The 70,344-nt window shown below is 41.3% G+C and overlaps 4 protein-coding genes across 9 annotated transcripts; 2 read left to right on the top strand and 2 right to left on the bottom strand.

Annotated features, from left to right (window-relative positions):
- The first annotated feature begins 4,613 nt into the window (after positions 1 to 4,613).
- slc26a10 (solute carrier family 26 member 10) lies at positions 4,614 to 18,095 on the top strand. Its single transcript, XM_047391209.1, has 18 exons — positions 4,614 to 5,093; positions 7,514 to 7,624; positions 9,009 to 9,166; positions 9,280 to 9,444; positions 9,539 to 9,691; positions 9,781 to 9,863; positions 9,951 to 10,098; positions 10,202 to 10,315; positions 11,259 to 11,336; positions 11,417 to 11,512; positions 11,805 to 11,911; positions 15,397 to 15,466; positions 15,657 to 15,839; positions 15,944 to 15,998; positions 16,082 to 16,170; positions 16,253 to 16,307; positions 16,414 to 16,520; positions 16,603 to 18,095. The coding sequence occupies exons 1-18, from the start codon at positions 4,829 to 4,831 to the stop codon at positions 16,639 to 16,641; spliced, it is 2,076 nt and encodes a 691-aa protein (XP_047247165.1). The 5' UTR covers positions 4,614 to 4,828; the 3' UTR covers positions 16,642 to 18,095.
- Positions 18,096 to 27,161: 9,066 nt separating this feature from the next.
- Positions 27,162 to 54,887, bottom strand: b4galnt1a (beta-1,4-N-acetyl-galactosaminyl transferase 1a). 2 transcript variants are annotated; one of them, XM_047354978.1, is made up of 12 exons: positions 54,716 to 54,887; positions 45,764 to 45,816; positions 45,452 to 45,666; positions 45,177 to 45,359; positions 43,665 to 43,771; positions 43,499 to 43,536; positions 43,245 to 43,425; positions 36,758 to 36,850; positions 36,467 to 36,654; positions 36,252 to 36,392; positions 28,023 to 28,260; positions 27,162 to 27,944 (listed from the first exon to the last, which is right to left on the bottom strand). In XM_047354978.1, the coding sequence occupies exons 2-12, from the start codon at positions 45,791 to 45,793 to the stop codon at positions 27,733 to 27,735; spliced, it is 1,626 nt and encodes a 541-aa protein (XP_047210934.1). In that variant the 5' UTR covers positions 45,794 to 45,816; positions 54,716 to 54,887; the 3' UTR covers positions 27,162 to 27,732. The 2 variants fall into 2 exon arrangements, with proteins under 2 accessions (XP_047210934.1, XP_047211024.1); XM_047355068.1 differs by lacking the exon at positions 45,764 to 45,816 and having other exon boundaries at positions 54,716 to 54,886.
- A 2,549-nt stretch (positions 54,888 to 57,436) lies between these two features.
- Positions 57,437 to 66,454, top strand: c1galt1a (core 1 synthase, glycoprotein-N-acetylgalactosamine 3-beta-galactosyltransferase, 1a). 4 transcript variants are annotated; one of them, XM_047380180.1, is made up of 5 exons: positions 57,437 to 57,695; positions 58,820 to 58,985; positions 60,215 to 60,457; positions 60,916 to 61,580; positions 65,349 to 66,454. In XM_047380180.1, exons 3-5 carry the CDS (start codon positions 60,247 to 60,249, stop codon positions 65,697 to 65,699), a joined length of 1,227 nt encoding a protein of 408 aa, XP_047236136.1. In that variant the 5' UTR covers positions 57,437 to 57,695; positions 58,820 to 58,985; positions 60,215 to 60,246; the 3' UTR covers positions 65,700 to 66,454. The 4 variants fall into 4 exon arrangements, 2 of the variants coding, with proteins under 2 accessions (XP_047236136.1, XP_047236144.1); XM_047380188.1 differs by lacking the exon at positions 58,820 to 58,985; XR_007040456.1 differs by lacking the exons at positions 60,215 to 60,457; positions 60,916 to 61,580 and having other exon boundaries at positions 65,349 to 65,461.
- Positions 66,455 to 66,542: 88 nt separating this feature from the next.
- Positions 66,543 to 68,282, bottom strand: tac3a (tachykinin precursor 3a). 2 transcript variants are annotated; one of them, XM_047380209.1, is made up of 7 exons: positions 68,138 to 68,282; positions 67,671 to 67,786; positions 67,475 to 67,574; positions 67,263 to 67,292; positions 67,123 to 67,176; positions 66,914 to 66,977; positions 66,543 to 66,807 (listed from the first exon to the last, which is right to left on the bottom strand). In XM_047380209.1, exons 2-7 carry the CDS (start codon positions 67,770 to 67,772, stop codon positions 66,789 to 66,791), a joined length of 369 nt encoding a protein of 122 aa, XP_047236165.1. In that variant the 5' UTR covers positions 67,773 to 67,786; positions 68,138 to 68,282; the 3' UTR covers positions 66,543 to 66,788. The 2 variants fall into 2 exon arrangements, with proteins under 2 accessions (XP_047236165.1, XP_047236174.1); XM_047380218.1 differs by having other exon boundaries at positions 67,475 to 67,571.
- Positions 68,283 to 70,344: the final 2,062 nt, after the last annotated feature.

The following is a 70,344-nucleotide window of genomic DNA, read 5'->3' as shown; positions in this document are numbered from 1 at the left end:
TTTTGTAGACTGTACTTCTTGAGGAAGCTTAGGTCCTTCAGTGTTTGCAGCAAGATACTGCATATCTTCTATAATTCTGTTGTGGAGAGTGTGATCTCTTCTGCCATCATCTGTTGGGGTAGCAGCATCAGGGCCAGGGACTTCAAAAAGCTAAACAAGCTAATGAAGAAGGCTGGCTTTGTTCTGGGGACTCCTCTGGAACCTCTGGAGAGTAATGTGCAAAGAAGGTTTCTTCATGTAAAGAAGAACATTATGAAGATCCCTGAGCATGCTCTTCAGGAGACTGTTGTACAACAACAGAGTGTGTTGTAAGACAGACCGCTACAGTAGATCCTTCCTGCCCACGGCCATCCGCATCTACAGGCTCTTTGAAGAAACCTACATAATATGAGCTACAACAACAATTCATTTCTCTTTGGGATTAATAAAGTATTTCTGAATTTGAATTTGAAGTACAATGTGAAAGCGAACCGCACCAATCGGAAAAAAAAAAGTTTTGTTTTGGTCCAGACCAGACGAGCAGAAAAAGGTGTGAATGCAACCTTAGCTCTATCCATCAGCTCTGATAAGCTTCCCTGTTGTTGCTGAAGAAAAGAATCCGAGGAACAGAAACTTGTGCCATAGGGAACTGACTTTGATTTGCTCAGACTGAATATGTATTTACATAATTTGAAATTAAATGCATTGGGTTGAAAATGAATTTTACTAAATCTAATCTGAATTTAATGGTTTGAAACTGAATTCATTTTCTTTGAAATGTATCACATTGTATAGAAAATTCAGTTTGACTACTTCCACTTTCAGTTCTATTATTCAATTTCAGTTCCAAAATTCAGTTGTTTTGCATCAAACATCCAGGTACTTGAGCAAAACCATAGATTAATCAAACACAGATTCGCCGATTTTTGTTTCACAGCAGGTTAAACTTCCTGCAGTGCAGCGTACATGAGTTTGGCGGATGTCAATCACCAAATCAAATGACCATCTATAAGAAGCGTCATGTAAACAAATGATCGTCTAACTGTAACAGTTATGCTACCTGTAGTTATAAACTACATAAGCCAAATTAGCATAGTGTCGCGCCAGTGTTACGTTGGTCTGTGTTCCCCCATCAAAATGTTTGACATATCAATATTTACGTTATGGTAGGTTTGCAGCTGTCTTGTAGTAATTTAATTTTCAGATACTAGACCGAACAGTCCTCAGTGAGATCTTTAATGGTTTGGATAGTGTTTTATAACCTAACTCTGCTTCAGCCTTCTCCTGAACTTTATCCCTGAACTAGGTGATGTGTTTCTTGGTTTTCATGATGCTGTTTGTTCACTATTGTTCTCTAACAAATCTCTGACTCCTGTAAAGGCAATTAGTCGATTGGTCAGATTGGCTTTTATTCATGGTATCAGAACAAAAGGGGTTGAATATAAATGTTTCCCACTTTTAGGATTTTGTTAAGTGTTTAAAACCATTTATAATTTTCAGTTCACTTCCCGATTAGGTACTACTTTGAGTTAATCTTTCACATAAAATATAAATCATTTTGAAGATGAAACAGCTAAATTTTAAGCAGAGTAAACACTATTGCAAAGCACCTTACAATTGTGCACAGCCAGAACCACAATGCAAAATTATTTCAACTGTTGTAAATTAAATACAGCTATTAGGATCCCTTCTGATGAAACCCAAAGATTATTGGTTCAGACCTGTATTTTTTGCCCACACAATCAGTTTTACACAGCCTGTCTGTATGAAACATTGACTGAATCATATACATGTTTTAAATTATGAGGATTAAATGGTTACATATAACATGAGCGGACTGATTATACATAAACCTGGAATGCACAGTCAATAAAGTATTTAGGCATTCTGGTAATGTCTGAAGAATTTCTCAGTACCTCAGCTACCGCAACCTTTACCCGCACAGAATAATCAGACAGCTTAGTAAAATATTATCTTGTTACACTATCTTGGTTTCTACAAGGAATTTTTAAACATGCTACATTAAACCTGGTTCCTCCGGAAGTCCAGTCATCTAGGATCCTGGAGCACATGAATCTGCAGTGTTGATGTGCATTACTAATATCAAGGTTTATTTGATTATTCAACCTATTCTCACTCCAGCATCATAGATTCAGGGTCAGGGTGTAACGCCGTTTGTTAGACCCTTGAACAGGCAATAGCTACGGACAACGGATAAAAGTTTTAAAAGATTTATTGAGACCAAGAGGTGTGGTAGCTGGTTCTGTATATGGGAGAGCTCAAGGGGGGTTCTCAGGATGAGAGGTAAGTTAGAGGGTGTGATGGATGAATGCTTAAAAGGACCGAGGGTATGATGAGAGAGGAGCTTACTGTGGTCGTAGTCGTGGGATATTCAGGAGAGAGGTGAATGTATCCACAGAGGCTACAACTGACAGGCTGGGATGCTTTTGGAGCAGGTGGTCAATGATGTCTGGTGGTTTCTTTTCCAGTAGGTTGATGAGGCAAAGACAATCGTTGGTCCAAATGTAAACGACAAGGAAGGTAGAATAAAAAAATGTAAATATAACCTGAAATTGCAATTCTATAAAAAAACTAAAAAAACGCCTCAATTAAAATGTTTTTCTTTTTCTTTGTCTTCCAAATGTCTGTTTAGATTGTTTTATGTTTTCTATGTTAACTTCTAATACAAATACCAATTTTACGCTAAAATATATTGTAAAATGATTTTGATTGCTTTGAATGTGAGCATCATAATTTGCTAATTTGCTAAATTTGAGAGGGACTTGTATTTTTGTATCAATGAAACCCTTTAACAAAAGCAACTTGCCTTTTGGCATTCTTACTGCTAACCGGACATGTATTACTGTTCATTTTGATTTCTTATTTTAAAATTTGTTTTCTGTTGGGCCAGGGTCCTTTCAGGTCAAACTTTTGGGTGGTGTCCTGTGCAACACTTAAAAATATTTCCATTGCCTGCCCTTCCTCACGTAGCCTCTTGGGATGACAGGCGTTACTCATGAGGTGGCATTGATTTGGGCGCAACGTGGACAAACAAGGTCTATATCAGAAATAAATTCTCACTTCCTTTTGCTTTATATTCATCAGCCAAAATGAAACTTTCTTTTGTTTGTGATTTCCTTGTGCTTGGTTCTTTCCTAATAGTTTCAAAAGGAGCGTGTGCAGTTTATCCGCAGTTCCAATGTGCATTATACAAACTGGCTTTCAAATATATTCACACCACCTAAACTTTTTCACAGTTTATTACATTGCAACAACAAACTTTTGTCAATTTTACAGGAATTTTATCTGATATACTGAGACAAAGTATGGCATAATTATGAAGTGAAAGAAAAATCTGAGACGTGTGGAGTGCATTTGTATTCAATCCGCCCAGAGCAATTACATTTTGGGGAGTGTCTCTTCTAGGTAAATATATCTAGAATATATTTTGCCCATTCTTTTAAAGTTAGCTTATAGGCACAGTAAAATTTGACTATCTACGAATATCAGTTTTGAAGACTTGCCTCGGATTTCCAATTGGATTTTGGTGTGAACTTTGACTGGGCCATTCTTACACATATGTTTTGATCCAAACCTGTTGACACTCTTAGGCACCCGTTCTTTTCAAACCCATTCTTTTAAGCAATGTCAATGCTTATGATTAAACTATGTACCGCTCAAGCCCAGTAGTGTTTTCTGTTTCAAAGCACAACATGTCCAGCGTGTGTTAAAGATGCTTGGCTGTGAATGTCGCATGGCGTGCCGCTCCACATTTATGTTCTCTTTAATAGCTTTTCTATTAATAGATCCTTCCACCTGAACTGTGAATCACTGAAGCTCCCCCAATGTTCTACCAAACCACCGGGGGTTTAATTGTAGTATAAGTCGGTTCTTCAAAGTATTGACTCGGGGGGGCTAAATACAAACTCAGTAATACTTTTCATATATTTATATTAAGTTTCCTTCCACTTCACATGCATTACTTTATATTGGTCTATCATATAAAATCCAAATAAAATACAATGAAGTTTGCAGATACAACTTGACAAAATGTTAAAACGTTATTCGGAAGGCCACTCATGCATGCCCTCAAACAAACACACACACACACACACAACCTCATTCATCTTCTTTACCCCTCGTATTTGTTCAGAGCTCTCATGTTTTCACTCATCTCCAACAAAGAACATCTCACTCATCAAATACAATCTCTGCCCAGAGTTTAGGTGAGGTTTGATCTATGAACCAGGTTTCCATGTGTGATTGAGTTTCACAGAGGTCTCATGGGTACCTATGCATGACTCTTTTGTTTTTTTTAACCTCATGGTTACACAGTTTAAACCTCCCATTACAGACATCCATCCCTCTTGGAAATGAACCCCTTGCTATAAGACAAGGTTTGAGGTTACACCTCACCTCTACCAACAATACAACTTTGATCTTCTCGGACGTCTCAGAGTCCTACACAATGTTTCAACTGTGCTTGGTCTAAATTTGTACCTACCACTTAGCTGTGCATTGGAAAGTGTGTGTGAGTGTTTGGCTTTTTTTCCTGCACCGCGAAAAAACCTTTAGCAGTAGGACCCAGAAAATCTCTGCAGGCATAACTCGATGGGTACACCTTTATGATGTCTGAGGCAGGGCCTAAGATGAGGAAAAAAAAGTTAGTTAGTACTGTAACCAAAAAAAGTTGAGTTTTAAGCCATGTCATTGGCTGAGGAGAATCTGTCAGGAAAATGCAATGGCTCGCTGAGTCAGGAGGAGTCTGACCATATATTTATTGCAACTTAAAAAAACACACCTACACTAATTCAGCCGCGGCGCCCGCAGGGACAACCATCCTCACGACATGAGCGCTCCAGTAGCTGTATACAGGAACATCTACACGGAGGACCGGTTCAAGCAGGCCTACGGCTCCGATGACAACGCGACTGGAAGTCTGCGGCTGCGGGAGAAACTGGCCGGGAAGTGCAAGTGCTCAAGGCGAGGATGCCTTCACCTGCTCAGGGAGCGAGTCCCACTTTTCAGCTGGCTGCCGAGATACAGACTGAGGAAATGGATTTTAGGAGACGCTATAGCTGGACTGACTGTTGGTATTCTTCATATTCCGCAAGGTCTGTGAACTTAATTTAATAGTAATACCAATGCCAATTACAATAGGCCCTTGCAGTTTTCCTGGTCGGGCCTAATAATAATAATAGTATTAATTAGCTTGAGTATGCAAAAAACTGTTAGTTTGCATCTCCTAAAAAGCATTCTTAATAATAATAATAATAATTATTATTATTGTTATTATTATTATTATTAGTACCACGTATTTGTATAAGAATAACATAAAAAAATTATTTATTAAATATTTTATTCAGAAATGCTAACATCAGTTTTCTGGAGTGAGACTTAAACTTTTCCTGTATTTCTCACTCTCTCACTCTGCCCTTAAAGATAAGTCTCACTCTGGATAAGGCACACAAAGCTAAACCATTTATTCTTACACTGCTGGTCAATTTAAATATGAGCCAAGGAAATAATAAATATGTAAGTGTGAAACAACAGACAGTCTTATATTCTAGGTTCTTCAAAGTAGCCACCTTTTGCTTTGATTACTGCTCCGCACACTCTTGGCATTCTGTTGATGAGCTTCAAGAGGTAGTCACCTGAAATGGTTTTCCAACAGTCTTGAAGGAGTTCCCAGAGATGTTTAGCACTTGTTGGCCCTTTAGCCTTCACTCTGCGGTCCAGCTCACCCCAAACCATCTCGATTGGGTTCAGGTCCGGTGACTGTGGAGGCCAGGTCATCTGGCGCAGCACCCCATCACTCTCCTTCTTGGTCAAATAGCCCTTACACAGCCTGGAGGTGTGTTTGGGGTCATTGTCCTGTTGAAAAATAAATGATGGTCCAACTAAATGCAAACTGAATGGAATAGCACGCCGCTGCAAGACGCTGTGGTAGCCATGCTGGTTCAGTATGCCTTCAATTTTGAATAAATCCCCAACAGTGTCACCAGCAAAGCAACCCAACACCATCACACCTCCTCCTCCATGCTTCACGGTGGGAACCAGGCATGTAGAGTCCATCCGTTCACCTCTTCTGCGCCGCACAAAGACACGGTGGTTGGAACCAAAGACCTCAAACTTGGACTCATCAGACCAAAGCACAGATTTCCACTGGTCTAATGTCCATTCCTTGTGTTCTTTAGCCCAAACAAGTCTCTTCTACTTGTTGCCTGTCCTCAGCAGTGGTTTCCTAGCAGCTATTTTACCATGAAGGCCTGATTCACACAGTCTCCTCTTAACAGTTGTTCTAGAGATGTGTCTGCTGCTAGAACTCTGTGTGGCATTGACCTGTTCTCTAATCTGAGCTGCTGTTAACCTGCGATTTCTGAGGCTGGTGACTCGGATGAACTTATCGTCCACAGCAGAGGTGACTCTTGGTCTTCCTTTCCTGGGGCGGTCCTCATGTGAGCCAGTTTCTTTGTAGCGCTTGATGGTTTTTGCAACTGCACTTGGGGACACTTTCAAAGTTTTCCCAATTGTTCGGACTGACTGACCTTCATTTCTTAAAGTAATGATGGCCACTCGTTTTTCTTTACTTAGCTGCTTTTTTCTTGCCATTATACAAATACTAACAGTCTATTCAGTAGGACTATCAGCTGTGTACTGTATCCACCTCCTGCACAACACAACTGATGGTCCAAACCCCATTTATAAGGCTTGAAATCCCACTTATTAAACCTGACAGGGCACACCTGTGAAGTGAAAACCATTTCAGGTGACTACCTCTTGAAGCTCATCAACAGAATACCAAGAGTGTGTGGAGCAGTAATCAAAGCAAAAGGTGGCTACTTTGAAGAACCTAGAATATAAGACATATTTTCAGTTGTTTCACACTTTTTTGTTCAGTATATAATTCCACATGTGTTAATTCATAGTTTTGATGCCTTCAGTGTGAAGCTACAATATTCATAGTCATGAAAATAAAGACAACTCTTTGAATGAGAAGGTGTGTCCAAACATTTGGTCTGTAGTGTGTATATATATATATACACACTACAGACCAAAAGTTTGGACACATATATATATATATATATATATACATATATATATGGAGCCAAGAAAGAAAGAAACAGGGGTCCCGGGCTGTTATGAGCATCTTTTTGATGTGTGCATATGTTGGTTTTGTGAATCTTTCAGCCACCATAAATTTGTGAAACACATTGCTATTCTGGTTTGAACCTGTTCATCTGCTCTGTTATTGTCATTATTTTTACCTCACTCTGGACCCTGTCTGACTACAAGCTCCACTCAGAAATATATTGTTGCTTTTATGACCCTGACTGAACACCTTGTTAACTGTTATGGTAATCTATGGCTATATTTCAAGTTTATTGTCCGAGCTTACTTTAAAATTTCACCTTATAATATACACGTTACTTATTTTTATTGACTTTATTTATTTATTTTTAATATGGGAAGTTGAAAAATCAAAAAGGAGACAAATGAAATGGTCTCAATTTATTTACCTATTTCTAAACAGGTATGGCCTTTGCTTTGCTTACATCAGTGGCTCCGATTTTTGGCCTCTACACCTCCTTCTTCCCAGTAGTCATGTATATGATTTTTGGCACTGGCCGCCATGTTTCCACAGGTAAAACCATCTACATTTTATCTCTTAAAAAGTGCCTTGCTAAAGTATTTCTACCTGTTTAACTCTTCCACACTTTGTAACATTACAACCACAAATCTTAAAGTATTTTTTGGGGATTTTATGTGATAGACCAACACAAAATAATGGCTACTGTGAAGTGGAAGGAAAATAATGCATGGTTTTCAAAATTCAGTCTTGATGTGGAATGCATTAGTATTTATTCACCCTCTATCAATACTTTGTAGAAACATATTTTACTCAAGTTGCAGCTTCAAGCATTTATTTGGGTATTCTGTACATGTATACCTTTCTATACGAAAAAAAAAAACACAAGCAGAGTCAGATTGGTTGGGGAGCATCTGTGAACATCTATTTTCAAGCCTTGATACAGATTTTCAGTTGGATTTAAGTCTGGGTTTTGACTTCTAATATTGTACTGTAGATCTGGTTGTCTGTTTATGGTTGTTTTCCTGCAGGATGGAGAACCTTGGCCCAGTCTCAAGTCTTTTACAGCCCGTAACAGGTTGTCCTCCAGGATTGCCCTGTTTTCAGCTCCATCCATCCTCCAGCCACCATGATGTTTCACTCTATCAGCCTTAATACACCATTATGGTGTTAGTTTTCTGCCGGTTTTCTAGCATTTTGCTTGCCGACTAGAAAGTAAAATTTTTATCTATTTTAACCAGAACATCTTCATGGCTTGTGCCAAACAATGAAAAGAATGGACTTAGAAAACTTACACTGACAATAACCTTCTTTTTGCCACTCTTACTGAAACTTCAGATTTGTGGAGTGAGCAGCTACTTGTCCTATCATTAGACAGTGAATCTCTGCAGCTCCTCCAGAGTTACCGTGGGCCTCTTGACTGCTTTGATTAATGCTCTTCTTACCCAACCTTTCAGTTTAGGTGGACGGCCACATCTTGGTAGGTTTGCAGTTGTGTCATACTCTTTTCATCTTCAGATGATGGATTGAACAGAGCTCTGTTAGATCTTCAAAGCTTGGCATATTGTTTAATAATCCAACCCTACTATAAGATTGTCCATAACTCTATCCCTGACCTATGTGCTATGTTACACGGTGTTCTTAATGCTGTTTGTTTACTAATGTTCTCTAACAAACTTCTGAGCCCTTCACAGAACTGCTGTGTTTGTGCTAAGTTTGGGTGACTTCTCAAAGCTTTTGGTTGTGCTGGATTTTAGTAAAAGGGGCTGAATAAATTTGAAGGCCACATTTTAGGAGTTTTACAACATTTGTGTTTGTCTATCACAAGAATCCTAATAAATAACATGGAAGTTTTTAGTTGTAACATGCAGTACATGTAACATGCATTGCAGTACATCACAGGCTCTCCAGTGTTGCTGACAAGACTTTGTCTCCAAAGGTACCTTTGCTGTAGTGAGCCTGATGACCGGTTCTGTGGTGGAGCAGCTGGTTCCAACTCCTCTGGCCTTCAACTCCAGCTCGTCTGAAGCAGCAGACTTAGAGGCCCAGCGGATTGGAGTGGCTTCAGCTGTAGCACTACTATCAGGAATCATCATGGTACGACAGAAACTTAAACAGTGTTGTATTTTGCAGCCCACATGGAATACTATGTCTTGGTGAGCATCAGACTTGATTCCCTGACTCTCGTGATTTATCCTGCTTTGTCCCAGCTCTGCATGTTTGGTCTTCAGCTTGGCTTCCTCTCTACCTACCTGTCAGAGCCAATTGTTAAGGCTTTCACCAGTGCTGCTGCCTTCCATGTTACCGTCTCGCAGCTGCAAAGCATGCTGGGCCTGAGACTCCCTCGCAACACTGGGTCTTTCTCTCTCTTCAAGGTGAACTGTGCTCCTCAATCTCATGCTGTCTAAAAATTAAATAGATACAAATAAGCATAGAGATTTCAGTTTTATCACTTCTTTGTGGGCTCAGACTTTAGCCTTAGTGATGGAGAACCTGTCTCACACCAACATGGCCGAGCTGCTGATCTCTGTGGTGTGCCTGGCTGTACTGGTCCCAGTTAAGGAGGTCAACACACGTTACCGGCACCGCCTGCGCACACCCATCCCTGTGGAGATCCTCATGGTTAGTCAGTTGATTCCTAAAGGATAACAGTTATTATTTACTCTATAATAAACAAGTTTTAATTTATGATTTCATGTTCTGCTCTTCAGGTGATTATTGCTACATGCGTGACATATTTCTCCTCGCTAGATTCCAGTTACAACATTGAGATAGTTGGCCATATCCCCGCTGGGTAATCTTTTAAAGGATAAAAACTGAAGAACTTATAAGCTTTTTATTGTAGTTTTTTAACAGAATCAAACACTTCTTCTATATCTAGATTCCCAAAGCCTCAGTTGCCTGCTTTCCACACTTTCCCAGCCATTGCTGGAGACACGATTGCCATAACGTTTGTTGGATATGCTGTGTCTGTCTCCCTGGCGATGATTTATGCTGACAAACATGGATATTCTATACATCCCAACCAGGTAAAACCCAGGAACGCCACTCCTGCTTACTGAAACATTCCATCTGATCCTGACCATTATGTGAACATTTTGTATTAACTCTATATGTGTTTTTTTTTTCTAGGAGCTGCTAGCTCATGGGATCTCCAACACCGTATCCTCCTTTTTCACTTGTTTCCCCAGCTCAGCCACTCTGGCCACCACCAACATACTGGAGAGTGCTGGAGGATACACACAGGTAGGGTGCATGTTGTACAATAATAATCATTTAACCCTGTGCTGTTTTTGAACATCTGAACTGAGGTCTTTAGTCCAGACAGGTTACACTAAAAGAGGAATACTGTTATGGATTCCCTTTATGCAAACAACTATCTTTAAATGAAATGCTACTTTAAGCAATCAATAAATAAATTAGAAAATCATTAAAATTGTATTTGTTTTAATGGTTAAAATGTTCAGTTGGTATGTAGATTCGTTACGCAGTGAGATACATTTTAGGCATTTATTTCTGTTCATTTTGAGGATTATACCATGCAGATTCTAATAATACATAAGACCAAAAAAAAAATTTATTTTGAATGCAAAAATGTTAAGTTATTTTCATGCTGTGGTCTATGCAATCATGGGAAAGACTGCTGACTTGACAGTTGTCTAGGCGACATTCTCTGGCACTATCCAAAGGGAGGTAAGCTGCAAAAGATCATCGCTTAAGAAGCTGGCTGTTCACAGAGCGCTGGATCCAAACAAATCAACGGAAAGTAGAGTGTTATGAAAAAGTCTAGTTAATAAGATGCACAAGCAATGGGTATAACTGCAGTCTTGAAGGAATTGTGAAGCCATGGTGATTCAGATGTTTAGAGGAGAATTAACCCGGGGCAGCTGCTACAAGGATTATTAGCCTCATAACTGGGACGTCTGCTCTACTGCTACGCCATGTGCCACTCCTGAACCAGCAGCAATATTAGAAGTGTCTTAACAGGAATAAGCATAAAAAGGACTGGGTTGTTGATCATTGGTTTGTCCTCTTTTCAGAAGAAAGGAAATTTAGCATTTAGTTTGCAAATCAAGGACAAATAGTCTGGAGGACATAGAACAATGTATATCATATTTTATTTAAAATAAATTAAGTCTTTCAGTTTCTATAAAATTATACATACATTTATGTGTTCGTGTTCTTGCAGCTCTCAGGCCTCTTCACCAGTCTGGTTGTCTTGATTGTCCTCCTTGTTATTGGACCCCTGTTCTACTTCCTTCCCAAGGTGTGCACAAGTCTCACAAGTACATGAAGAAGCAAAGGAAGCAGGATATTTAAACTCATCCTTTCTGTCTCTCCCCGCAGGCAGTGCTGGCATGCATCAATGTTACCAGCCTCAGGCAAATGTTCTTGCAGTTCCAAGACTTACCCGAGCTTTGGAGAATCAGCAAGCTTGACTTTGTAAGACTGTTTAATAGACATTTTTATGTAGAAAAATGAGAAAAGAGAGAAAGAAAACTGTTTAATATTGTAGCTGGTTTGGCTGCTGGTGAACTGATGTGTGCACCTTAAACTTAGGAGTCAGAGTTGTAAGGTTTTTGGAAGTAAATATCTTTCCAGTATATCAGTTCAATAAATACATTGCTTTTATTAATCAAGTCGTATAACAAACATATTATTTACTTGCATTGATATGTACATTTACAATGTGATTTGCTAAGTTTTGTGGTGATTTTGTGTCTGTCTTGAGTAGATGGTTTGGGTTATAACCTGGCTGTCTGTGGTGGTACTGAATGTGGACCTTGGCCTGGCAATTGGGGTGCTTTTCTCTATGATGACTGTGATTTGTCGAACACAAAGGTACAGTTTCTATTACCTGCCAGCAAATATGATTAAATCCAGTAACTTAGGCTCAGTTCTGTTTTTGCCAATCTACAACTGACCATTTGAGGTGTATTGTTGAGATTTTATGTATAGATAAAATAATGCTTCATTTTTATTTTTGAAAATAGTCCTCAGTCAATCAGTCATTTTTTACTGCTTCTTCCATAGAACATAAAATCATTATCTCCAGTAGTCTGTGGGTAGGAGGGTACACCCTGGAGAGGTCGCCAGTCCATTGCAGGGCAACACAGACACATACAGGACAAACAACCATCCACACATTTAGTCACACTTAAAGGAAATGTAGAGAGACCAGTTAACCTAACAGTCATGTTTTTTTGGACTGTGGGAGGAAGCCGGAGGACCCGGAGAGGACCACGCATGCATGGGGAGAGCATGCAGACTCCATGCAGAAAGACCCGTGGCCAGGAGTCGAACCTAGGACCTTATTGCTGCAAGGCAACAGTGCTACCAACTTTTTTTGTTTGTTGCAAATAACTTTCTTAAATATGTGATGTGCATTTGAATTGACCCTCTTTCTTCCAAAACTCAATAATGTGATCCAGTGCAACCAGTTGCCTCCAGAAATCACCTAGTAAATAGAGTCCACCTGTGTATAATTTAATCTCAGTAAAAAATCCAGTTGTTCCGTGGAGGCCTCAGAGGTTTGCTAGAGAACATTGGTAAACAAACAGCATCATGAAGACCAAGGAACCCAGCAGACAGGTCAGAAAGACAGTTGAGGAGCATGTTAAAGCAGGATTGTGTTATAAAACAATATTCTAAGCTATAAACACCTCTCAGAGCACTGTTCAATCCATCATCTGAACATGGAAAGAGGCACATCTGCAAGAGAAGCAGCAAAAAGACCCATGGTAACTCTGGAGAAGATATAATTCAATTCAATTCAAAAATACTTTATTAATCCCAAAGGGAAATTAAATGTTGTTGTAGCTCATTATGAAGGTTTCCTAAAAGAGCCGTTGTAGATGCTGATGGCTGTGGGCAGGAAGGATCTCCTGTAGCGCTCCGTCTTACAGCAGATCTGAAGAAGCCTCTGAAGACACTCTGTTGTTGTAGGACAGTCTGATGAAGAGGATGCTCAGGGTTCTCCATAATGTTCTTCATTTTATGAAGAATCTGTCTTTGCACAATGATCTCCAGAGGAGTCCCCAGAACAGAGCCAGCCTTTTTTATCAGCTTGTTGAGCTTTTTTAAGTCCATGTCTCTGATGCTGCTTCCCCAGTAGATGATGACAGAAGAGATCACACTCTCCACATCAGACTTATAGAAGATATGCAGCATCTTGCTGCAAACACCAAAGGACCTAAGCTTCCTCAAGAAGTACAGTCTGCTCTGTCCCTTCTTGTAGATGGCTTCACAGTTGCAGCTCCACTCTAGTCTGTTGTCCAGGTGAACACCGAGGTATTTATACTCCTCCACCACCTCCACTTCTTCTCCCATGATAGAAATAGTTTTTGACTTATTCCTGTTTCTCTTAAAATCTAAAATCGTCTCCTTTGTTTTAGTCACGTTCAAAATGAGATGATTGTTTTCACACCATGCCACAAAGCGGTCCACCACCTTCCTGTACTCAGCTTCTTGTCCATCTCTGATCTACCCCACAACTGCAGAATCATCCGAGTATTTCTGCAGATGACAGGAGTCTGTCTTGTACTAGACGTCTGAGGTGTACAGAGTGAAAAGGAATGGTGAGAGTACAGTCCCCTGTGGTGCTCCTGTGCTGCTGACTACCTGGTTAGACTCACAACCCTTCAGTCTCACAAACTGTGGTCTGTTTGTCAGGTAGTCTTTGATCCAGGAGATTGTTGAGGCCTCCACCTGAGTCTTCTGGAGTTTCTGACAAAGTAAATCAGGTTGGATTGTATTAAATGCACTGGAGAAATCAAAGAACATGATCCTCATAGTGCTACTGGCTTTGTCCAGATGACAGTGGCTTTGTTGAAGCAGGTGTATGATGGCATCTTCAACTCCAACTCCACAGCGATAAGCAAACTGAAGGGGGTCCTGATGGTTTACTGTTTGCTTACTCAGGTGGGCCAACAGGAGTTTCTCTAGGACCTTCATGATGTAAGATGTCAGGGCAACAGGTCTATAGTCATTGAGGACTGATGGATGAGTTTTCTTTGGTACCGGAATAAGACAGGAGGTCTTCCACAACACCGGAATCTTCTTCTGGGCCAGGCTAAGGTTGAAGAGGTGCTGCAGAATCCCACAGAGCTGCTCTGCACAGGCCTTCAGGACTCTAGGGCTGACATGATCTGGACCTGCAGCCTTATTCCGATTCAGTCTCTCCGGTTGCATCTTCACTTGATTTCTTGAGACACACAGGTGGAAGGTGGAGGCAAAGGAAGCATCAGCATCTTCTGATATGGTTGAAGGCAAACATGTAGAAGCAGAAGGGTCCATGGCTAAGGTGGAAGATAAAAAATGTGAGGTGTTACTGGACAGCTGTGGGTCCTGTGGGTCAAAGGAGGGTGGAATGTCTGTTTGGCTGTGAGCAGGAGAGGAGGATGTGAAGCTTGTTTCTGAACTGAACCTATTGAAGAATGTGTTCAGTTCATTGGCTCTGTCCAGACCTCCATTGGTCTGATCATCCTTCTGCTTGAAGTTTGTGATCTTCTTCATCGCTGTCCACACATCTCTGATATTGTTTTGCTGGAGCTTGCTCTCCAGCTTCTTCTTGTACACCTCCTTGCTGTCTCTTATCTTGACTTTAAGTTGCTTCTGTAAACTCTTCAATAATTCTCTGTCTCCCTCTCTGAAGGTTCTTTTTTTCTTGTTAAGCAGGTCGTTCAGGTCACTGGTGATCCAAGGTTTGTTATTGGGGAAGCATCTCATGGTTCTGGTGGAGATGATGTTATCCACACAGAAGTTTATATAGTCGGTTACACACTCAGTTATGGCATTGATGTCCTCTCTATGTGGCTGGCACAGTGCGTACCAGTCTGTAGCCTCAAAGCAACCTTGCAGAGCTTCTTCAGCTTCCTGTGACCATTTTCTCACAGTCCTCTTTATTACAGGTTACCTCTGAACAAGGGGCCTATATTTCGAGCAGAGAAAAACAAGATTGTGATCTGATTTGCCTAGAGGAGGTCTTGCTGTAGAGATGTATGAGTCCTTGACATTTTCATAAAACAAATCCAACATTTTGTTTTCTCTGGTAGAGCAGCTGACAAATTGTTGAAACGTTGGAAGTGTAGCAGAGAGTGAAGCAGGGTTAAAATCACCAGAAATTGCCACAAAAGCATTGGGGTTTTTGTATACGGAAATAATTTGTATACGGAAATTATACGGTATAATACGGAAATTCATAGGACAGTTTGGAGGAAGACAACAATGGGAAAACCTTTTAAAGTTGTGACAAACTGTGAAAAAATTCAAGGGGTGTGAATACTTTTACAAGACACTGTTTAAACAGCCGATTCATGCCTTCACAGGGCTGACTGCTCAGTTCTTGGGTGGGCGAGCAACACAGAAATATACAGACCCATGGAGAACCACAGCAAGGTGAGTAAAGCTTATAATCCTTTCTTTCACCTGTTGCAAATGAATGATCCACTTAAAGTTAAAGTCAATGTGTCTGAAAGTATCCATCAAATGAAGGAAATTCCAGCAACACAATCACTTTTGATCTGAAAGATGATTCGATAGGAGTTTATCAAAACAATACAGATAAGATGTTTATTTCTTCATCCAGTGCTATGAAGTGCCTGGAGTGAAAATCCTGACATACAACGGGCCCATTTACTACGGCAATCGCAGCTTCTTCAGGGAGAAAATGAGCAGGGTGCTGGGTCTCACACCAGAAAAGATCCGCAGTCGGGAAAAGGCCAAGAAAGCTTTGGAGAAACGGGAGAGAGAGGCCTGTGTCAGCAGTGTGGTATGACTCATTAATAACCATTAGTTAAATATAAAATATCTAAACGGCATTTGATACAAATTGATTCAGCTGTCTTCTTGTTTTCTCCCTATACTGGTGTTTAGGAGAGAGGCATTGCAAACACATCATTTTCCTCAGTAAATGAGTTCTTTGAATCAGGTATGTAGTTGCTTTGTAAAGTCACTGAGTCTGAAATGTCTTGCCTTGCAGTCATTAAGATTCTAGGCAATTTCTCCCTGCAGAAACATCAGAAAAAGATGTGCAGGCCGTGCTGATTGACTGTAGTAGAGTCATATTTGTTGATGTTGCTGGAGCCAGACTCTTCACACAGGTTAGTTTGCAACAAAAGGCAACAGTTACATCTCATCTTACATGGTTCTCCAGAATCTTTGATATTTTGTGACCTTTTGCAGATGTGCACCGAGTGCCAGAAAATTGGAGTCCATCTGTATTTAGCAAATTGCAACGGTAAGGCTTTTTTATTGTTAGATATTTCTTTCTCATAGGTTTTTCACTGGTATATTACAGTGTAGAGCAACATGTTTTAAGTGTGCTTGTCTTTGTCTTGTTCCAGAGAATGTCTTAAAGATCCTCACGTCAAGTGGCCTGATGAGTCACATGAATCCTCAACATATTTTCGTCACCGTTCATGATGCTGTTCTGTATATTCAGCAGCAGAGGGTAAAAATCACAATCTCTTTCAAAATAATTAGAGAATAAATTATTGTTTACATTTAAATAACACTGTTGTCCTCTGTTATAGGAAAAACCTCTAGAGACCAACCCAACAGTTTGGGTATGAACCCGGAGGACAGCGCTGAGTCTTGCTCAGCTCCAGTTTCTGTGACTCAGCTGTTAAGGAGCAGAAAACAGCTGGTTCAGACTGTACTGTATGGGAGTATTTCAAAGAAACAGTAGCCACTTGTAGCAACATTTTATACTTATAATAGTAACATTTCAGCATTAGCAGTTCCTTTGCAGATATCACACTCCCTGCTGGCACCATTAAATCAATTCTAGCTGGGGTTAATTAAAGGAGAGGCAGTTCCTCAACACTAAAACTCCTAATCCAGAGTTTTAGCTGGAGAAGTTATTTTAAATGACCTTTAAAATCTTCCAGCAGCTTTGATGACAGTGCATTATTATGACAACTGTGTGGAGTTAAACTACCACTGTACATCACCCCGAACACACCGTCCCTTTGGTGACACATGGTGATGGCAACATCATGCTGTGGGCATGCTCCAGCAGGGTGTGATGGTGAGATGGCGGGAAGATGGATAGACTCAAGTGAAGGGAAATCCTGGAGGAAAACCTGTAAGTAGCTGCAAAATACTTTGGGCAGATTTAATCTAGACAATCACTCTAAACATACACGTAGAGTTCAAATTAAATGGCCTGCTTATGTTTTTAGAATGGCCTAGTCAAAGTCTAGTCCTAAATCCACATCAGAATCTATTTTGCACAGAAGAAAGGGAAAAAATATTCAGTGTTTAGATGTGCAAAGCAGGAAGAGTCACACCCAGAAAGACTTCTAGCTGTAATTGCAGAAAAAAAAAACATTGAAACAGGGGTGCTTAATGCAACAACACACTTGATAAAGGACAGTTGCACAGCCATCTAGTAGCTTTTATAACAGTATTTATATTTAATATAAATTGATAATGAATTGTTCATCTTCATATAGGAACTACTGTCAATAAATATTAAATGGAAGATTTCTTCCTATACTTTTGGGTTAATACAGGTCATAAAAAAGTGCCTTTTTTCAGGGGGTTGAAAGAGGTTAGTGTAGAATGTGAAGCATACCAACTTTGTCAGATTTTGAAAAGGGATGAGGAGGATGCTTTGTATTCACTTAGATAATGAAAATGTGTGACTCAAATATGAAAATTAAAGGAAAAAAGCAACAAAACACTGATTCAAATCTGAAACAATGGCAGGAGAGCTGTTTACTGTGACAAAGACAAAAACATAGTAATTGCGTCCACAGAGTTGTTACAGTACTAATAAAGATGCAGTGTAAAAATAATAAAATGCAACTTTATGTCTTCTTTTCTTTTTATTAGTTTTTATGAAAGTCAATTCAATTAACCTTTTGTGATGTGTTGCCTCTTTTTTGCCATGCTGCTGCCCCCTGCTGCCCAACAGCTGTTACTTCTACAACCAAGATTAATCCTAAAACCTTGACCTGAAAATACTAGTCTGGTTTGAGTTTAAAACCATAATAAAAAATAAAGAAATGTGTAATTATGACCTTGCTGTATGTCTGATAACCAAGTTGATCATATTATTTATTTCTTTCTTTTTTCCTGCATATTTTAAGGAATCCTCCTGACATGGTACCCGCTGGGGTTTTCCCTTTAAAGCTCAAAGAGTATTTCACTAATTGGCAGGAAGTAGTCCACTTCAATTAGGACACGATGTATGAGCATGTGGCCAAATGTTTATTAAGCCAGATTTTACAGTCAGACATTTTAAAAATGAGCACAAATGGAGGGGCATTAAAAAACAACCCTGCAAAATCCTCAACAAATCACAGACTTTAGGGATGAAGACTTAAGTTGCTTTTGAATAAATCCTTACAGGTAATGATGCGATTAGAGGATAATTAAAACGAGCGTTGGCCACATCATGTGTTATGATTAGCTGAATAACACGAAGGGGAAAAAAACCTATTCAAGAATTGCAGGTTTCTTACAGCAGTGAATAAAAACCACAGAGCGACAAGAACTAGCTAAAAATGGGTTTGAAGTAAAAAAAATCTAATGAACAAAAGTGTTAAACCATGTCAAAAATATTCCTCCGTCACATAACTATTTTTTTACAAAGAATTTGACAAATTATTCCATAAGGCGTTTTTACTTGATCTTGTGTTTCCCTCTGCTGGTGAAACAATGCAATTACGTTTGCCTACATATGGAGGATCACGAAGCATTTAAACAAGAGCGCACCCGGGCATCATATCCAACTATATATTAATTTAAGCTTTCATTCAGTACAATACGATTCTGTTTTAACTTTACAACTATGGCTGAACTTTGCTCCAAATAGACGGATGTATTTGGCGATGTTTACTGTTGGTTTGTCAGGCCAAATGTAAGGATTTACCTAAGCAAAGAGCATTCAGTCATTAATTTGTTTCAGCCGGTAAATTGTTAGTCCTCACTGACATCAACGTTTTACCACAAAAACAGAAAATAGCTCCTGTTGTCAAGGAAAAAAGTTTTTTTCTTTCAGAAAAGAAAAACTTGTTTAGAATGTATTTTTTCATGGTATTTATGTATACATAAACAAATGAGTTGTTTGCAGAAATTACTAAAGATGGACAGTCCATTACGTCAGCAATTTCTCTGTAGGCTCTTCTCCTTGTACTCCTTCAGTTCATTTAAACCTGGAAAAAACTGGCGAGTCATTCATTATATAAAAAATAACACTGATCAACCAAAAATCCCTATTGAATTCACCAAAAAGAAAAAGAAAACCTTACAAACTTTAAAGCTAAAGGTGCTGGTGAGCCAAACTTCCTCTGGGACTTACAATAAACTTTCATCTTTGAAGGTTTAGGCGAGAAACTGACTGGAGTGCAATGTGGCCTTTCTGTAACTGGGCCCCCAACAGAAAAAAAAATTAAATTTGGTATAAAACAATGGGAGCGTCAATTTTGTCTTGTATTCCAGTTATGTACAGCCTTAGTGAATGGGGTGTACTATAGAATTGCGCTGCTCAAGGTGGCAGCAGGTTGGAGTAGCTCTGTTACTTTTCATTCTAATTGATGCTTTTTTGGGAACTCAAATTCCTCTTGCGGTGGATACAGTTGATTTTTTTTGGACGATTGTCCTCTCCGGTGTCGGATGCTGTGCAGCTGGGAGAAGTTTTCCGAATACTTTTCTACTTTTGGACATTTGTTATGATGCATTGCCATGGCAACGGGGTTTCTTACAAATGGGAGCAGCTGATAGATATCATTAAAGCTCAAATAATACATCAACTACAACCCCAAATCACTGATGAGTTGAAAAGGAGGCGCTGCGGATGCAGAGTAGGAGCAAAGAGAAGAGAGAGAAGGAGGAAGTTCAAATAATCTCTTCCGTCGATTATGATGGGCAATGTGAGATTGTTGGGAAACAAGTTTGATGAATTCCAAACCCCACAAAGGACCCAGCCAGAGTACCGGGAATGCAGTATTATGTGTTTTACTGAGACATGGCTGCAGGATCATATCCCAGACTCCAGCGTCTCTCTGCCGGGCTTTCTGACCATACAAGCAGACAGAGATTTAAAAGGAAGCCACAAATGTAAAGCAAGTGGACTGACAGTATTTGTGGACAACAGATGGTGTAATCCAGGATATGTTACTGTGAAGTGTCATCTCTGCAGTCCAGATATTGAACTGTTAGCAGTAAGTTTTTGTCCATATTATTTACCCAGAGAGTTCACCAGTGTTATTTTGGCAACAGTTTACATTCCACCTTCCGCTGTTGCTGACACTGCATGTGATGCCATCAGCTCAGTTGTTGCTAAGCTACAGACACAAAACCCCAATGGGTTTGTGGCAATATCTGGTGATTTTAACCATGCTTCACTCTCTGCTACACCTCCAACGTTTCAACAATTTGTCAGCTGCTCTACCAGAGAAAACAAAACATTGGATTTGTTTTATGCAAATGTCAAGGACTCATACATCTCTACAGCAAGACCTCCTCTAGGCAAATCAGATCACAATCTTGTTTTTCTCTGTTTGAAATATAAGCCCTTTGTTCAGAGGCAACCTGTAATAAAGAGGACTGTGAGAAAATGGTCACAGGAAGCTGAAGAAGCTCTGCAAGGTTCATTTGAGGCTACAGACTGGGACGCACTGTGCCAGCCACATGGAGAGGACATCAATGCCATAACTGAGTGTGTAACCGACTATATAAACTTCTGTGTGGATAACATCATCTCCACCAGAACCATGAGATGCTTCCCCAATAACAAACCTTGGATCACCAGTGACCTGAAGGACCTGCTTAACAAGAAAAAAAGAGCCTTCAGAGAGGGAGACAGAGAATTATTGAGGAGTTTACAGAAGCAACTTAAAGTCAAGATAAGAGACAGCAAGGAGGTGTACAAGAAGAAGCTGGAGAGCAGACTGTACTTCTTGAGGAAGCTTAGGTCCTTCAGTGTTCACAGCAAGATGCTGCATATCTTCTATAAGTCTGTTATGGAGAGTGTGATTTCCTCTGCCATCATTTGCTGGGGAAGCAGCATCAGAGCCAGGGATTTAAAAAAGCTCAACAAGCTGATAAAAAAGGCTGGCTCTGTTCTGGGGACTCATCTGGAACCCCTGGAGATCATTGTGGAAAGACAGATTCTTCATAAAATGAAGAACATTATGGAGAACCCTGAGCATCCTCTTCATGAGACTGTCCTACAACAACAGAGTGTCTTCAGTCAGAGGCTTCTTCAGATCTGCTGTAAGACGGAGCGCTACAGGAGATCCTTCCTGCTCACAGCCATCAGCATCTACAACGGCTCTTTGAAGAAACCTGCATAATATGAGCTACAACAACATTTAATTCCCTTTGGGATTAATAAAGTATTTTTGTATTGAATTACAAGGTGTAAAAATAAAATAATTTTAGAAATAATAAAAGTTAGATGCTGATTTACTGTATAAAGAGTAAGATCCTTACCACATTACTGGGTTTAAGTTGTGATTAAACTCTGCAGCAGCTGTGAGACACTTATCATTAGAGGCCTCGGTGAACAAAGCTTGCACTCAGAGTCTACAGGTAATTGGTCTGCCAGGTCCCGAAATGGTTTATCCATTATCCTTTGCTTCCACCACACATGCTTGTTTGTGTGATGTTATGCTCTAAACTACCTGCCAACTTATTTAGTTTATCCAGTTCAAGTGCTTGTTAAACACAAATAGAGACTCAGCCAATCAATCAATCAATCAATCAATCAATCAATCATCTTTATAAAAGGGGGCAATGGTTGTGCAGCACAGTAGATATAAAAAAAATACAAAAATACAGTCAGTCTGACATAACATAACATACAAATACAAGACTGACAAAATCTTCAAACCAGTTAATTTAAGATCATTAACAAATATTATAACTGCAGGAACAAAGGGTTTTATAAAACCATATTTCTTACACCATAGACAGCATATGGCAGCGATACAATGCATTTAGACTCCTAGTAGTAAAGATCACCTGCTGAAGATAAAGATGTGCATCCGGACAATGAAAAATTGGAATTTAAGTCACTTAGAACGGGCCTGTCTGAGTATTTTAGAATCTGTCGAGCTACTGCCATTTTAACGCCCAACCGTCTGCTCAGAAAAGAAAATATCCAGTGAGAAGCAGTTCATTTGTTTCACTTCATTTATTTACATATATAGCCATTTCAATATAACAATAATTACCAATAAAATCAAAGAGGTAATTCAGAAAAAACATAAAAGTTAAGAGAATACGTAAAAAGGTTGAAAATTTTGAATACAATGCCACAGTGCTACTGTCAGGCCACGGAGCTGAGTGCAGGATTATTGTGTTGTTTCTCTTTTCCTCCACCAGGATGCGACAGGCAGATCAGGAAATCAATGAAGAGCTTCTTCAGCAGCTGAAACCTTGGAGTGTTTACTCTGCCGAGTGGTTGCTGTCAATGAACCTCTGCTCTGGATAAACCCCCCTGTGGTTGTGGCCCTTCCCTGTTGGCTGACAGCAGGGGCTTTTTAGGGTCTTGAAATGGTTTTCGTCCACACCCAAAATATTTTAATTTTGATAAGACAGCGGCCAGGTTTCTAAGTCATTTAAAGTTAAAATAACATAGGACCTGTTGTACCAGTTCTCTGTCCAGACTGGGTTTTGAATGAATGTTAACTATGTGAATCAAACAAAGAAGGTTTACAATACTTTTACTTGGTTTTTATTTTTTGTTAGAAGCTGAATGAAGGAGAAACGGAGTTTAGGATTGATTAAAAAACATTTTGTTGTATTTAGAAAAAAACCTTATCTAAATTTTTGCTGACAAAATGTGTTCTGAAATTCAGAGATATTTACTAAAGGCCAAATAAATGTGCTTCTTTTCTCAGCTAGGTAAATGACCTTTTTAAACGTTACACTCCAAGTCCACTCTCATCATACTCCTGAGGCCCCATGGTCTTAAATTCTTACATTTTAAAAAAGGAAACTGGTATGAAGTTGATTTATTCTAGCTTAGTCAAATGGTAAGATCCTAAAAACACATTTATTTAATTTAATTATGCTGAACTTTCCAAACATTTCATTAAAATTGTTCCTTCTTTTATGAACCTGTTCTGTTTAACTGCCATCTTTTCAGCCCTTCCTTTCACTTATGATGAAATTTGGCCTGCCAAAAATAATAAATGAAACATTTACAGCACCGCCTGTTCTCCTCTCAGCATGTGAACCACGAGTTAAGTTCTAAGCACTATTAAACACTTTCTGAGAGAAATGGTTAAGTCGTGGTGCTTGAAACATAACATAGAGCCTCATCCTGAACCTTTCTTGGACTGTCATCTTTTGTTCTATTATTAGTCTTAAAATCACAGTTATTAACATAATGTATGCATATGGTATGGATGTATTGCCTTGTCTATGATCTGAAGGACCAGGTAACACCACAAACTGTACAGCAACTGCTTGAGTGTAACAATTACATTCCTGAATGCATGACATACAGTTGCCTTAGACAGATTTTCCACGTCACTGAATATAAAAAGCTGCCATTGGCATAAAAATGAAGTGCAGTCAGTGTCATACAAGGGATGTTGGCTGAGAATATCATTGACGCGAAAACGGTAAGGCTTGAACAGATAATTATCCGGAAATGATGAGACGTCTAATTGCGTCTGATAATCATCTCCCGAAGTACATTTCTGCGGATTATTCCAGATGTGCTCAATCGGATTCAGGTCTGGGGAACGGGTGGGCCAGTCCATAGCTTCAATGTATTCATCTTGCAGAAACTGCTGACACACTCCAGCCACATGAGGTCTAACATTGTCCTGCATTAGGAGGAACCCAGGGCCAACCGCACCAGCATATGGTCTCACAATGGGTCTGAGGATCTCATCTCGGTACCTAATGGCAGTCAGGCTACTTCTAGTGAGCACATGGAGAGCCGTGTGACCCTCCAAAGAAATGCCACCCCACACCACTACTGACCCACTGCCAAACCAGTCATGCTGAAGAATGTTGCAGGCAGCAGATCGCTCTCCACGGTGTCTCCAGACTCTGTCATGTCTGTCACATGTGCTCAGTGGGAACCTGCTTTCATCTGTGAAGAGAACAGGGTGCCAGTGGCATATTTGCCAATCCTGGTGTTATGTGGTAAATGCCAAGCGTCCTGCATGGTGTTGGGCTGTGAGCACAACCCCCATTTGTGGACGTCGGGCCCTCATACCATCCTCATGGAGTTGGTTTCTAACCGTTTGTGCAGACACATGCACATTTGTGGCCTGCTGCAGGTCATTTTGCAGGGCTCTGGCAGTGCTCCTCCTGTTCCTCCTTGCACAAAGGCGGAGGTAGCGGTCCTGCTGCTGGGTTGTTGCCCTCCTACGTCCTCCTCCACGTCTCCTGGTGTACTGGCCACTGGCTACCACGAGTGTGAAAGCACCACCAACATTCAAAAGTGACCAAAACATCAGCCAGAAAGCATAGGTACTGAGAAGTGGTCTGTGGTCCCCACCTGCAGAACCACTGCTTTATTGAGTGTGTCTTGATAATCGCCAAAGATTTCCCCCTGTTGTCTATTCCATTTGGACAACATCATGTGAAATTGATTGTCAATCAGTGTTGCTTCCTAAGTGGTCAGTTTGATTTCACAGAGGTTTAATTTACTTGTAGTTATATGATGTTGTTTAAGTGTTCCCTTTATTTTTTTGAGCAGTGTATATTCGAGTCACTCCACAGATGATCTCTTTAAGCCGCAGGTGGGTGGCAGACAGTCAGTCAGTCAGTTAGTCTGTGTCTTAATTCAAGGACAGAACCACTAACAACTCAAGAAACGCTAATACCTAGCAGTATATCTAGTCAGAGATAAAACATTAATCACTGGCTTGACGTTTTGGCCATGAGATTCAACAGACAGGCAGTAATTACACAGATAACAACCCTTGGACTTTCTACTTGTCAGTGATGTATCATTTTCCTTACAAATGTACACTGACAATAAAACCACATCTGGGTAATAAAGTACGGATATACACTACAGGATTTCACATACTAAAATGTTTTTAAAAGTGCACTGAAAAAAATAACCCTGCAAATTGTTCTCTGTGGGTATTGGGCTGATGACATCACAGGAGGTACAAGAATTGAAGCTGTCTGCTGGCATGAGTAATTGTACTGAATTTGGCATTGATTCTACAGTCTAACAGGTAGGTCTGCGTTCATTGTAAGTGTGCCTGGGGATCATTTTCAGCAAAAGCATCATGTGATGCAGCGATTCTGCAGGAAACTTTCTTTAAACTTTGCATGCATGGAGCAGACCATAGTTTTTTTTTTTATTGCAACTTGACTTAAAATGATTACTGATGATTTGGAATGATGAAAACTGGCTATTTCAGTTTGCCATGTTGCTCTTCACAAACTGTCTCGAACTCTCACATACATTTAGCTGCAGCTTTGAAATCTAGCATTTCTATATACAGGTCCTTCTCAAAATATTAGCATATTGTGATAAAGTTCATTATTTTCCATAATGTCATGATGAAAATTTAACATTCATATATTTTAGATTCATTGCACACTAACTGAAATATTCCAGGTCTTTTATTGTCTTAATACGGATGATTTTGGCATACAGCTCATGAAAACCCAAAATTCCTATCTCACAAAATTAGCATATCATTAAAAGGGTCTCTAAACGAGCTATGAATCTAATCATCTGAATCAACGAGTTAACTCTAAACACCTGCAAAAGATTCCTGAGGCCTTTAAAACTCCCAGCCTGGTTCATCACTCAAAACCCCAATCATGGGTAAGACTGCCGACCTGACTGCTGTCCAGAAGGCCACTATTGACACCCTCAAACAAGAGGGTAAGACACAGAAAGAAATTTCTGAACGAATAGGCTGTTCCCAGAGTGCTGTATCAAGGCACCTCAGTGGGAAGTCTGTGGGAAGGAAAAAGTGTGGCAGAAAACGCTGCACAACAAGAAGAGGTGACCGGACCCTGAGGAAGATTGTGGAGAAGGGCCGATTCCAGACCTTGGGGGACCTGCGGAAGCAGTGGACTGAGTCTGGAGTAGAAACATCCAGAGCCACCGTGCACAGGCGTGTGCAGGAAATGGGCTACAGGTGCCGCATTCCCCAGGTCAAGCCACTTTTGAACCAGAAACAGCGGCAGAAGCGCCTGACCTGGGCTACAGAGAAGCAGCACTGGACTGTTGCTCACTGGTCCAAAGTACTTTTTGTCGGATGAAAGCAAATTCTGCATGTCATTCGCAAATCAAGGTGCAAGAGTCTGGAGGAAGACTGGGGAGAAGGAAATGCCAAAATGCCAGAAGTCCAGTGTCAAGTACCCACAGTCAGTGATGGTCTGGGGTGCCGTGTCAGCTGCTGGTGTTGGTCCACTGTGTTTTATCAAGGGCAGGGTCAATGCAGCTAGCTATCAGGAGATTTTGGAGCAGTTCATGCTTCCATCTGCTGAAAAGCTTTATGGAGATGAAGATTTCATTTTTCAGCACGACCTGGCACCTGCTCACAGTGCCAAAACCACTGGTAAATGGTTTACTGACCATGGTATCACTGTGCTCAATTGGCCTGCCAACTCTCCTGACCTGAACCCCATAGAGAATCTGTGGGATATTGTGAAGAGAACGTTGAGAGACTCAAGACCCAACACTCTGGATGAGTTAAAGGCCGCTATCGAAGCATCCTGGGCCTCCATAAGACCTCAGCAGTGCCACAGGCTGATTGCCTCCATGCCACGCCGCATTGAAGCAATCATTTCTGCAAAAGGATTCCCGACCAAGTATTGAGTGCATAACTGTACATGATTATTTGAAGGTTGACATTTTTTGTATTAAAAACACTTTTATTTTATTGGTCGGATGAAATATGCTAATTTTGTGAGATAGGAATTTTGGGTTTTCATGAGCTGTATGCCAAAATCATCTGTATTAAGACAATAAAAGACCTGAAATATTATGCAATGAATCTAAAATATATGAATGTTAAATTTTCATCATTACATTATGGAAAATAATGAACTTTATCACAATATGCTAATATTTTGAGAAGGACCTGGAATATGGATGAAAGTTGAAACTCGTTTCATGAATTAGGCCTCACACCCCGTCTTCCACTTTACATTTGATGAGATTTATTATCTGATCCTTTTGGAGACTGCATGACATTCTATGAGCATAATCACAGAGTTTTGTCTTGGTCTTCAGTCTTCAGTCTGTCCTGTGACCTTTAGATTGCAGCGGTGTTTGACGTCTGTGAGCAAGTACTGCGTGTGCTTCTGTAAATGTCCCACGAGAACCATTTGTCATTGTTGCAACTCCCACAGAGGCTGGACTTCTGCAGATTCTGTAACCTGCTATAGCATAATTAAAAACAAGGCTACTATATGCTTTTTTCTGTTTTTTTTAGTACAAATTAATTGTATTCCAAAAACTTAGCACATTCTCACACAAAAACACACATCTAGTAAACAAAAGCTGAAATTGACTCGGCGGCATATTACAGTTTGAAAATCAATGTGTGAAATTCCAAGGAAATATGCTAAGAAAAAACAAACATTAACAGTGTACACATGCAGGATGAGTGCTTTGAACAAAGAGAATCAGCAGGTGGCAAGATGAAAATCATCTTTTACCCAAGCATAACAGGTTTCTCTTTATCACACCACCAGAAGCTCAGTCTTTAGTGGCTGGTCATGCACTTCAACCTATTCTTAAAATAGAATACTTCATTATGAATTGCATCATCTGTACTTGTAGAGGAGTATCTGAATTGCTCATAGGCCTTCTCTTTTTCTGTCTTAGTCCATGGCAGGTTGATCTTTGATGCGTGGTTAACGATGACATCACTGCAGGAGCCGATGTGCAGAGTGCCAAGAGCATCTATAAAAAACTCTGCAGAAATGAAAGAAAAAGTCATAAGTGTGTTTAAAGCTTTATACAGAAATATTATTATATTTAACAGCTCCTAACCTAGATGGGCATGTCTTGACAGGCGGGGGTCAAAGCCAACCTGGCGAACTTTGTCAGTTCGAGCCATGAAGAAGTTGATGACGGCATCTGCTACTACACAGTTGGGATATCCCTCAATTAAATGGTGGTGTCCATTCCTCATATGTAAACAGTCACCTTCCTCTCCCCCTTTTTCCACTGAAATGGTGTGACGGAATGTGGCAGTGTAACCAGTTACTTCTCTCACCGCACCACCAACCTGAAGTTCATGCCAAATAAAAAAAGGGATACAATGTTGCCTTTTAATTATTTTGTTTTCACATTCTTCAATTTCAAAATCTAAAATAAAAAACAATATAAAACGCCTTCAAAAAAGCAAGCAACGCCTGTGACACACAATGACATTAAAATGAAATGCATGTCAGAGTCTGATGGGGTGGTAAATAAATTTATCTTGTACTCCATCTGACTTTTTACAGGAAAAGATATAGTTGCAGCAAACATTGTGCTCAGTATCTTGAATATAGGCCATTAAACAACCTGATGGACCAGAGACCCACATTAGAGCAAATTACTCCTACCTTGTCAATGAAACCCAGGTTTATGGTTTTGTAGCCTTTTGTGGGAAAGCCACGGCGAGTGGTAATAATAACTTTGAGCCAGTTATGTGAGGTTTGTTCAAAATGTCAGCCTGTTTAGTTTAGATGTATTGGACCGCTTTTTTTCTTAGATTTTCTTAACAATTTTAAAGGTTTCAGTACATTTCTTTAGTATTTGATAGAATTCCTTTTTAAATTGTTTGACTTGGTTCAATATGTTGGGTATCCTTCTACAAGCTTCCCACAATAGTTTGCTGAATTTTTGATGCACTGGTAACCAGACAGGTCATGATGTAACCGAGTCAGGTTTTTAGGTTGCTGTTGGAATAACTATATAGTTTTTCTTTTATTTTTCCTTTTATCTTATTTTTTTTCCTTTTCTTTAACTTGACTATTTGATCATTATAACCCTTCATGATGTATGTGATTAGTTTGTCTGCAGGCAAGGATCAAAGGTGGAGCTGGAAAGGAAGCAGTCACAGTTGAGGAGGTCATAAAGATGGTGGCTGATTTTGCTGAACAGAAGACACTGATCTTAAGATGGTGGAGACTGTGGAAGTGTGTTGTTACAAGATAATGGTGTTTATGACCTGTTTACGTTGCAGCTGTTTTTCCCATCCTTTAGAGAGCGACATTCATTGTAACTAGGGAACCCCCAAAGATAATAAAAAGAGAGGTGCGGACAGATGGTTTTCAGAGCGGTAGGAGATTTGTAACTGAAAAGCACATCTCTGTCCGTTCTCCTCGCAGCGAGTAAATAACTAATTCTTTGTCTTTCTCTTCTTTTTGTGATGTTATAAGTATTTTAGGTTGTTTAAACCTGACATCAGTTTGGTCCTTCGAGAGCCGGATTTCAATTACGCCTGAGGATTCCAGCGGGTTGGTAGATTTCAGTAAAGACCGTGCGCACGGCAGTCTTCATCAGGGAGACTCACAGACCCTTTCCGGGACTGGATCTCGGCCCGCCCGCTGGGGTCTGACGGCTGACGGAACTCCGAGAGAGAGGAGAAGACAAAGTGGTGAGTTGAGTTTGGTTTATAAAATGTGACGAACGACTGGAGGTCATTGCGTGAAATAAAACCCTGTGAATCCTAGGCCCTAACAGTACAAAGTTGAATGTGCCAACAACAAAATCACACAAAAATCATCAATGGAAATCAAATGTATTAACCAATGGAGGCCTGGATTTGGAGTCACACACAAAATTAAAGTGGAAAAACACACTACAGGCTGATCCAACTTTGATGTAATGTCCTTAAAACAAGTCAAAATGAGGCTCAGTATTGTGTATGACCTCCACGTGCCTGTATGACCTCCCTACAACACCTGGACATGCTCCTGATGAGACGGCGGATGGTCTCCTGAGGGATCTCCTCCCAGACCTGGACTAAAGCATCCCCCAACTCCTGGACAGTCTGTGGTGCAACGTGACGTTGGTGGATGGAGCGAGACATGATGTCCCAGATGTGCTCAATCGGATTCAGGTCTGGGGAACGGGCGGGCCAGTCCATAGCTTCAATGTTTTCATCTTGCAGGAACTGCTGACACACTCCAGCAACATGAGGTCTAACATTGTCCTGCATTAGGAGGAACCCAGGGCCAACCGCACCAGCATATGGTCTCACAATGGGTCTGAGGATCTCATCTCGGTACCTAATGGCAGTCAGGCTACTTCTAGTGAGCACATGGAGAGCCGTGTGACCCTCCAAAGAAATGCCACCCCACACCACTACTGACCCACTGCCAAACCAGTCATGCTGAAGAATGTTGCAGGCAGCAGATCGCTCTCCACGGTGTCTCCAGACTCTGTCATGTCTGTCACATGTGCTCAGTGGGAACCTGCTTTCATCTGTGAAGAGAACAGGGTGCCAGTGGCATATTTGCCAATCCTGGTGTTATGTGGTAAATGCCAAGCGTCCTGCATGGTGTTGGGCTGTGAGCACAACCCCCATTTGTGGACGTCGGGCCCTCATACCATCCTCATGGAGTTGGTTTCTAACCGTTTGTGCAGACACATGCACATTTGTGGCCTGCTGCAGGTCATTTTGCAGGGCTCTGGCAGTGCTCCTCCTGTTCCTCCTTGCACAAAGGCGGAGGTAGCGGTCCTGCTGCTGGGTTGTTGCCCTCCTACGTCCTCCTCCACGTCTCCTGGTGTACTGGCCACTGGCTACCACGAGTGTGAAAGCACCACCAACATTCAAAAGTGACCAAAACATCAGCCAGAAAGCATAGGTACTGAGAAGTGGTCTGTGGTCCCCACCTGCAGAACCACTGCTTTATTGAGTGTGTCTTGATAATCGCCAAAGATTTCCCCCTGTTGTCTATTCCATTTGGACAACATCATGTGAAATTGATTGTCAATCAGTGTTGCTTCCTAAGTGGTCAGTTTGATTTCACAGAGGTTTAATTTACTTGTAGTTATATGATGTTGTTTAAGTGTTCCCTTTATTTTTTTGAGCAGTGTATATTCGAGTCACTCCACAGATGATCTCTTTAAGCCGCAGGTGGGTGGCAGACAGTCAGTCAGTCAGTTAGTCTGTGTCTTAATTCAAGGACAGAACCACTAACAACTCAAGAAACGCTAATACCTAGCAGTATATCTAGTCAGAGATAAAACATTAATCACTGGCTTGACGTTTTGGCCATGAGATTTAACAGACAGGCAGTAATTACACAGATAACAACCCTTGGACTTTCTACTTGTCAGTGATGTATCATTTTCCTTACAAATGTACACTGACAATAAAACCACATCTGGGTAATAAAGTACGGATATACACTACAGGATTTCACATACTAAAATGTTTTTAAAAGTGCACTGAAAAAAATAACCCTGCAAATTGTTCTCTGTGGGTATTGGGCTGATGACATCACAGGAGGTACAAGAATTGAAGCTGTCTGCTGGCATGAGTAATTGTACTGAATTTGGCATTGATTCTACAGTCTAACAGGTAGGTCTGCGTTCATTGTAAGTGTGCCTGGGGATCATTTTCAGCAAAAGCATCATGTGATGCAGCGATTCTGCAGGAAACTTTCTTTAAACTTTGCATGCATGGAGCAGACCATAGTTTTTTTTTTTATTGCAACTTGACTTAAAATGATTACTGATGATTTGGAATGATGAAAACTGGCTATTTCAGTTTGCCATGTTGCTCTTCACAAACTGTCTCGAGCTCTCACATACATTTAGCTGCAGCTATACAAACCATAAGTCAACATTTTTGATACCATGCTGATCTATAGATGACAATATATATATATATATATATATATATATATATATATATATATATATATATATATATATATATATATATTTTTATTTTTTTATTTATTTTTATTTTTCAAAAAAGCTGGGCTCGAAGATTTCAGCTCTGCATTTACTCTCCATCCATCTTTCAATTTGCTTTTAGGGTGAAGTTTCTATGAAAAAGAGAGAAGTAGAACCCAGAGAATATTTTGACGGTCCTGGTATCAGGTAAAGACAACATTTAATGCTGTCTTCACCCTGATATTTAATTATGTTTGTTCACCTCCTATTATTTGTTTTAATCATACAGTGAAAGTGGGTTTCACATCAGCAGCTCATAGGAACACCTGGCATTGACTTTTCCATTTTATAGCTGGCCCACCCTCTGCCCTACAGTAGGAAACTCCATGGTTATGTTGAGGTTAAATTCCTTGTATTTGTTCCATTTGCACCAGAATGTTTATTTGTAGATATGCACCGTCTACACTAACTTACAATGCCATTCATTTTTTTTTTTTTTTTGACTTAGTTATTTAAATCCCCTCCTTGAATCGCCACCTTATCATGGTGAAGGGGTATGAATGCTGGAATGATCCTAGACGCTATGCATTCTGGGGCTTAAATGCCCCTGGTAGGGTCTCCCATGGCAAACAAGATCTGGGTAACAGGTCAGACAAAGAGCGGTTCCAGACGCCTTCATGAAGACTACTAAATCGAGGCACGTGATGTCGCCTGGTACGGCAGAGCCGGGGTCCCACCCTGGAGTCGGGACTCGTTGGAGAGTGCCTGGTGGCTGGGTTGCTCCTCGCGGCATGCGGCCGGGCCAAGCCTGAATGAAAGACGCAAGGCCATCACCCAGTGGGCCCACACCTGCAGGGGGAGCCATGAGGGACCGGTGCAAAGATGATCGGGCAGTGGACAAATTCAATTCAATTCAATTCAAAAATACTTTATTAATCCCAAAGAGAAATTAAATGTTGTTGTAGCTCATATTATGAAGGTTTCTTAAAAGAGCCGTTGTAGATGCTGATGGCTGTGGGCAGGAAGGATCTCCTGTAGCGCTCCGTCTTACAGCAGATCTGAAGAAGCCACTGATTGAAGACACTCTGTTGTTGTAGGACAGTCTCATGAAGAGGATGCTCAGGGTTCTCCATAATGTTCTTCATTTTATGAAGAATCCGTCTTTCCACAATGATCTCCAGAGGTTCCAGAGGAGTCCCCAGAACAGAGCCAGCCTTCTTTATCAGCTTGTTGAGCTTTTTTAAGTCCCTGGCTCTGATGCTGCTTCCCCAGCAGATGATGGTAGAAGAGATCAAACTCTCCACAACAGACTTATAGAAGATATGCAGCATCTTGCTGCAAACACCAAAGGACCTAAGCTTCCTCAAGAAGTACAGTCTGCTCTGTCCCTTCTTGTAGCTGGCTTCACAGTTGCAGCTCCACTCTAGTCTGTTGTCCAGGTGAACACCGAGGTATTTATACTCCTCCACCACCTCCACTTCTTCTCCCATGATAGAAATAGTTTTTGACTTATTCCTGTTTCTCTTAAAATCTCAAATCATCTCCTTTGTTTTAGTCACGTTCAAAATGAGATGATTGTTTCCACACCATGCCACAAAGCGGTCCACCACCTTCCTGTACTCAGCTTCTTGTCCATCTCTGATCAACCCCACGACTGCAGAATCATCTGAGTATTTCTGCAGATGACAGGAGTCTGTCTTGTACTGGAAGTCTGAGGTGTACAGAGTGAAAAGGAATGGTGAGAGTACAGTCCCCTGTGCTGCTCCTGTGCTGCTGACTACCTGGTTAGACTCACAACCTTTCAGTCTCACAAACTGTGGTCTGTTTGTCAGGTAGTCTTTAATCCAGGAGATTGTTGAGGCCTCCTGTTGAAGTCTTCTGGAGGTGGAGACTGGCTCTAGGGACATGGAATGTCACCTCGCTGGGGAGGAATGAACCCGACTTGTACGGGAGGTCGAGCGATATTGGCTAGAAATAGTCGGGCTCACCTCCACGCACAGCGTGGGCTCTGGAACCCAGCTCCTCAAGAGAGGTTGGACTCTCTTCTACTCTGGAGTGGCCCGTGGGGAGAGGCCGCGGGCTGGGGTGGGCCCCCCAGCTCAGCCGTCTCGTGTTGGAGTTTACCCCGGTGGACGAGAGGGTTGCATCCCTGCACCTTCGGGTAGGAGACAGGTCTCTGACTGTCGTTTTGGCCTACGGGCCGAGTGGTAATACAGAGCACCAGGCCTTCTTGGCATCCCTGTCAGGGGTGCTGCATAGTGCCCCTCTCGGGGTTTCCATTATTCTGCTGGAGGACTTCAATGCCCACATGGGAAACGACAGTGACACCTGGAGAGGTGTGATTGGGAGGAATGGCCTCCCTGATCTGAATCCAAGTGGTGTGAACACCATGTTCGAGCATAAGGGTGTTCATCAGTTCACTTGGCACCAGCACATCTAGGCAGGAGGTTGATGATCGACTTTGTTGTCGTGTCTTCAGACCTCTGGCCGTATGTCTTGGACACTCTGGTGAAGAGAGGGGTTGAGCTGTCCACTTATCACCACCTGGGGGTAAGTTGGATCTGCTGGAGAACAAAGCCGAACAGACTTGGCAGGCCCAAGCATATAGTAAGGGTCTGCTGGGAACGGCTGGCGGAGCCCTCGGCCAGGGATGTATTCAACCCCCACCTCTGGGAGAGCTTTTACTAGATTCTGGAGGAGGTTGGAGACATATAATCCAAGTGGACCATGTTCTCCGCGTCTAGTGTTAATGATGCCGCCCGTAGCTGTGGTCGCAAGGTCTGCGGTGCCTGTCGCGGCGGCAATGCCTGAACCTCGTGGTGGACACCAGCAGTTAGGGATGCTGTTAAGTTGAACGAGGAGTCCTTTCAGCTGTGGTTGGCTTGTGGGACTCCTGAGGCGGCTGATGGGTACCATGAGGCCAAGCGTGCTGCAGACCAGGCTGTGGCAGAGGCAAAAACTCAGGCCTGGGAGGAGTTCGGTGAGGCCAAGGAGCAGGACTACCGGTTGGCCTCAAAGCGGTTCTGGCAAACCGTCCATAGCCATAGGTCAGGAGGGGGAAGCAGTGCTTCGCCAACACTGTTTACAGTGGGGGCGGGGAGCTGCTGACCTCGACTGGGGACATTATAGGGCGGTGGAAGGAGTACTTCGAGGATCTCCTCAATCTTGCCGTCACGCATTCCCTGGTGAAAGCAGAGGGCTTCGGGGGTGGATGAGATCTACCCTCAGTACATCAAGTTTCTGGATGTTGTGGGGCTGTCATGGTTGACACGCCACGTGAACCGTTCACAGCCAAGTTTGAAGCGGCTGGGATGAGGATCAGCTTAAGTCCGAGGCCATGGTTCTCAATCGGAAAAAGGTGGCTTGTCCTCTTCAGGTTGGAGGGGAGTTCCTGGCTCAAGTGGAGGAGTTCAAGTATCCCGGGGTCTTGTTCACAAGTGAGGGAAGAATGGAGCGGGAGATCGACAGACGGATTGGTGAGGCTGCTGCAGTAATGGGGACGCTGTGCCGGTCCATTGTGGTGAAGAGAGCTGAGCCGAAAAGCGAAGCTCTAAATTTACCGGTTGGTCTACGTTCCTACTCTCACCTATGGCCATGAACTTTGGGTTATGACCGAAAGAACGAGATCCCGGATACAAGCGGCTGAAATGAGCTTCCTCCACAGGGTGTCTGGGCAGTCCCTTAGAGATAGGGTGAGGAGCTCAGCCATCCGGGAGGGACTTGGAGTAGAGCCGCTGCTCCTCCACATCGAGAGGAGCTGGTTGAGGTGGCTCAGGCATCTATCCCGGGTGCCTCTTGGACCCCTCCCTCGGGAGGAGTTCCAGGCACGTCCCACTGGGAGGAGGCCCAGGGGACCACCTAGGACACGCTGGAGGGACTACGTCTCTCGGCTGGCCTGGGAACTCCTTAAGCTCCCCCCGGAGGAGCTGGAGGAGGTGTCTGGGGAGAGGGACGTCTGGGTGTCTATACTGAGTGTGCTGCCCCTGCGACCCGGTCCCAGATAAAGCGGAAGACGACGAGTACAAGTACAAGTAGTTATTTAAATTTTTGTTAAGTAACGAAAAAATTACCATGCTGTCAACAAAACGATGTTGTTTACTTGTAGCTGAAACTTGAATTTAGCAAATGTGATTTGATATATTTCCTGCTGACAGTAGGAGTGTCTGCAAAAAGTTTATAGTGACAATTAATTGCAGAGTGTCTTTTTTCCGTTTTGTTGCCAAAGCTAGTTTAATTAAAACAATGATGTCCCAAGCATTGGTCTTGCCCAGAATTGAAAGATGAAAAGTAGGATTTAGCTGAACAACATGCAATAACGCATCACCAAAATCAGTGTAACTGATATGTGTTGATCAGTATGCTATTCGATATTCAACTTACCAGATCCAAAGTGGTTTTCTCCAGGATATCCACCATCTTTTCCAGCTTGGTATTTGCAGTAAAGAAAAAATCATCATCCACCCAGAGCACATACTTGGTAGCCACTTGAGAGACTGCCAGGTTTCTTCCTGCAAACCAGCCCTATACAGAGAAATCGAGATACTTTGACTGAATCATCATTATTTCACCATGCAGGATCATGCAAGCTTCTTTACCTTTCCAAATGGCATAATGTATTGCTCAATATGAGGACCGGTCACTGGCTGAGGGTGTTCGTTATCATCCGCTATAATTATGGTGACAGTGGGGTAAAACTGCCTTATGCTGTCAATGAGATCTTTGAGTTTGTCGTAGCGCAAAAAGGTCTTGGTAGCAATGGTAACCAGAGAGGTAATGTTGTACCCTTAGCACAAACAGAAAAGAAAAAACCCAAAAAAAACAAAACAATAAAAACACATTCTGCTGCAAACAAAATCGTTGATCAGATACAATGAGTTCTCACAAACCTTTACTTTGTCCAGAGTTGTAAAGTTTTGGAACAACTCTATGTCCAACCTTGATGGTGAAAAATGACTGGTGACCTTCAGTTCCAAACTGAACTGCCAGATGAAGCAAACATTGATATAAGTCAAGAACATAAGAGGGAATGAATTAATTTCTGATTTCAAAATCCTAGACATTACTGCAACAAACTATTCTTACTCATACTTCCCACCTAGCTAATATGAGGGTCATGAGTTTAGGGTAAAGTGTACGCCTCCCACACTCTTCTATTATTTAATTCAAGAGTAATCTGAGATAATTCTTTGAGAAGAGTTATTAAAGCCATAAACATTAACTATTATGAAGATCAGGTGGTCAATTTTGGTTACCACTGTTAACCAATGTCCATTTGTGTATCCTTTGTGTGTTACAATTTCCCCAGAGAAACTATTAAAACAGATTGCCACCTCCAGTTCGATTTGTCCCATGGCTGAAAAAAATCTTGTCGCCCCAGTGATTAGCCCAGACTGTTTCATCTGTATTCGATGAGTGAGTCTCTTGAAATAAAAAACAATTCTTCTGCTGTCCTTTTGAAAACAGAAATAATGCTTTCCTTTTGACAATGTCTTTAAGCCTCTAACACTGAGTGAACCAAATGAAATTTCCTCATTTAACATAAAAAAGCAACAGAAACACTCCCTTGATTTAGAAAAGGGGGTTTAGAAACAGTTGAACAAATAAAAACGTTATTTAGTAAGTTAGCAATAGAACACTTTTTTTTAATATATATATATATTTTGTGGCACTAGAGGCCTTTATTTTCCATTTTTTTCAGCAGTAGGTAGACAGGAAAGAGGGCAATGAGAGGGAGAGATATTTGGCAAAGGGTGCCGGGTTCGGGACTCAAACTCGGGACAGCCGCATCGAGGACTGACCCTCTATATATGGTCGTGCGCTTAACCCCTACACCACCAACGCCGCGCCCAGCAATAGAAAGCTTAGCCTGAAGCATTACACTTGCAAGTCCTGTAACAAATCCAGCATCTCTATCTTATCTTGCACGCACATCATCCATTCCGATTTGGCGCCCATCAATATATCCAAAGGGACCACGAAAACAGCCCACCTTTCCAGTTTTCCTGGCTTGATCAAGAAGTGGCCAAAGATGATTTATCTCCTCCCAGTCTTCTTTGGGTAGCATTTCAGCAAACCTGATGCTCCGCTCTCGACAGTAAGTTGACTTTTTTGTTTTTCTCCACATTTCTTCCTTTATAATTCTTTGTGTGAACAAAACAATGATGTTTCTGTGTTTTTTATCCATCTTCTTTCCTAGCCTGTGTACCACATCCACTTCCTCCTCGAGCCTCGCTTCAGATTCAGGAATTATATGTTTTAAAGTTTCTGTTGGGGTGTGCAATGAGTGATCAGCTCCAACCAACAGTCAGACTCAGAGGAACGACAGAGACTCTTTCTATTTGCCGCGAGGGTAATCACACTGATCTGCAGTGGACTACAGAGGTGTGATTACTGACGGAGTTTATTTTATACAGCAAAGTAAACAGACATATCAGGTTACAAATAAAGCTCAGAGTGGAAACAGCAACAGAAACAGCTGATTCTACATGCGAGGCCAGCTGCACACAAAATGTTCCAAGGCATAGACTTCTCAGAAATGCAAACAGAAATACAAGTGAGTGATAATAAGTAATAATATATACATTCAACCTAACAGTCTCAATGACTAAAGCCCTTATATCTTCATCTTTCTTCTCCTTCAAGCTTTTAATACAAAGGCTCCACCTCATTCTATCTTTCCTGTTCTCTGAGCCTCCTTTTAAAGGTCAGCATTTCCTCTCGTGGATGTTCACTTTGCTTTTCTAGCTCTTTCACCTTTTCTTTACATTCTTTAACTTTGTTAGCATTGAATTCCACGGCTTTGGTTAGGTTAGCGAGCATAACGCTGCTATGTCTCACCTGTTGAGTAATATTGTCCACTTTCTCTTCGAGCTGAGTGATCGTTTTCATTATATCTCAGAGAAATATCCTCCACTCCCTCATCTTCAGCTGACTTGAGTTGTTTCTCACCCGGCACGTTGCTCGGAGTTGCAGGTGCAGTCGCCTCGTTCCTTTTTATTTTGAGTGGAGAGTTTCATAGCGTAGCCATGGTCTTTAATCTGGGTCGCTTCTTTCTTTTTCGAATCAGCTTTAGGTTTGAGAGACTTGTTAATGTTCTGGGAAGCCATCTAGATATTTTGATGGAATGTCCACTTAAATAATAAGTAAAATTTAGGACTTGATGTGCGAGCTTCAAAAAACACAGCTGCTCAACCCGCCATCTTGTCCTGCCATCATGAATACCGCGGTTTCTGAGGTGCTGTTCTAGATCTCTTCTCTTCTACGACAGCTGCCTCTATTTCCTTGTCTGAGTCAACATGGATGGCGATCGCAAAGTAAGAATAAAACGTGAATCAAATTGCTTATTTGATACCGTATATACTTTTAGATACGCTTTCTCACTTAATAGGTCTCTTTATTTTCATGACTATTTACATTGCAGATTCTCACCACAGGCAACAAAACTGTGAATGAACACATATGGAATTATACAGTATACAAAAAGTGTGTAAATCTAAACATTTTTATATTTTAGATTCTTCAAAATAGTCACCCTTTGCTGTCATTAATAATAATAATAATAATAATAATAATATAGACTTTATTGATCTCACAATGGAGAAATCGACATCTGCATTTTAGCTCATCACTTAAGGGAGCAGCGGGCTTCCACTGTGTGGTGCCCGGGGAGCTTTCTGGGGCTGAGGGTCTTGCTCAGGGACCCAACGACTGAGACAAATGGAACGGGGGTTCGAATGGGCAACCCACTGGTTACATGACGAACTCTTACAACCTGAGCCAGAGTTGCCCCTATTGATTTGCTCTTTTGGCATTCTCTTCACGAGCTTCATGAGGTGGTCACCTGAAATGGTTTTCCAAAGAGCCTTGAAAGAGATGGCCAAATGTTATTATTTCAGTCAATGTTTATGTTACTATGTATGTTTTAAACTATTTAAATTGATATCACTCTGTTACCTATATTTTGAGAATGTATTTTACAAAAATATTAACTTGGACTAACTAGGCTCTTTCCTTTTTAGTTGCATATAACTGTCCAGAAGAGAAAAACCCTGCCTATATTGGACAGATGCAGTACCTGCTGCTCAAAACTTTCACTGTCGTTTTTACAGCTCAATTTTATTTAATGGACTTGGCACCAGGACACCCTAGGCAGGAGGTCGATGATCGACTTTGTTGTCGTATCATCAGACCTTCGGCCGCATGTCTTGGACACTCGGGTGAAGAGAGGGGCTGAGCTGTCCACTGATCATCACCTGGTGGTGAGTTGGATCCGCTGGAGGAGGAGAAAGTCGGACAGACTTGGCAGGCCCAAGCGCATAGTGAGGGTCTGCTGGGAACGCCTGGCAGAGCCCTCGGCCAGGGATGTATTCAACTCTCACCTCCGGGAGAGCTTTGACCAGATACCAGGGGATGTTGGAGACATAGAGTCCGAGTGGACCATGTTCTCCGCATCTATTGTCGATGCTGCTGCCCGTAGCTGCAGCCGTAAGGTCTGCGGTGCCTGTCGCGGCGGCAATCCCAGAACCCGGTGGTGGACACCGGCAGTAAGGGATGCTGTTAAGCTGAAGAAGGAGTCCTATCGGCTGTGGTTGGCTTGTGGGACTCCTGAGGTGGCTGACGGGTACCGTGAGGCCAAGCGTGCTGCGGCCCGGGCTGTGGCAGAGGCAAAAACTCGAACCTGGGAGGAGTTCGGTGAGGCCATGGAGAAGGACTACCGGTTGGCCTCGAAGCGATTCTGGCAAACCGTCCGTCGCCTCAGGAGGGGGAAGCAGTGGGGGCGGGAGACTGCTGACCTCGACTGAGGACATTATCGGGCGGTGGAAGGAGTACTTCAAGGATCTCCTCAATCCTGCCATCACGCATTCCCTGGTGGAAACAGAGGCTGGGGACCCGGGGTTGAACTCTTTCATCACCCAGGCTGAAGTCACCGAGGTGGTTAAAAAGCTCCGCGGTGGCAAGGCTTCGGGGGTGGGTGAGATCTGCCCTGAGTACCTAAAGTCTCTGGATGTTGTAGGGCTGTCATGGTTGACACGTCTCTTCAACATTGCGTGGCGGTCGGGGACAGTGCCTCTGGACTGGCAGACTGGGGTGGTGGTCCCCCTTCATAAGAAGGGTGACCGGAGGGTGTGTTCCAACTACAGGGGGATCACACTCCTCAGCCTCCCTGGTAAGGCCTACGCCAGGGTATTGGAGAGGAGAGTCTGACCGATAGTCGAACCTCGGCTTCAGGAGAAGCAGTGTGGTTTTCGTCCCGGCCGTGGAACACTGGACCAGCTCTATACCCTCTACAGGGTACTCGAGGGTTCATGGGAGTTTGCCCAACCGGTTCACATGTGTTTTGTGGACCCGGAGAAGGCATTCGACTGTGTCCCTCGTGATGCCCTGCGGGGGGTGCTCCAGGAGTATAGAATCGGGGGCTCTTTACTAGGGGCCATCCGGTCCCTGTACGAGCGGAGCAGGAGTTTGGTCCGCATTGCCGGCACTAAGTCGGACCTGTTCCCAGTGCATGTTGGACTCCGGCAGGGCTGCCCTTTGTCACCGGTCCTGTTCATAACTTTTATGGACAGGATTTCTAGACGCAGCCAAGGGCCGGAGGGGGTCTGGTTTGGGGACCAGTGGATTTCGTCTCTTCTTTTTGCAGATGACGTGGTCCTGCTAGCCCCCTTTAGCCAAGACCTACAGCATGCCTTGTGGCGGTTCGCAGCCGAGTGTGAAGCGGCTGGGATGAGGATCAGCTCCTCCAAGTCCGAGGCCATGGTACTCGACCGGAAAAGGGTGGCTTGTCCTCTTCAGGTTGGAGGGGAGTTCCTGCCTCAAGTGGAGGAGTTTAAGTATCTCGGGGTCTTGTTCACGAGTGAGGGAAGAATGGAGCGGGAGATCGACAGACGGATCGGTGCGGCTGCCACAGTAATGGGGGCGCTGTGCCGGTCCGTTGTGGTGAAGAGAGAGCTGAGCCGAAAAGCAAAGCTCTCAATTTACTGGTCGGTCTACGTTCCTACCCTCACCTATGGCCATGAACTTTGGGTCATGACCGAAAGAACAAGATCCCGGATACAAGCGGCTGAAATGAGTTTCCTCTGTAGGGTGGCCGGGCACTCCCTTAGAGATAGGGTGAGGAGCTCGGCCATCCGGGAGGGGCTCGGAGTAGAGCCGCTGCTCCTCCACATCGAGAGGAGCCAGTTGAGGTGGCTCGGGCATCTATACTGGATGCCTCCTGGACGCCTTCCTCGGGAGGTGTTCCAGGCACGTCCCACCTGGAGGAGGCCCAGGGGACGGCCCAGGACACACTGGAGGGACTATGTCTCTCGGCTGGCCTGGGAACGCCTTGGGCTCCCCCTGGAGGAACTGGAGGAGGTGTCTGGAGAGAGGGACGTCTGGGCGTCTCTGTTGAGTCTGCTGCCCCCGCAACCCGGTCCCGGATAAGCGGAAGACGACGAGACGATTTTATTTAATCCCACACAGTTGGATCTGAACAGCAGCTGAGTATAAGCTAGTGTATTCCAAGTTTTGAGGCACCCAGTAAACCTCATTTGCATTTTAAATTTTGCTTTTAAAAAGGAAGCCTGTTTGCTATAGGAATTAAGGATCTTCAAAATCTCTGGAGCCGTCCACCACTATGTTCTGATCCATCAAGGTGCCATGAAGCAGATGACCCGAGATTGCTCCATCACCTCTCTCTGAATCCATCAGGGACACACGTCTGAAGACAATTTTGAATTTCATGAAGTCATGGTGTTATTATAATACAAAGTTCATCAGGACTTGTATTAGCTGTGGATGTGACTACATGTAATAGATATGTTTACATGTATTATTAAAATCGTTTGCTGAATTTTTCACATTTCACACACATTTCACGTGCCTGGAACTGCTCCCGAGGGAGGCGTCCAAGAGGCACCCGGGATAGATGCCCGAGCCACCTCAACCAGCTCCTCTCGATGTGGAGGAGCAGCGGCTCTACACTCAGAACTTGACTTTCCTTCTGTCAGCATGCGAACGTTTTTATATATACATTATTACATATTTCTGTGTAAGCATAAAGCATTTATTACTATTTAGTAGTTTAATATAATACACTTTTAAACTGTTTGGTATCGGGGCACACTAAATCGCTAAACTTACAATTAGTGCTTTAATTAGCTTTAATAGCTGTTGCTGACCTCAGGCTAAATTGATCAGAAGTAGCCTATTGATACCCAAAGGGAAAGGCTTTATATTTATTTGTGTAAAAAAAATGCAAACTTTTATTTTAGTCGCAAAAAGCAAGCGGTCTAGCATGTCTGAACGTGCAGAACTGAAACTGTGGTTTTCGAATCTCTTCTGCATTTGTCTGAAAAGCCACTCATGACTAATGAACTAAAATGCGAACTTTACCCGAGTCTGCTGTCTTCGGATGAAACATGGTGTTGGTGTATGTGACAAACTGGAGCTGCCTGTTCAGAGCAGACAGATCCGGGCTTGACAGCGAGATATTCTTTTCACCCATTCCTTTTATAGACACCTTGTCCACTGTGGCAGCAATGTCAAAAGTACCCAGTGTCGCTGTCAACTGTACCTGTTTTTAGAGAAAACTATAATTACAAATAACAAGTATAGCCCGAGTAATAAGACAGTATGATAAGAGTTACCATATAGTTGTTTCTGCCTTCCTGTCTTAGACTCAGACCTGTGGAAAAAGTGGAACATGTTAACGGAACATATTGTAAGATGAAAAGAGGTTTACTTGTAATCTTAAAATAGGAAATTACCACATACCACAGTTTTCTTTGACACTCTGTAATTAAGTATTATTACCTGGGATGATGATTGTTTTGAGGGGTTGCACATCCACACCTTGGGTGGGATACTGAAGAGGATTGTTAGCCTCTGCAATAATGAGCATATCTGCTGGAGAGTAGGACCTACACACAAAGACACACATGTATAGTAGCCAAGCCAAAAAAGGTTGCAAGGATTCAATTGATCACTGTTTTACAGAAATAACACAGAAAGCCACAGATGTTTCGAAACTGACACCACAACAACATGCTAACTCTGGAAGAACTACATATATCCACAGTTTGAGAAGAGATCTGGCAACAGATAAACGAATTGTCCTTACAGAATAGTGGCAATAATAAGACCACTGCTGAAAAAAAAGCATAAAAGTTCCCACCTGCAGATTGCCAGAAATCCTGTATAGGAACACAACACACACGGAGACAGGGAACTGATCAGAAGAGACCGAAATTTAACCTTTTAGCCTACATGCAAATGCTGTGTGGCAGCAAACTAATACTACACCTCAGAGTTGACAAGGATATGGCTGGAACTGACCAAAAGGGAAATTCTGGCAGAAAACCAGTTAGAAGCTGCAAATGGTTTGAGTTTAGGGTGGAGGTTCACCTTACAGCAGGATATTGAGCTTAAAGATACAGTCACAGTTACAATCAAAACATACTGATGTATGGAATGGTCAAGTCAAATCCCAGACCTAAATCCAATTCAGAATTTGTGGCAAGAACTTAAAATTACTGTTAACAGACAGTCTTCATCCAATTAGGCTAAGCTTGTATACTTTGTGAAGAACATACCCGATATGTGCAAGGTAGATACGTATCCCTAAAGACACCCAAGGGGAGGTCTTTATACGTACAAATGAAAAATATAACTTCTCCACTGCCCAGCACTCCAACAGCAAATATGCAACAAAGCTCATTGTAATGTGATTATAATACAGTTAAGCATCCATTTAGTTGTGTTCCTAAATGTAAAATAATGAGCTGAAAGTACATCCTTGACCACTTAAAAAGCATCAAAAGTCTTGATGGTTAAAAGGCAACACAAAATTCTTTATTGGCAGGTAAAGGAAAAATTTAGGATGATGTTAAGTTACTCTAGTCAGATTTCTTTTCAATCGTCAATGTAACACTGTCTTAAGAGGTAACAAGATCTGCAGCCTAGTTATTGATATCATTATGAATAAAAGCTATATGTATGAATTAGATAGATCAGTGCTCTGGGATCACGATGGAAATGGTAATAAATCAATGAAGCTTTTTATAGCTTTCATTTTGGGAGAGGATTTCTTGCCGTAAACTCAGACAGCCTGGTTTTTAAAACAGAAAGCTGTAATCTGAAAGATGACAAGACACCTACCTGTTCTTTGAATATTTGAGGGAAATCAACCTGTTTGTATTCGTCTACCACATCTATTTCCACATATTTGCTTAGAGGAGTAAAAGGTTTAGATCTGGAATTATTCAGAGCAGACGCTGGCTATTATGACAACGCCAGGGTGTGTTCGCACAGTGCTCTTATCTTTACCTTCTCAGAAAAAGGTCGTACTCCTCTGCTCTGTGATGTTTTACACTCTCAGGATCAGGGTGATTTCCTAAGAATGCGTGCTGAAGGTTCAGAGCCCAAACGCGAGGAAAGACCAGATCAGAGAACGGTAGGCGAAAGGTTTCCTCTTCAGCCTGGCATACACATGCATTCTGAGCCAACTGACTGTGGGAGGAGTTGAACAGAATACGTTGGTAAGGATAATAAGATTAATACATGATTAAAGAAAATAGTAATTTTATTGACACACAACACACCATGCCACGTTCTCTTTGACCTTGTAGGTAATTTCAGAATAATCACTCATGATTTGTTGAATTTTCCCACTGAGAAGTTTTTGGATTGGACTGCCTTGTCTCGGTTGGATGTCAACCCCTAGGCTGCTTGAAGTGCTCCATAAATTAAAGAGGGCAACCAGCAACAATACAGAGAACAGCATCACTTTGAGGCACTGTCTGTACTTAACAGGCATCTAGGAGGAACAATGACAACAATATCAAAGTGAAATGAGAGACAAAAATAGGGACAGAACATATTTACATAGACATTCTGAACTGGTCGCAACCCACATCCGCAGCAGCAGCGGAGGTGGGGGACATGCAACTCTTTATGCCTTCTGCCTCTGCAAAGCACCAGATCACAAAGAACAAGTGTTTGTCAGTAGATCAGACATTTGGCACCACAGTGTATGTCCTTTTTGACTTTCCTTGCAGCTACCAATCCACTCAATGTGAAGCAGATGTGTGCATGATCTGAAAGACAAAAGCTACATGCACTGTAAAACCCAAGTTAATTGAACTAAAACCAAACAACCCCAAATCATGACACTGGTATTTCAAAAACTGCCTCTTTGGCACTGTATGCAACGCTGGATGACTGGTGCCGTTTCAGTCTAGCTCTACAGCATTCACAGCTGAATCCCAAGTGTTAGGTTGAATATACAGGGGTTGGACAATGAAACTGAAACACCTATCATTTTAATGTGTGAGGTTTCATGGCTAAATTGGACCAGCCTGGTAGCCAGTCTTCATTGATTACATATTGCACCAGTAAGAGCAGAGTGTGAAGGTTCAATTAGCAGGGTAGGAGCACAGTTTTGCTCAAAATATTGAAATTTACGCAACATTATGGGTGACATACCAGAGTTCAAAAGAGGACAAATTGTTGGTGCACGTCTTGCTGGCGCATCTGTGACCAAGACAGCAAGTCTTTGTGATGTATTAAGAGCCACGGTATCCAGAGTAATGTCAGCATACCACCAAGAAGGACGAACCACATCCAACAGGATTAACTGTGGACGCAAGAGGAAGCTGTCTGAAAGGGATGTTCGGGTGCTAACCCGGATTGTATCAAAAAACATAAAACCACGGCTGCCCAAATCACGGCAGAATTAAATGTGCACCTCAACTCTCTTGTTTCCACCAGAACTGTCCGTCGGGAGCTCCACAGGGTCAATATACACAGCCGGGCTGCTAGAGCCAAACCTTTGGTCACTCATGCCAATGCCAAACGTCAGTTTCAATGGTGCAAGGAGCGCAAATCTTGGGCTGTGAACAATGTGAAACATGTATTGTTCTCTGATGAGTCCACCTTTACTGTTTTCCCCACATCCGGGAGAGTTACGGTGTGGAGAAGCCCCAAAGAAGCGTACCACCCACATTGTTGCATGCCCAGAGTGAAGCATGGGGTGGATCAGTGATGGTTTGGGCTGCCATATCATGGCATTCCCTTGGCCCAATACTTGTGCTAGATGGGCGCGTCACTGCCAAGGACTACCGAACCATTCTTGAGGACCATGTGCATCCAATGGTTCAAACATTGTTTCCTGAACGCGGTGCCGTGTATTAGGATGACAATGCACCAATACACACAGCAAGACTGGTGAAAGATTGGTTTGATGAGCATGAAAGTGAAGTTGAACATCTCCCATGGCGTGCACAGTCACCAGATCTAAATATTATTGAGCCACTTTGGGGTGTTTTGGAGGAGCGAGTCAGGAAACGTTTTCCTCCACCAGTATCACGTAGTGACCTGGCCTCTATCCTGCAAGAAGAATGGCTTAAAATCCCTCTGACCACTGTGCAGGACTTGTATATGTCATTCCCAAGACGAATTGACGCTGTATTGGCCGCAAAAGGAGGCCCAACACCATACTAATAAATTATTTTGATCTAAAACCAGGTGTTTCAGTTTCATTGTCCAACCCCTGTATATACATTAAATGTTCACCATTATCACTCACATATATTTCTTGTCTATTCTCAATGGTCAGATACAGATGTGACCCAGCGTTCTGAAACATTCTGCATTCACTTGTTATTTTGGTCTATGTGTAGCTGGATTCGCAACACCCGATAGCAGAACCAGCTGTTCCTCTTTCCACTCTCTAACTCTGCCTGACCTGTCTTGTACCCATATTTTGTAATCTGATATGTCTGTTTACTTTGCTGTATAAAATAAACTCCGTCAGTGATCACACCTCTGTAGTCCACTGCAGATCAGTGTGATTACCCTCGCTGCAGGTAGAAAGAGTCTCTGTGTCGTTCCTCTGAGTCTGACTGTTGGTTTGAGCTGATCACTCATTGCACACCCCAACACCAAGGAAAGCTCAGCAGACTCCACATTACTCTCACTGAACTTTAGAAATTGGAGAGCCATGCAGGCCTTTATAATTAAGACAGTTTAGCAATGATGTAGCACAGTTAAAATGTTTCTTTCTAAGGTAGACATGAACTATACTGCCATAAGTATTCGCTCACCCATGCTAATTATTTTATGTAGGTCTTCCAAATACTTCCAGAGCCACAGGTGTATACTGTCCAGCACCTAGGCTTGCAGACTGCATCAACAAACATTTATGGAAGAAAGCATTGCTCTCAGGTGCTCAGTTTATTCCAGTTGGGTACCATGGCAGGATGTCACCTGTGCAATCTGTCCAGTCATAAAATGTCCTTGAAACTAAATATCCCACAGTCAAGTGTTGGTTTTATAACAGAGTGGAAGGGACTTCAACAACAGCAACTGAGCTACGAAGTTGTACACCACATGAGTGGGATCAGTGGATTTGGAGGCGCATAGTTGGCAGAGGTCACCCACTTTCTGCAGAGTCAATAGGTACCGACCTCCCGACTTCATGTTGCCTCTAGATTAGGTCAAGACAAAGAAGCGTTTTACAAGCCATACATTAGTGATGCAGTGATGTAAGGGATGTGGACACTAGACCCTTTAGCAGTGAAGACTTGTTCTCCAGACTGACACATTATGCCTCTGTGTCTTGCAATCCAATGAATAAGTTTGGGTTTGGCAGTTGCCATGAGAACAGCACTTGTCAGACTGAATTGTGTAGAGCATACAGTTTGGTGGAGAGGGGATTAAGGTGTGGGCCTGCGTTTCAGCAATATGGGTTCGGCACTTACTGTTTCAGGATGACAAACCAGGATGGATAAAACAAGAACTTGACTGCATAAAGTCCTTACCCAAACAGAGAGAACACCTTTGAGAGAAATTAGACCTGAGATGGCAAGCCAGTCATTCCTGTCCAACATCAGTGTTTGACCTCTGAAATACGTTTTTTTAGAAGAATAGTCAGACATTTCCATGAACACATTCATGAACCTAGTGGCAAGTCTTCCCAAGGTGTAAATGGTATTATGGTTGCATAAGGATCACATCATAAGTTCTAAGGGTAACGAATAGGATGTCTCACAAGCTTGGTGGAAGTAACAACTTGTTACTTTTTTTTCACGAACGTCCTAGAGAGACTCCTGTTGGCTCACCTGAGAAAGAAAACAATACGCTATGAGGACCCCCTTCATGATGTAAAGTTGGAGTTGAAGATGCCATCATACACCTGCTTCAACAAACCCACTGTCATCCGGACAAAGCCAGCAGCACTGTGAGGATCATGTTCTTTGATTTCTCCAGTGCATTTAATACAATCCAACCTGATTTGCTTTGTCAGAAACTCCAGAAGACTCAGGTGGAGGCCTCAACAATCTCCTGGATCAAAGACTACCTGACAAACAGACCACAGTTTGTGAGACTGAAGGGTTGTGAGTCTAACCAGGTAGTCAGCAGCACAGGGGCACCACAGGGGACTGTATTCTCACCATTCCTTTTCACTCTGTACACCTCAGACTTCCAGTACAAGACAGACTCCTGTCATCTGCAGAAATACTCGGATGATTCTGCAGTCGTGGGGTGGATCAGAGACGGACAAGAAGCTGAGTACAGGAAGGTGGTGGACCGCTTTGTGGCATGGTGTGGAAACAATCATCTCATTTTGAACGTGACTAAAACAAAGGAGATGATTGTAGATTTTAAGAGAAACAAGAATAAGTCAAAAACTATTTCTATCATGGGAGAAGAAGTGGAGGTGGCAGAGGAGTATAAATACCTCAGTGCTCACCTGGACAACAAACTAGAGTGGATATGCAACTGTGAATCCATCTACAAGAAGGGACAGAGCAGACTGTACTTCTTGAGGAAGCTTAGGACCATTGGTGTTTGCAGCAAGATGCTGCATATCTTCTATAAGTCTGCTGTGGAGAGTGTGCTCTCTTCTGCCATCATCTGCTGCGGTAGCAGCATCAGAACCAGGGACTTAAAAAAGCTAAACAAGCTAATAAAGAAAACTGGCTCTGTTCTGGCGACTCCTCCGGAGCCTCTGGAGATCATTGTGCAAAAAAAGGGTTCTTCATAAAATGAAGAACATTATGGAGAACCCTGAGCATCCTCTTTATGAGACTGTTGTACAACAACAGTGTCTTCAGTCAGAGGCTTCTTCAGATCTGGTGTAAGACGGAGCGCTACAGGAGATCCTTCCTGCCCACAGCCATCAGCTTCTACAACGGCTCTTTGAGGAAACCTTCATAATATGAGCTATAACAACATTTAATTTTCCTTTGGGATTAATAAAGTATTTTTGAATTGAATTGAAATACCATTACATACAGTATGTGTCACTAGAAAATTTCAAAACTAATCTAAAACTAAGCTAATTTTTTTCCATGACTTGATCAAAACAACTTCTATCTACAATGGACACCATTGTTACTGTCTCTTGTAGGTAGAATTAACTCTGTGAAAATGCTGCTGCTCCCTAAAGATCTGTACCTGTTCCAGTGCCTCCCTATTATGGTTCCTCAATCGTTTTTTAAATCTCTGGACTCATTCGCTTTTGCAATTGAAAGTTGTCCACTGGGTACACTTCTCTAAAGTTAAACTGCCACACATCTTCCCAAATTTGAACCCAACTTGTGACAGGAGTAGGGGTTCTTCTGCTACATTAATCCACTTGTTTTCTTCTTCTCCCTCTCTGAGTAATTTCTGAAAGTCAGCCTTTCATACTTTATCGGAAGATTTGTGCTGTGAGATTGAGCCAAACCGCTTCTCCATCTGGACTTGCCACGTATCAAACAAGGAACACTGTCATTTTTTTCATTAAATGCTAAGAGAGCTATCGTATTGAGGTGAAAAGATCCAGATCCCCATTCTCATTCAGAAAAGATAAGATTCACTGTCTGGGGTTCTCAAAAAAGTTTGTACAAAGCTTGGTGTGTGTGTGTGTGTGTGTGTGTGTTGTCTGGTGATTTATTTTGGTTTTTGAATTTGTTAAAAATTACCACACATGCTTCTGCACTGTATCCATCAATATTTCTAAAAACAATAAATCAATAAAAAGACTTTTGAAAGAAAGAAATAGAGTATGGCATTGTAATTGATGTCTAAATATTTTTGGAAAAATATTGTAGATCTGAACATTCAATTTAACAAAATATCAATCTCTTGAGTATGGAGTAAGGTGGGAGCAAATGAAAAGCAAATGGGGGAAGGCCAAATGGGTGGAAGCATGGGCAAAATTGAGGCTTGTGGGATGCCATAGCTGTGCAATTATTTCTGTATTTCTAAAGCGGACTTCAAAACATTCTCAGCCATCAGACTTGCTTCCTCAGTTTGCTTCCTCAGTTTGGAGCCAAATAAGAGTATATAAAAAGCAAAGAGAAGACAGCCTAAAGCTTAACCCTGAGAAACCTCTCACAAGACACGAACAGAAGCTGACACAGAAGGCTTATCCTGCCAATCTAGTGCTTTGACTCTGTTCCCCAACCACTAATACAAACAAGGAAGTAAAATGTGTCAGTGTTTAGTACAGCAAGGAACTAATGGCATGGTTATGTGACATTTGACAGTAAAATGATATCACCTGGATCCACTGGAGAAGGGAAAGCTGACAGAATTTGAAATTCCCTGGCAGATATACAAATTGCATAACCAATAACATGTCTAACCATATATATTTAACAGAAGCTGCTAAATTTTTGTGTTTCTACTTAAAAAGTCAAGGTTATTTTAAATGATAACAGTCTTGTGCAATCTCCTGTCAATTCGCAACTTAAATGTCTTCAGTTGTAAAGAGAAAACACTGCATCAATGCAGCATGGCACAGAGGTGTTCAGCACTTGGCTCTACAGAGGTGTTCAGGAAGGCCTAGTTAACTGAATAATGACTTTCAGCTCATCTGCATTGTTGGGTATGATGTTTCATCCTCCTCTTGATAATACTACATAGATGAGGTTTGGGCCAAATTGCAGCCAAATGTAGTACAGTGAAACCCTGGTAAAACAAAACAGGCATTGCTACATATCGCAGTGTGGTCAAGTGCCAGCTTCGCTAGAAAATGAAACCAGCATTTCTACAGGAACCGTGAAGTACTTTAACATTTCCTGGATGATGGCTGTGCAGACGTTAAACTTGACAGCTACAGCAGATGACATGGCCACCAAATCATCCCTGACTGTGGAATATTTACACTGAACCTTGAGTAACTTGGTGTATGTGCCTCTCCACTCCTCCTCCAGACACCAGAACATTGATTTACAAATCAAAGGCAAACATTACTTTCCGCTAAAAAGAGGACATTGGAGCACTGATCAACAGTCTAGACCTTTTTTTTCTTTAGCCCAGGTAAATGCTTTTAACATCTTTGGTTCAGGTGTAGCTTAACATAAGAGAGTTGCAGCCAAATTATATATCTATTTCCCTCTTTAAATTTAGGCTAACACTGACATCATTAACTTTGAATAGTATTTGCTTTGCAAACATTGCCTCGTGATTTTTGCTTTAATTACTGCTCACCTTGCCTATTCTGCCAGTTTGGGTGGTGTTGAGGTAATAATAATTCTATCACTGATATCCTTGCGGCCTCAACCTTGCCCAGTCCGGATGTCGTGAGAAAGAACAGATGAAGAGCAGAAAATTAAGATTAACACAAGCTTAATTTGGAAGATAATAAGTCCAATTATTTCCAATGCAAAATGAAAACATACAGAATAACACAAAGAAAGAAAATTTACATAAGGTCTTATGGAGAGATCGCAGGTTTTCAGCAAAGCATGGCTGTCTTTACCCAGATGTCTCTGGTACAAGTTCCAGAACATCTTTATACCGTTGACTGTGCCTTCCTCTTTTTGCAGTCTGGTGTTGTAAATCAGCCAAGCTCCCTTGTGGTATCTATACCATGCCCAAAAGTTGACATTTATTGCTTTATTGTCCCTACAGCAAACTTTTACTGCTTGCAGCTGCCGAGAACCCCCAACCTCTGTTTCAGCCCTGCTCCATCCTGACTCTTGCTGTGATTTGTGATCTCTCCTCAAGGCTCACTGATGTTATATCTCAGTTTAATGTTCCCACATGCAAACTAAACTAATAGCATGAAAGTACATGATTTTAATTCTCAACAGTGGACAACCATGTTTTGGCAAGTTTACAGTGGTGCCATACTTTTTCCTTTCAGATGATAGGTAGAACAGTGTTCTGACAGAAAAAAATAAATAAACTGGGATATAACCTGACTCTGCTTTAAACTTCTCTGCAACTGTTAGTTGAGGGATGTTGTCTAGCAATCCTCTGAGACCTTCACAGAACAGCTGTATTTATGCTGAGATTAAAATCACACACAGGAGGATTCTATCCATTACATGCCTTTTGAAGACAATTGATTGCGATAGATTTTATTTAGCAGTATCAGATTAAAAGAAGGTACCAAATGCATACCATATTTATTAGATTTTTCTTTGCCACATTTAGGAAACCATGTATCCCTTTCCGTTCACTTCATAGTTATTCATTACTTGACCTTACTATATCAGATAAAAATCCTGATAAAATAGATAAAAATTTGGGATCTTTTGCATGACAAAATGTGAAAAAGTTCAAAGGGTAAGAATACTTTAAATAGGAAATGTGTGCAGACCAACCTATATTGCCATATTGCACATATTTCTCATATACGTTATACAAATGTATAAAAATTATGGTGGAGATCATGAAGGGATGATAAGGAGTAGGAGAAGAAGAAGTACATCTACTCTCACTAATCAAAGCTTTCAGCCTGAATCTGCTCAAACTCTTGTAATCTAGCAAGCAATGTGGGACCAAGTTTGACTGGGGGCTTATACTGAACCAAAAAAGGTCCCCCAGGTCATTTTTGGAACTGATAACTTACAGCCTCACAGTAAGATACATTGTGGTTGTAACTGGACAAAATACAACAAAGCTCAACCATTTGTCTGAAGACGTTTGCAAGGCACCATATTCCACACATGGCGCCTTGCAAACGTCTTCAGATGCAACTGCGAAAAGTACTATGTATTAATCAGACTGTACTAAATTAAGCACAGTTATTTATATAAAGAGTTATGAACTTATTTTGAGAAAAAAAAATGCCAATAAGAAAGGAATTAAAACATTTATAAACTTGAAGAGCAACACATGACAAAAACAACACAGCAACAGTGCAAAGAGAAATGTAGAGAACTTAAAATTAGCAGACAGAACGCATAAAAGATTAAGTTAAATATTAAAATCGGCCAAACAGGAACTGGACCTTGGACACCTTAGAGGAAACAGACCACAAATACTTGCAGCTGTGCTCAAGAAGATAAATAAAAATGTGTATCGTTCAATGAGTTCACTAGACCAAAACAAAGTCGGGAAAATTCAATTAAAATACCATAAGTCAAAAAATTAAAAAAAAAAGTAAAATGACTAAGATGCTTTTATCAGCCCCAAACTCCATAATATTATAAACATTGAATTATATGGTTTAAAGGAGTTAGCCTTCCTCTTGAGTAGTCATCAAGAAAACAAGATGCTTTCTCATGCAACTGGTGAAAGCGAGGTTTTAGAGAAACCTTTACATAAATTATATAATTTGATCATACCTCGTGGAGTGTAGAACGGTGTGGTCAGGTAACAAAATAAATAAAGAAATGATCATACAAAACTTAAGAAGTTTACAGAGAAGAGCCTCACTTCTTTAAGGAGAAGCTATTTTTTCCTGCATATTGGGTAAGGTTCTTTCAGCTTTAAAGTTATATATTAGGTGGAAAAGTTGGAAGAAACGAATCTCTTCCTCGAATCCCGAAATTATTAAATTTGCGCCTTTCTTCAAACATGTTTTCAGAAGCCATGTCTGAAAATAAAGCACAAAATAGGAAAAAAACAAAAATCCATCTTACTGTAGTTGTTCTTATTAAAGTTGATACTTGTTCCAGACTTCCCCTCAAGTCGCTCAAATCACAAAAACCGAGTGATTGGCAGTTTGCTCGCTGCTTCCGGAGTTTTACCTGGTTACACTGGTTGACAGACTGGAAGTTGTTAAACGAGCTCAGGCGCTGAAGGGCCACTCCTTACGGAAAATAAGCAAATAGCGCTCCGTGGCAGTTAAAGACACACCTAAATGCTAGATTATACGCGTAGTGCAATAAATTACTAGTCAGTTACCGGTTGATCAAATTTATGCAAATAATCATTAATTTGCATATATATCAAATTCAATTCAATTCAAAAATACTTTATTAATCCCAAAGGGAAATTAAATGTTGTTATAGCTCATATTATGAAGGTTTCCTCAAAGAGCCGTTGTAGATGCTGATGGCTGTGGGCAGGAAGGATCTCCTGTAGCGTCTGTCTTACAGCAGATCTGAAGAAGCCTCTGACTGAAGACACTCTGTTGTTGTAGGACAGTCTCATGAAGAAGATGTTCAGGGTTCTCCATAATGTTCTTCATTTTATGAAGAATCTGTCTTTCCACAATGATCTCCAGAGGTTCCAGAGGAGTCCCCAGAACAGAGCAGCCTTTTTTATCAGCTCGTTGAGCTTTTTTAGGGCTGAGGAGGAAGATAAAAAATGTGAGGTGTTACTGGACATCTGTGGGTCCTGTGGGTCAAAGGAGGGTGGAATGTCTGTTTGGCTGTGAGCAGGAGAGGAGGATGCGAAGCTTGTTTCTGAACTGAACCTATTGAAGAATGTGTTCAGTTCATTGGCTCTGTCCAGACCTCCATCGGTCTGATCATCCTTCTGCTTGAAGCCTGTGATCTTCTTCATCGCTGTCCACACATCTCTGATATTGTTTTGATATTGAACTCTCTGGGTAAATAATATGGACAAAAACTTACTGCCAACAGTTCAATATCTGGACTGCAGAGATGACACTTCACAGTAACATGTCCTGGATTACACCATCTGTTGTTCACAAGTACTGCCAGTCCACCTCCTTTACATTTGCCGCTCCTCTTTAAATCTCTGTCTGCTTGTATGGTCAGAAAGCCTGACAGAGAGACGCTGGAGTCTGGGATATGATCCTGCAGCCATGTCTCAGTAAAACACATGATACTGCATGCCCGGTACTCTGGCTGGGTCCTTTGTAGGGCTTGGAGTTCATCCAACTTGTTTCCCAACGATCTCACATTGCCCATCATAATCGACGGAAGAGATGGTTTGAACTTCCTCCTTCTCTCTCTTCTCTTAGCTCCTGCTCGGCATCCACGGCGTCTCCTTTTCAACTCATCAGGGATTTGGGGTTGTAGCTGAAGTATTATTTGAGCTTTTGAGATATTAATCAGCTACTCCCGGTTGTAGGAAACAACCCCTTTGCCATGGCAATGCATCATAACAAATGTCCAAAAATAGAAAGTATTAAGAAAAATCCTCCAAGCTGCACAGCATCCGACACCGGAGTGGACAGTCATCCAAAAAAAATCAACTGTATCCACCACAAGAGGAATAATTCCCAAAAAAGAATAAATCAGAATCAGAAGTAACAGAGCTACTCCAACCTGCTGCCACCTTGAGCGGCGCAATTCTAGATTATATATATATATATATATATATATATATATATATATACATACACAGTACTGTGAAAAAGTTTTAGGCAGGTGTGAAAAAAATGTAGGTGGTAATGTCAGGATCTGCTATTTTGGTATTTGTGCTTGTTTACTTGTGACTGTTTTGTATATTCTGTCCCTTTGGTTTGTTTACTACGTTTCATTATTTTCTCTGTTTTCCTGTCCTCTCCTTTCCCCTTCTCTGTGCCCTACTAGTTCCTTCCCTAGGCCTTAGTTGCCCTTCAGTTATTATTTACTCATTGTTTGTCTCCCTTTATATTTGTAGTTCTTCCCAGCCTTATTCCTAGTTTCCCGTGTTGGTCTCTATTGCTTCAGTTCCTTCTGACAGGTTGGGTTTTAGTTATTTGTTTGCCACTATACTTAGTTCCACTTATTGTTTACGTTTTGGTTTGCATTTATTCTAAGTCATCACTTTCTCTGCTTCTTTAACCGATTCTTGCTGCACTCCAAAGTCTCAGAGCAGACCAAATAACCCCTCGACTCTGCGTTGTGTGATTTTAGTTAGTTCTGATAAATTTGAAAATTTTTGAAAAGTAAAGTTATTTCATTCATTTGGTTTACTACGTAAAACACATGGTATAGATTAATTACACATGGACTGATGTCCTATTAATTAGGATTATGTTCTGCTTAAGTTAATGAAAACAGACATTTATGATTAGAATATGACATCAGACTATTTTTTACAGACGTGTGTGCTTAATATGAAGTATGTTTAGTACAGTGTTAAAGGTTGTGAAGTTTGAAACGTACTTTTATTCAGACAAGCGAAGTAATTTATTAATTATGACTTAAAGATTCCCCGTTTCTGAATCCAAAACACCCATTCATGTTGCCTGCAAAAAAGCGTTAGGGCGACCTCTAGTGGTAAATAATTAGAAAGCAACATGTTTCCTTTAATTTCTTTCGCTTTTGCACCTTGCATTTCTAAAAAATGTACCTTGTCTACATTAAACAAAATCTCGCATTTATAAAGCATTAAAAAAGTAAACATCTAATTTACATTTGTAAAAGGCTGAAGTCTTCTTCCTCATACGTCACCGGCAGCTAGCCAATGGGAGCCCACATATGCAGAGCTTAGCTGTGTGGGGTTGCATCGTTTAAAGAACGACGTTGTATGGCTTCTCTCTTTGTAATCGTCTTCTTAAGAGAAGCAAAACCCCAAATGACCTCAGCTAGGGAGAGCTGCTCGTCGGCTGAATGTGGGCAGCGTTTCCCGCTCCTGCAGGTGCCGATTTCAGGAAACACTCAAAAGCTTTAGGAGGTGTCAAGCAGTCCGTGCCCACAAATGACTGATCCAACAGCGAAGGTAAAAAGCACACATTGGATTTGAATTAGTTTTTAACCACCTGCACAAATAGAAACACGACACGTTGTCTGTTTTAGATTATTTAAGACGACATGTGGAATTAAATGTGTTTCCTTTGTGGCCTCATACCGCTTCCCCAGCAATACCTGTCATGTTTTTTTTTTTTTTTTCTGTGTGAGGAAACTGAGCTGTTCCCCAAAATTGCATTCAGGTCCTAGCAGCAGATCCTTCTAATCCTCTCAAAATTATCGTTCCATAAGTGCGGACATGATTTAGTTTTTGGGATTGCACAGATAAAAAAAAAACAGTAAAATGTATTAACTGAAGGATTCTGAAATTGGCTTTTAAAAAGATACAGAACCACCCCTTTATCAATTAAGTCCTGTAAGTTCTAAAGTCAATCGCACTTGTTTTTCCTGCACATCTCACAGATTCTTGTTTGGATCAATTTCAGGAGAATCTGGATGACAAGCCAACATGTTAAACTTGTACTCCTCAAACCATTTATGAATCTTTGTTTGCTTCTTGCTCTGAAGGTCACTCTGACAGGTCTGCAGTTCTGCAATAAAGCTTGATGAACTGTGTTTTCTGAAACCTTTCTGTCATAACCAGCTTTAACTTCTTAAGCAATTTGAGCTAACGTAACTTGTCTGCTGGATCGGACTACATGGGCCAGCTTTTTAAAGCTGCAGTTTCTGAGATGCTCAGTTTGGAGATGACCCAGCTGTCTTGCCTTCACAGTCTGACCCTTTTTAAACTCTGAAAGCCATACATTTGCCCCTTTGTTCTGCTTCCAACACATCAACTCTGATGACAAAATGTTCACTTGCTGTCCGGCATGTCCCACCCACTACCAGGTGCCCTGATGAAGAGATAATCTGTGTTATTCGGTTTAACTGTAAAGGGATCACGACCATGATGCCTGGTCGGCGTATTCGGTGTATGCACAAGACATTCTGAATGTTTCCAGCACTATACTTCCAAACCTCGTTTCAGTGTAAATGATTCTAAATAAGTTGAATTCAAAGATTTGCAACATGAAAACGTTTTTCCAAGTCTAGTTTTCCCATATGTGAAAATTCCAAAGTTAATGTTCATAATGCATTCTTTTCATTGTCTGAAAGATTGTCATAATGCCCCAGTGGTAGAAAGCAGCGAGTGAATCAAGAAAATCCAGTCTGAGTTGTTCTCACTGCAAGCATATCTGGACAAGTCCTCCCAGGGATAACTGTCACTCTGATCAAGATTACAGAAGTAAAAACAACAGGATTAACCATCATCAAAAGATCAGTAAGTAAGCTAAGTATATTCATAAAGTGCCTCCTCCAGAAACAGAGCCACCAAGTGCTGTCCAGCAGGGGTAAAATCAAATTCCAAACAGTGTAAAACTGGTGTCTGTTCTTGACTCAGGGTTGAATGGAGTGGGAGACGGATAGACAGATTTGGACTTGGTCTGCTGAAATGTCTGCTGCTCTATTGTGCCGTGGTGAAGAAAGAGCTGAGCCAAAAATCAAAGTTCTCAATTTACCAGTCCGTCTACATTCCGATGCTGACTGGTACTGATGATAAGGATCATGATTGTCTTTGTAGGTTTTCTGGGTCCGTCCAATGGGAGGAGACCCTGAGAGTGATCCAGAACTTTCTGGAGGAAAATATTTATCCATTGGGAAACACCTGGGAACACCTTGGAATACCTCAAATAATTTGGAGAGAGTTTCTGGGGAGGGTGACAAGTGGGTCTCCCTCCTGGACATGTAACCCTGGCAACCTAGTTAACAGGCAAGGATAAACCATGTCTAAACCATGTTGTGGATGTTTTGGTATTTTGAAAAAGTTAAACTGTCTTTTAAAAACATTTTTACAAGAATCATGAGTCTGAATATAAATGTAAACGTTGTGCTCTTTTGTTGAATAAAGAATATTTTCTATTCAGAGGTATCCCTTTTGATTAAAAAACACAATTAACATTGGTTTCTAGTCTTCTGACAGGGAGAAATGGTAGAATTTCACTATTTTCTGGGTGAAGTAAAATTTAAAGGTGCAACTTAGAGAGAAGGAAGAAAAATCAAGAAATTGTTCACACAGCGTTGTCCTTTTTATTTCTTTTCATTTTTCTCAGTGCACTGATTTGTTAACCAGTGCTGTTTTTATGGTCTTTTGCAGGTTATGTGTCCAGCATAAGTTACGATGGTGACAGACCTAGACCAAATTTGCAACATGAAAATACTGAATATTCTGACCTGAACCTGAAGTTACCTTAAAAAAACACTAATCCTGTTTCATAATACAGCCCCAGCTCTACCCAGCATGCATGTATTTGTATAATTTAGGAGGCAAAATAATCTGGTGCAAGAATCCTGACTGCGGCAAAGACACTTCATTAGACCTTAATGTCCATTGCACTTGCTATGGGGCTAGATGCAAGTTCTGTCACATAAAGGTTTAAAAATAATAATATCAACACTCATGTATAACATGCTTATCAAGCTGATTAAAGTGGTTTTGTTCCATGCTATAAGTTGGACATTGCAGCACTGGAGAGATTTTTACCATGAAGGTCCCCAGCTCCAGATGGGCCTTCTTGGTGGGCTTCTTGGTGGGGTCCTGCAGCATGTACTTCTTCCTGCGGCAAGTGTGGTTTGAGCAGAGTTACCCTGTGCTGTCCGAGGCTCAGGTAACAGCCACAGCAGCAGGGGAGAGACCCACCAGCTGGAGGAAGGAAGGAGCTGCGCTCATCAACCTGCTCCACCCTCACCATGCAGGTGCAATTCAAATATACGTAGGCCCTTCACAGCCAAAATCCTTCAGTATTAATGTGGAGGCGAATCTTACCACTAATATTAAGTATCTCTGCTGAAACTGCTGTGTTAATTCAAATCATATTATTATTACTTATTATTATAAATTAATATTATTTATTGTGTCAGTCACAGGATAAGTTTTCCTGTTTCTATTGGCAGCATTTTAATTGGAAGGAACTGATTACATACAAATTATCCTGTTTGGAAAGTAAAAAACTGGTTGTGTTTAGCTACTTTTTACTGACAATTGATTTTGTAGTAAGTTTTAGATAAATTCAGTAAAATAAATAACCATCTACTGTCAGCAGAAACTTGTATGGACATGGAAGTTTCTGGTTGTAATCTGACCAAATGTGTAAAACACGTAATATGTATACAAGGCAGGGCTGTAACATTACTGTCTTTTTTCCTGTATTTAGATGAAGACAGCCAGGTGGCAGACATGCTGTTCCAGAGGGTTCGTATTCTCTGTTGGGTAATGACAGGGCCATATAACCTCCAGAGCAGGGCTCGCCATGTCCGAGCCACCTGGGGTCGCCACTGCAACATTGTGTTGTTCATGAGCTCTGTGGAAGATCCGTCCTTTCCCACTGTGGGGCTGGGCACCAAAGAGGGCCGTGATCAGCTCTTCTGGAAAACCATCCGAGCCTTCCATTACGTCTACGAGCACCACGTGAATGACGCAGACTGGTTCCTTAAAGCGGACGATGACACCTTTGTTGTGGTCGACAATCTGCGATGGCTTCTGTCCAACAAGACCCCTGAAGAGCCCATCTATTTTGGTAAACGCTTTAAGCCATACACCAAACAGGGCTACATGAGTGGAGGTGCGGGGTATGTGCTCAGTAAGGAGGCCCTTAGAAGGTTTGTCGAAGGTTTCCGGACCAAGGCTTGCATGCACACCACCCCCGTTGAAGACCTGGCGTTGGGGCAGTGTTTGGAGAAGATGGGTGTTCTGGCGGGGGACTCTAGAGACACGTTGCATCGAGAAACTTTTCACCCATTTGTGCCAGAGCACCATCTCACCACAAAGTTCTCCAAGAGCTTCTGGTACTGGAATTACTGTTTCTACCCAATCGTTGAGGCAAGTCCCTTCTTGTGTTATATCTGGTACTAAGGTTTAGTGCTGTGAAGTGGAACTGTGGCAGTATATCTTAAGATAACTAATCAACATGAAAGCCAATTACTGATAGTTCCCATTAGGGCGACATCCTCTGAGTGGATTAACCTTATTAGAAAGGAGCAATTCGGGTTAAGAAGCCATGCGGATGAGAGACTGCATGAAGAGTTTACATGGGGAAATGGAGAAAGAGACTTAGTAAGTAAATCAGTAAGTAAAATTTATTTGTATAGCACGTTTTCACAGACAGGATGTCACAAATTGCTTCACAACAGAATAACACAACAGGATAAAGCGGTATACAGTGCAGAATAAAAACAGTGCACCGGTCACCTCGTGTTCTAAAACGGGTGTGAGGAATCATTAAAAGATTTTGATTTGATGACCTTAAACTGCAACATGAGTTATATCTTTGTATCAAATCAGAGATATATAAAGGAACTTCACCGTGTATAGCTCTGAAAGTTAGAACTAGAATTTTAAAATGTAATCTCAATCTAATAGGCAGCCAGTGCAGCGACGTTAAAACAGGGGTTATATGGGTTCCTCTGGTTAAGCGAGTTAGTAATCTCGCAACAGAGTTTTGGACGACCTGAAGACAAGCAAGCCCCTTCTCATTAAAACAAGTAAACAGACCATTACAATAATCCAGTCGTGTAGAGACAAAAGCATGTATTATCATCTCAAGTTCAATAGGGGAAACCATAGATCTGAGTTTGGAGATGTTTCGCAAATGGAAAAAGCAGGTCTTTACAATTTGATTTAAATGATGCTCCAAGGAGAGGGCTTGACAGATCAAAGACGACACCTAAAACATTTTTTCTGAGTTTAGCTGTAAGTAGTTATTATTTAACCACTGCTTAATGTTTGTTAAGCAGCCGATCAAAGAAGACAGTTTGTGAGTCAGTAGGCTTAAAGGAGCAGTACAACTGAATGTCATCGGCAAAAAGATGATAAGAAACATTGTTAAGCTTTTGAAATATCTGACCTAAAGGAAGAATGTAAAGTAAAAACAGAATAGGTCCCAGCACGGAACCCTAGGGAACTACACATGGCAGTTCAGTAGAATCAGACATAATTTGGTTTGCAAACACACTAAAAGTCCTACCAGATATGTAGGATGAGAACCACTTTAGAACAGACCCAGACATCCCAGCCACATCCCTCAGTCTGTTTATCAGGATATCATGGTTAACTGTGTCAAAAGCTGAGGAGAGGTCTAATAAGACCAAGACTGTATTTACCGGAGTCTGCTGACATCATAATATCACTGGTAACTTTAAGTAGTGCCGTTTCAGTTGAATGCATTTTACCAGATTGGAAACGGTCATAGATGTTTGTTTCCAAGTAGGTTGTAAGTTGGACAGCAACCGCCTTCCCAATAAGCTCTGACATGAAATGAAGTTTAGAAATTGGCCTATAATTTTTATGTAGTTTTGGGTCCAAGTTAGATTTTTTAAGCCTTGGTACCACAATGGCATGTTTAAAAAAGCTGGGGACCACTCCAGTCAGAAAGGCAACATTAAACAAGTTTACAACCCAAAGACCAATTGTGTCAAAGACCATGATAAGAAGCTTGGTGGGAACATCTGAGGGGCTGGAAGAGGGCTTCATTTTATCCAAAAGAGCCGCCATATCATTAAAAGTGACGGGTGTGAAAGTACACCAAGAATAAGTACCTGGTGCCTCGACAGCACAACAAGATGGCTTTGGGGAGATTTTGGAGTTAATTTCTTTTAATTTTATCAACAAAAACTTTTAAGAATTTTTTTGCTTTCTGCTTTTGAGTGCACATTTACTGGTACAGCAGCAGGAGACACAATAGCTCTAATAGTATCAAACAAAACTGGGATTTCTCTTATTTGTTGAAATGAGTCTAGAGAAGTATTCAGATCTGGCCTTTTTCATCATTTCATTTAAGGAGGAAATTAGATCTCTAAGATAGAGCCTGTGTACTTCAAGTTTAGACTTTGCGGCACATTCTCCTTAAGTTTAGAATTGGCTCATTTATCCAGTGACATACCTTTTCCTGAGAGATAGTGCTGGTTTTAATAAGTGCTACTTGATCCAAAATAGAGGAGCATTCTTTGTTATAGCGCTGGATAAGAGTATTTACGTCAATTCCATCAGAGATCAGATAATTTTTAATCATAACAGAGAAACACTCAACAGAAGTCTCAGTTATTATGTGTATTTGAGTTTTTATTTTATGGAATATTTGCTTAGTGCTGACATTAAGGTCAAAAGAGACACAACTATGATCACTTATGTGTACAACCTCCACCGACACATTGTTGATATTCAGGCCCAAAGAAAAGACAAGATCCAATGTATGACCTTTTATATTGGTAGGTCCAAAGACATGCTGGACAAAGTTAAAAGAATCAGACTGCTGAGCTTGAAGAAGCATCATCAATATGGATGTTAAAATCCCCAAGAATTAAAACTTTTTCCAACTTAATAATGGAAGATAAAAAGTAAGTAAAATCTTTTACAAATATCCCAGCAGGACCAGGTGGTCAATAAATTAAAACAGAAAAACATGTTAGAAGAGCCAGCCATGAGCATTAGCGACTCAAAAGAAGTGTAGTTTCCTGTTTGCGTACCTCTGCATCTGTATCTGTCCTTAAACACAGCAGCAAGTCCTCCGCCGTGGCGTCCTAAACGGGGAACTCCCAGGTAGGATCAGCCAGCAGGGCAAAGTTCATTTAGTTGGATAAACTCGCCATCCCTCTGCCATGTTTCTGTGAGAAACAAAAAATTCAACTTTTTTCTCGTAAAAAGATCATTAAGGGAGAAGGATTTATTGGCTATGGAGCGAGAGTTAAGAAGAGCAATCCAACTGGAGGACGACGGTACAGGTTTCACAACAGCTGATCGCCGCGAGACTGACAGCAAACACCTGGTCCGGTTACATGATCTCAAGCTGCGTTGGGGAACCAGCTCCTGGTTTAGCAGTGCAACTGGCGAGAGTGCAGCAATCCTGTGGTACTCGACAGAATCCAGAGCATCCGACAAGCAAAGCCAAGTCTCATGTGGCTGCAAGGGAGCATTTACAACCACAGTCTGGAGAGTAACGGGCAGCAAAGTCCCGTCGGGGAAAACTCTGACATGGATGCTCGTCTCATCCGTACCTGGATGCCAGCCCTACAACCTCTTTTCCTTGATTTCTTCTTGGGTTTTCTTGATGTGCATTTCCTAAATAATAAAAAGTATTCTGGCGAAGAAGGAGAGCACACTAGTGGTAGTGGGAAGAGTTTCCCATAACTTTTCCAATCATCACAAAGGTGTTCCATAGACTCTTTGATTTGGAGCAGAGATGAGCGGTCATAAATCATAGCAGCAAAAATTCGACTTCATACTTTCACTCTATTATAAGGTAACAGCTGAAATTCTTGGTCTATCTTTGCTGTGAAAGGGCAGATTTCTGTGAAAAATAGATGAGAACAAACTTCAATTAATAGAGAAAGATGGAGTTTTTCCTCTACAAACTAACAAATGGCATTAACATGAACTTGATGTGCCGCAGAAAATATATTTCATGAAAGAAAGTCATATATATATTGGAGGAGCATGCCAAGGTCCTGCTTATCTACTGGTAAATACCAGGGCTCACTTCTGCATTATGCACATAAAGTGTCACTGTGTTAGAATATCTGAGTTTAAAATGTTAAGCATGACATTTTCTGTGGATTTTATATGTTTAACGTGTTTATATATTTTTTTTTTCAGGGTCCACAGTGCTGCTCAGACTTGGCCGTGTCATTCCATTATGTGGAAGCAGAGCTGATGTACACTCTGGAGTATTACGCCTACCGTCTGAGAGCTTATGGCTACGTACCGCGCTACCTGCCCTCCGCGCGCCGCAGGCCGAGTCTGCCCCCACTCTTGATGACGACCGCGACTGTCCGTCTTAAAGTGGCTCAGGAGGTGACGGACATAACCAATCACACAGCCTCTGCTCTTCTTGTCAGTGGAAACCAAACCACAGAAGAGACACGCACAGAGAGGGGCATGAAAGACGATGCCGATTTTAATGTACCTAAAAATAGGACTGCAAGCACACAAGACAGCCATCACTGATTCCCTCCGCTGGTTTTCTTCCAGCTGCTGAATGATCAGGTCCACTGCAGTTAGTGGATCTGGTCTGATCACAGCTACGTTCATACCATGACAGGGTGATCAAAGACAGGATCGGGACTTTTTGTTCTCAAAGGGTTTGCTGCTCTGTGTAGTGTAGTGGCTGCAGTTCTCTGATGATAACTCTATGATCTCAGAATATTTCACGGACAGCGCTCCCAGTGGGAGTGGAGACAAATTAATTATGGCTCAGTGGCAGCTACGTATAGCCTGGGTATTTGTTTTACCCAATATAAATGCATGCTTCTTGCCTAATTATGTTAGACTGCGTCTGGGTTTGTGACTCGGACACAGTGATTTTGTAGTCATGCGGAAACATATTCACTCAAAACATCATTAGGTTTTTTCTTATGAAATGGAGAGCAGCAGCACATTGTGAAACTGTTGAACATTTAGTCTTTTTATGGTCACTTGTGGCATTTTATTTTGTTTATGATGATGTTTTTTTTCTGTTTAAACTTGCATAAATGATGTTTGAATTATTAGATCCTGGTCATTTCTTTAAGTTTTACTTTGCTTTCATTTGCAGCTCAAGATTATATGTGGTGTTAAATGCAGAGCAATATAATGGTTCTCACAGCAACAACTGTGTAGAAATGCTTTTTGACTCTGATGCAAAGCTTTAAAGTGCTAATGTGCACTTAAAAGCAACCTGTTTTTCTGTTTCAATGTTGTAATAAATATATAATTATACACATCTCCAGTGAGTCCCCTCTCGTCGAACCATTTTATGTTTGAATCCCAAAATCACAAGCTTGCAGAAAGATGCACCAACATTAAATAATAAAAAGTATATAAAAATTATGTTTATTTTCAACTTTGAACAAAAAGAAGAGAGAACAATAAAGAAACTGAAATTATGACTTGTAATTATTATTTTTCTTTCAGATAAAACAGTTACAATCTGCTTGGTTTAGGTTACTTTCATTAACCAGCTGCTCGGCTGCTTTTCCATCAGACTTGTGGGCTGTTGGTGCTCCTCTGCGGTTTTCTGCCGTGAAAAGCCAAACTGAAAAATGTTTGGCTGAACTTTTACAGCCCCTGAAGTAACCTGGAAAAATACGACATAGAAAAGATAAAATAGTTAAGCAAAGCATATTTTTATATTACATTGTGATAAAAGCTCTTTTCCTATTTAAACTATTCTGAGTAGTCACCTAAGCCTAGACTTGTTGAGAAAAACTCTCCGCTCTGGATACTCTCTCCTCCAAGGGCTATTATCTAACAAAGCAGACGAAAAGTTTCATTATAAGACACAGATGACAAGTCTCATACTGTCGATATGCCAGAACTGGAAGGAAGATCCTGAATGGCCAATACAGCAAATAGGGCTGCATTTATTTTACTCCTGTGATCTATAACTCACCAGAGTCTGCATTTCTTCTCCCCATAAGACCAACAAATATGTCATCCATTTCCCCTAATAAAGATAAATCAAATTAATGTTTTATATCATAACAGTTAATGGCTTAAAAGGAAGCAGTTATGTTTAATTTTGTATCTTACTTTTTTGTGATGATTCCACATCTTCCTCCTCTGAGGAATAGGGAAGAGGGAATACAAAATCAAACGGGTTATAAAATCATTCAATGAAATTAGGAAATTTACAATTTGAGACATTTTATCTGTGGTTGATAATATTGAACGTACGTGTTCTTACACAGGCTAGTAAAACAGAACATGCACAATAAAAATAGATGCATTCGCAATAGACTAACCAGCATTTCTTTTGCCCATCAGCCCCACAAAGCTGTCATAATCCAAGTCTGTGTATCTCCTCATAATGTTACGCTTCAGCCCTTCCAGTCTCATAGTCTGCTGAGGTTAAATGAAGGAAAAACGTAAGTTTCCCTGAAAAAAATAATAATATCTGAGTTAAAATCTACTTGGTTTACGCGCTTCAGCAAAACTTACGTCTGAGGAGGGTCTGAGCGATCCGGTTTCCTCGCATCTAGAATGGCTGGAGCGAAGTTTCAGGATGAGGAACAAAGTCACCAGGAGCAAGCCTCGTTTCATTTTCTCAGCAGCGCCTGTCCGACAACATTTACTGTTACTCTTTCAATGAAGGGAAAAATAATTCAGACATAAAGAATATGCATGTTTGGCGCAAACAACTATAACTGCTGCGTCAAGAGGCGCGAATAAAGGTTTAACTGAAATGGACAGATTCATGTATTTAAAATTATTTTCTACATATAATAATAATAATAATAAAAAAATAAATAAAAAACAGCACAAAAAGCAGGCAGTCTCCATTGCCACTTTATGGAACCTGTGTTCCATAAAACAATAATTGTGCGAACATAAATTTACTTTATCAAGAAGAAAAAAACATCTTAAGGCTTTAGAAACTGTTAGTATATTTACATTTTTTTTTTTACCTGTTTTGTCTCTAGCTGATTGTTTGGTAAGTGCTTCAGCTGCGTGCGGAGTGGGGCGGATACAGATGGATCTTGCGCTGAGCTCCAGTCCAGATAAATGAAACGTCCACGATTTGCGATATTAAATATTAGCCAGAAACCTGCGTAAAGCCAATCAGCAGCTGGAGCGTGGGAGGGGTAACAGGTCTTATGTCACGTTAAGCTTTCTTCTTGATGGTTGGGAAACTGCTGAGAGCATCCATACTCCACACCCGCGGACACGAAATAATAATGAAAAAAAAAAAAATGTATTGGTAAAGTAATGGGAACATGGGCATGAGAACCATCATATGCTGGGAAAGGTGGGTCCTTTTATGATACCCTATCTTTGACACTGATGCATGTTTAACTAAAGACCTTAATGCGTACAGTTTGTAACATCAAGAAATATTGCCAGTTTTTTTCTCCCAAGATAGTCCTTTCTTTTTCATAAGAAGCACTCATCCTCAGAGCTTATTAGTGATGCACTTATCAATGTTATCAATGGTTCTGGAATCGGCCAACTTGGTCCTGATCATCTTTGACTGTCTGAAATTCATTTTCTTTCCATATTTATTAAATGCATCAAAACTATGATCTTTCATCTATTTAGTCTGTTAATTATTTAACCACTGGCAAGTACCCTGGCAATTTATACATATTGGCACAAATAGGCTGAAGAATGGATCCCGGATGGGAATTACTTTGAGTTAAACGATAGCCTCATGTTCAATGGCGGTGTTCAATACAGGCGACATGGCCCTCTGCCCTGGCCTAGGGGTTCCATGAGGTAAAAAAGTGAAAAAAACGTATCTGTCAATTGAATACTAAGTTTCTATTGTTTATTTATGTGTCCAGTCAGTGGAAATGGGGCTGCAGAACGAGGGGACTCACCTAGTGCACCATTAATGCCCTTCTCCCATTGAATACACCAGTGAAAAATAGTTTCAATGCACAAAATCTTTTTTTTTTTTTTTTTTTAAAGGACTGTGTCACTCCTTGACAAGATGCCCCCCTGGAAGGTGAGCCATATTGGCAATATCAAAAACAGCCATTGCCTACCTACACAGGGGGCCCAAATAGTATTGCTAATATGGGTTGTAAAAGTGGGACCTACACAAGAAGCCCAGTGGAAGACCATGTCCACTTAACATCCATTCAGCCTGAGCAAAATCCATATAGGGTCACAAACCCATGTTGTCTGGGTATCTCCATGCATTTGTTTTCGTTTAATGAAAATAATTAGCTAAAGATTTGGGACATTAATGCCTTTAATGCATGATTCTTTCATCTTCTGTAATATTATAAACTACTACCTTAATAATAGAACTTGCAACACATATTTTATCTTTTCTTTGTTATAGTCTTGGAGAGGCGACTGTGGCTCAGTAGGAAGAGTAGTTGTCTTGCAATTGGAAGGTTGTGGGTTCGATTCCAGCTTCCTCCTGCTGTTTGTCAATGTGCCCCTGGGCAAGGCACTTAACCTCAATTTGCCTACCGATCTGCGTATCGATGTGTGAGCGTTAGTGAGTGCAATTGGGTGAATGTGGCTCTAGTGTAAAGCCCTTTGAGCGTATGACTGGAAAGGTGCTATATAAATTCAGTCCATTTAGAGAAGAAAATAAAATCATCAGGTCAGACCAAACAGAAAATTGGAAATTGGTATTGGCTGAAACAAACAGATTGGTGCATCTTATCTTATTATATTGTAATACCCTAAAGGACCATCTTTCATTCTCTGTTGTAGTGACTTTCAGTGATTCTGTATGTGAAGTCATATTTTCTAAATATGAGATATTTTCATTTTATGGTCTATCCACAGACTGTTTTCATATTGTGCTTGTGTTGGGAGACGATAGTTACAGTACATTACCATTCAGCTGCAAAGCAAATTCAGAAACCTTAGCCACTGAGTTTGTCTCAGTAACAAGGTTTGGGCATCAGCTGAGACTTGGCGACAACAGTTGCAAACCAGGGACAGGACTTTAAGAAAACACCTATTGTTTTTTTGTTTTTTTTTACCCATTTCTGACAGAAAAGTGGATACAGAAGTTGTTTACAACTGCATTAAATAATACACATCATCATGCTGGCTTGCATTTCTTTGAAGCAATATGTCGTGTGCTCAGTTTAGTAAGTACGTAATACATTTACTGTTTCAGACCTGATTTAACCATCTCACCACCTGC

This window comes from Girardinichthys multiradiatus, chromosome 1 (genome assembly GCF_021462225.1).
Source record: "Girardinichthys multiradiatus isolate DD_20200921_A chromosome 1, DD_fGirMul_XY1, whole genome shotgun sequence".
Taxonomy (NCBI): Eukaryota; Metazoa; Chordata; class Actinopteri; order Cyprinodontiformes; family Goodeidae; genus Girardinichthys; species Girardinichthys multiradiatus.
The sequence above is the reverse complement of the archived record's forward strand: the minus strand, read 5'-3'. Positions and strand labels throughout refer to the sequence as shown.

Excerpts from the sequence above, each read along its gene's own strand:
- slc26a10 (XM_047391209.1), top strand. The coding sequence starts at position 4,829 with ATGAGCGCTCCAGTAGCTGTATACAGGAACATCTACACGGAGGACCGG. Across the intron at positions 9,864-9,950 it reads GTTGGCCATATCCCCGCTGG|ATTCCCAAAGCCTCAGTTGC; the intron begins GTAATCTTTTAA and ends TTCTATATCTAG. Across the intron at positions 15,467-15,656 it reads CCATGGAGAACCACAGCAAG|TGCTATGAAGTGCCTGGAGT; the intron begins GTGAGTAAAGCT and ends TTCTTCATCCAG.
- b4galnt1a (XM_047354978.1), bottom strand. The coding sequence starts at position 45,793 with ATGTCCCCCACCTCCGCTGCTGCTGCGGAT. Across the intron at positions 45,667-45,763 it reads CCTCCGCTGCTGCTGCGGAT|ATGCCTGTTAAGTACAGACA; the intron begins GTGGGTTGCGAC and ends TGTTCCTCCTAG. Across the intron at positions 36,655-36,757 it reads CAACTCTGGACAAAGTAAAG|GGTACAACATTACCTCTCTG; the intron begins GTTTGTGAGAAC and ends GTTTGTGCTAAG.
- c1galt1a (XM_047380188.1), top strand. The coding sequence starts at position 60,247 with ATGAAGGTCCCCAGCTCCAGATGGGCCTTCTTGGTGGGCTTCTTGGTG. Across the intron at positions 60,458-60,915 it reads GCTCCACCCTCACCATGCAG|ATGAAGACAGCCAGGTGGCA; the intron begins GTGCAATTCAAA and ends TCCTGTATTTAG. Across the intron at positions 61,581-65,348 it reads GTTTCTACCCAATCGTTGAG|GGTCCACAGTGCTGCTCAGA; the intron begins GCAAGTCCCTTC and ends TTTTTTTTTCAG.
- tac3a (XM_047380209.1), bottom strand. The coding sequence starts at position 67,772 with ATGAAACGAGGCTTGCTCCTGGTGACTTTGTTCCTCATCCTGAAACTT. Across the intron at positions 67,177-67,262 it reads TGTGGAATCATCACAAAAAA|GGGAAATGGATGACATATTT; the intron begins GTAAGATACAAA and ends TATCTTTATTAG. Across the intron at positions 66,978-67,122 it reads GAGAAGAAATGCAGACTCTG|ATAATAGCCCTTGGAGGAGA; the intron begins GTGAGTTATAGA and ends CTGCTTTGTTAG.